At 39.0% G+C, this 72,089-nt stretch overlaps 1 protein-coding gene across 1 annotated transcript; it reads left to right on the top strand.

Moving 5' to 3' along the window:
* Positions 1 to 8,295: 8,295 nt before the first annotated feature.
* On the top strand, positions 8,296 to 45,512 carry Tes (testin LIM domain protein). Its single transcript, XM_042696013.1, has 7 exons — positions 8,296 to 8,482; positions 29,257 to 29,339; positions 40,110 to 40,362; positions 41,203 to 41,538; positions 42,614 to 42,829; positions 43,119 to 43,277; positions 45,237 to 45,512. The coding sequence occupies exons 1-7, from the start codon at positions 8,456 to 8,458 to the stop codon at positions 45,423 to 45,425; spliced, it is 1,263 nt and encodes a 420-aa protein (XP_042551947.1). The 5' UTR covers positions 8,296 to 8,455; the 3' UTR covers positions 45,426 to 45,512.
* Positions 45,513 to 72,089: the final 26,577 nt, after the last annotated feature.

Genomic DNA, 72,089 nt, shown 5'->3' on the forward strand with positions numbered 1-72,089 from the left:
TGTTTGCTTGGATTTTTCAGAAGTCAGACAAATGGGGACAAATTATTCTCCCTGTGTCATCAAGTATCTCCTATCTATTCCTTGCTTGATTCTTTCTTTACAGTCTTCGTTTTAAAGCACAGTTGCCTAGGATCTTCCCAAGGGTCGGTAGGATGAAACTCACTCTTATCTCTGGCTGAGTCAGTAGGCTCAACTTAAAACATTTGAATGGAGGATAATAATCTCCCCCCCCCAAAAAAAAAACTTGTTAATATCTTAATTAAGAACTAGGGCTGAAGAGTTGAGATGTAAAGATTCTACTTGGCAAGTGTACAGTAAAATATCATCATCAACACGGTCCATTAAATGTCTGTAAGTGATATTGGCCCTTTCCCCATTGCATGAAGTGGACAACGCTCCCTTGAATCAGAATAGATCTTGGTGACTGCCCCAACCAAAAAGAATCTAACAAAAGAATGTTAGATTTATGAGGCCAGGATATACAAATAACAAGCACTCCTTACTTTCTGGAGATACACACCCTTGGAAGCCAGCTGTCATGCTATGACAGGTGAACGCAACTCTTGCAGAAAGAATCAAGAGGGAGGCCTTGTGTGGCTGGCCATGGTGATAGGCCTTACCAACGAGACAGGTGAAGATAATTCTATCCTTTAATCATGGACTCACTCCTAAGCTTCAAGTCTTCCAATTAAAGATTCAGCCACAATGGAACAAAAAAACCTTTTCTGCATGTATATCCTCACATCCTTCCTGCAGTTCAGTGAATGATCCAGTGAAATATCTGAGGAATTTAGAAAAGCTGTTATTTTCATGGCAGATTTTTCATTTATTGAGATTGGTCTTCTTCCCTTAAACTTGGACAGATTTTTGTGATTATCTGAAGCTATAGAGCATGGTGGAGAAGACAGCATATGACTTTTTTGCAGTTATAGTAAGGTAATGAAGAGTTTATTTAATAGTGAAAGGGAAGGCGACTCAAAAGAATGAACAGTGGGACCTGGAAACTGATTGTCCCATGGAATATTTTCAAAAGGAAGGAAGTGAAGAAATCATCATGGACTGAGAAATAAATGACAAACCACTACTGGTGTTTTAGTGTATTTCCTTCATGTTCCTTTCCTGTATATGTTACAAAAAAACTAAATGTCATTGCTCAGTAGTTATGCTAAATCTACTATAGGGCTCATTCATTACCTACTTAGTTAAATCCCAGTGTTTGGTCAATTTAAAAATAATTACAAGTAATAGCTTACTCTGAGATATATTGGTACCTGTTTTCTATTAAAATATCCTCAGAGGATAATTTGTAATTTTATCCAAGCTGCTAATGAACAATAATAGCTGTACCAGACTCACATAGGAGACCTATGGCAAACTTCAATAAATGATTAACTTCTCTAAAGAAGCCTCTTGGGACCACAGTAACAATTGAAGAGAAAGGTATATCCATGTTAATCTTGAAATGTTATTTCATCTACAATACAAATCGTTCTATACTTTCTTCTGGTGGTCACAGTATGTTTAAAACTGAGCATTTATTTAAATGTTTTTTTCTTTCAAGCAATTGTTTCTAACATATTTATAAGATGATTTCTATGCTGCTTTGTATGTCCCTCCCCTACGATATAACCCCTGCTTTCACTGTATTTGATGTTGGTATAATTTCTGGAGGGGAAGGGCAAAAACAAATCGTTTAACTAGGGATACAGGTGGACCCATTGCAACAATGAGATGTACAAGTCGTTATGTCGAAAAACGCACTTTACAACTTTGGTGGGGGGGCGGAGGATAGGGTGGGAGGAGGTGGGGAGAGTATGGGAAGGGATGGGAAGGGGAAACAAAGAAGAGGCAACAATGCTTGATAAGAAATGTATTAGTTATCTTGCCCATGTAATTGTAACTCCTCTGTACGGTATTCTCACAATAAAAAAAAAGCATTTATAAGCATATACATTTTATATATGTGTGTATGTGTGCCATATAATCATCTGTATTTTCAACTTAAATGTTTCTCTTGCTCTACAGTATCAGCTAGCTCCCACTGGACTCTCAAAATAAATCTATCTATCTATCTATCTAACTAACTAAATTCATTATTTTTCTCAAGTAGACTTCTTTCTCCTCTTCTATTTCCCAAAGAAAAAAAGTATATGGCATAAGTTCCATTTACTTTGTGACCCAAAGTAGATTTCAAAAAGATAGGATAGTAGAGTCCAATAGGATTCATACCCACTCTCTTATCAAGAAACAGATAATTCCTATATTTCTTACCTCTTTAATATCATTTTAAAATCCTTCTACTTCTCCATGTTCATTACTACATGAGCCCTCAGCATAGTTCATGTGGGCTTTAGCTAGAATTTCTTCTTTTTATGTTTTTTTATTGCCAAAATAGTGTACAGAGGGGGTACAGTTACATGAATAAGGTAATGAGAACATTTCCTATTGAGCATTGTTACCTCCTCCTTTGTTTTTCCCCTTCCATCCGTTTCCTCCCTACCTCCCAAACTTCTCCCTACCCTATCTGCCAAGTTGTAAAGTTCGTTTTCAACATAATGTCTTGTATATCTTATTGTTACAATAGGTAAACCTGTATCCTTATTTCAGCATTTTGTTATTTCCCTTCCTCTCTCCAAATCAGAAAAATGTATATACAAGATGCAGGGCACCAGCATCAAATACAGTGAAAACAGGGGTTATACCGTGGGGGAAACACATTCAAAAGAAGCAAAAAAAAAAAAAAAATCACGTAGTACATTTTCAAGATGTTAAAAATAAAAGCAAGAAAGAAAAAAGTGTGTCCCTGTCTTGGGGTTCATTTCACTTATCATCTTATATGGCCATATGTACATACCTTTCCTACTTGTCCTAGACGTATACTAGTTATTGCAAATAAGAGAAACCATGGGACCTATGTTTGTTTGGGCCTGGCTTCACTTAATATAATTTTTTCCAAGTCTTTCCATTTCCTAACAAATGGGGCGATGTCATTCTTTCTGATGAAGGACTACAATTAATATATATATATGTATATATATATATGTATGTATCTCATATTTGCTTGATCCATTCATCTACTGAGGGGCATCTGGGTTGGTTCCATATCTTAGCTATTGTAAATAATGCCGCAATAAACATAGTTGTGCTGGTAGCTTTAGTATGGCCTTGTTTGTGATCATTTGCGTAAGTGCCCAAAGGTGGGATTGCTGGGTCATAGAGGAGTTCTATGTGGAGTCTTTGAGGAACCTCCATACTGCTTTCCAAAGTGGTTGAACAAGTTTACACTCCCACCAACAATGCAGTAAGGTTCCCTTCTGTTCACATCCCCTCCAGCATCTGTTGTTATTAGAGTTCTTGATTACAGCCATTGTAACTGGGGTGAAGTGGAATCTCAGTGTTGTTTTGATTTGCATTTCTTTTATGGCTAGAGAAGTTGAGCATTTCTTCATGTGTCTATTGGCCATTCTTATTTCCTCTTCAGAGAAGCTTCTTTTTAAGTTGATGGGGTGGTTGTTTGAGGATTTGTTGTTGGGGGATTTAGTTTTTTGAGTTCTAAGTATATTTTAGATATGAGATCCTTGTTCGGTATATGGCTAGTGAAGATCTTCTCCTAATCCGTGGGCTTTCTATTGATCTTGCCAGCTAAAGCCTTTGCCATTCAGAAACTTTGCAGTCTCGTGCAAACCTATTTGTCAACCTTTCTTTGATTTGGTGTGTTTCTGGGTCTTTTTTTTTGGGGGGGGGTCCGGTTGTGGGGCCTGAACTCTGGGCCTCGGCGCTTTCCCTCAGCTCTTCAACTCAAGGCTAGCACTCTACCACCTGAGCCACAGCGCCACTTCCGGCTTTTTTTTTTTTTTTTTTTTTTTTTGCTTATCTGGTGCTGAGAAATCGAACCCAGGACCTCAGGCATGCAAGGCAAGCGCTCTACCACTGAGCCACCTTCCCAGCCCCTATTTCTGGGTCTTTATTAAGAAAATTTCGGCCTGTGCTAAGGAGCCCTAGAGTTTCTCCTATTCCTTCCTGTAATGTTTTCAGGGTGTCTGCTTTAACTTTGAGGTCTTTGACCCATTTGGAGTTGATTCTGGTGCAGGGTGATATATAAGGATCTAGTTTTAGTTTTCTACAAGTGTTTAACAACTTTTGCCAGCAGCATTTACTGAAGAGGCTGTCTTTCTTCCATTCTATTTTTTTTTAGCTCCCTTCTCGAAGATTAGGTGGCTATAGGTCCTTGGGTTCATTTCTGGGTCTTCAGTTCTATTCCATTGGTCCTCAGGTCTGTTTTTGTGCCAGTATCAACCTGTTTTGATTACTATGGCTTTGTTGTAGAGTTTGAAATTTGGTATTGATATTCCTCCAGCACTGTTGTTTCTGCTAAGGGTTGGTTTTGCTATTCGAGGTCTTTTATTGTTCCATATGAATTTTTGGGTTGCTTCTATTTCATTGAAGAATGTTAAAATATTGATAGGTATTGCATTCAATTTGTAGATTCCTTAATCACTCTTAAATTCTTACATTTTTCCCATCTTCCTAAACCTATTCATCCCAAATAAAAGGAAGATCTATAATTGTTGGGCCAAGTAGGCTTTCTGGCGTATAAATTCTGTAGAAGAATGTTCTGAAATGTTCAAATGTCCATAGATGAATACCAATTTTCTTCTAGTACCTGTTATTCTTCTTGTATAATGCCTTATGATACTTGAAAGAGAGTTGTCTCTGAGATATTTGTAAAACCTATCCATTTGGGCTTTAGTGAGTATGTTGTGCTACATGCCTCTGCATTGGCACCAGTCTTAACTGTTTGGGTCTGAAGTCCAAAGTTACCCAAGCTGGGATAAACAAGAATCTTTTTGTCTGAGGGGTCAGAGGGCCATTCTTGGTCTTTTGCTGAAACTAAAAGGTTAACATTCATGCGATGAGATTGCCTTTATTGGAAGTCCATATGTGCAGAAAATAGCTAAAGCTAAAGCTAATGCAGTCAGGGCATTGTGAGAGTCCACACAGCCCCTGAGGAAGAGCAGCACTCTTGTTTGCAGATATTATATATTGCCTGGCTCCAATCCCAGATGCATGCTGGCTCTTAAGTTTTGAAAGAAACATCTGTGTCTTGAAAATAAAATGGCACCTTTAAAAATTGCTAAATAATTCCACAGGGTTTCTAGTACTTTCAATTAAGTACTAGAACAAAAGCCAAAGAATACTCCTTTCAAAAGCTTTTGTAAACAGCAATACTCCCTTCTGCAGGATTTTCTATTTGTGCTTTCTCCCTGCCTGTAACACCTCATTACTCTTACAGGCCTACCACCCTAACTGCCAACAACTTTAACAATCTGTAAACAGCTTAAGAAAAGAGGAAATGTCTTACATGTGCTTATATTGCTCCATTTTCCATTATAGTACAGGGCATATAAATATTCACTACATTTCCCTTATCAGAGATAATAATTTGATCACCTAGAGTCTGACCTGAACCTGAACATAAATTATTCTGGCCTTTATAAACAAAATCTATTTTAGCATGTATTTGTGTCTATCACTGCTAATACTTGTAGTTGCCTTTTAAAAGAACATTCTATAGTATCCAGTATATAGACATCATTTCTACTTCATTTGATTGCCATTTATTTGGCTGATGTTTCCATGAGTTTTGTGGAGAAGCCAAGTCAAACTTTGACCAAAGCACTCTGGTAACCGCAAAGAGAGCTAAAATTGTAAAGTAATATCTATCTCCACAATTCCACCAGCAATACACTTCCCAAAGTCATCAATGATGTTTTTGTTAGATCCAGTGTACATCTGACCTTTCTTTACAATCTCTCATTGTTAATGGATTCCTTCTTGTATTTCCTTTCTTGACTGACTTGGCTGACTTCTCTGTCTCATTTTTCTTTTCAGGGTCACATCCTTTGACTAACCTTCATCTCCTTTTCACTTATCTCTCATTCAGTCTTGCTGAATTATTGTCTTTGATGTGTCTTCTTCTTTTTCTATCTCCCAGGCTGTGTTTATTTCTGTGACTTTTACTTGTTTAATTTAGATAAGATGCTGACTTCTAAACATAATTTCAGTTTTAAGATTTCTATTTTGATATGTCTCAATTTCAAACTTACTACATACCAAACCATATCTTTTATCTTTAGCCCCCATAACTGAACAAAACTCTGCTTTTCATTTTGTATTTTTCTCTCTTCCTGAACTACCTGCAGTATGGATAATTTTGAAATTGATCATAGCAAATTGTGTGTGTTGACTTTTGCTCCTTCCTCCTCCATCAACCATATCTTGCGGCCCTTCTACATTCTTAATATCTCTATAGTTTTTCACTTGAATAACTAAATAAGGACTTACAATTTAATTCTAACACTTGCTACTTCAATTTTGTTTCTATAATTTACATACATTCTATAAATAATTGTTTAACTTGGCAGAGTAAGGACTCTAAGTAGATATAACAGAATTTCTGTGCTCATCCTTGCCAAATAGTTTCCATAAAACGTGATTCTGGGAGGGCTGGAAAGAAAAAAAGAAGGCAAGCAGAATTTGATGGTGTCCTCTCTACTATTCTCCCAAATAAGTTCCCCAAACTTTTGTTACTATGTTTGTCTGATGCTTTACTTGACATTTTCCATCTTTGAAAAAGAAGAACTTGTTTTATCATAGCTAGACCACAGAGTTTGCACTGGGCAAACTACAGGGCCCAAACTTATCAGGACAGCTTAGGAAAATGAGACAAACATTTTATGTCAACTGAATTAAAACCAACCATGATCCATTTTTGTTCATTTTATTTTTAGTTATTAGCTGGAAAAGGAGAACGTGCATATTATAAACAAATGCTCCGTTGAATAACATTAATGACTAATCAAGTAAAATCAAGGGTTGAAAGTGTTGGCTAAAATGAGTTTTGAGTGTTTGTTGTACCAAATTTACTTCCAGAAGCAAAGTAGAGAAACATCTGGACTTAAATGTGCGCATTATGTAAAACTTTTCTTTTTCTTCTTTCTTTCCTTTTTTCTTTCTTCCCTCCTGCTCCTCCTCCTCCTTTTTCTTCTTCTCTTCATTATCATTTTCTTTTGTGGTACTGAGGATTGAACCTAGGATGTTGCACTTGCTAGGCAAGAGCTTTGCCCCTGAGCTATATCCAGCCCGAGAAGTTTATTAAGAAAAAAAAGGAAGTAGATGACAAATTAGGTTATTACTTATCTCTCCATTTTCACTTGCTATTATCAGTAACTGAAGAAAATTGCTTTATCCTTAGTAAGAATGTTGTTTTCAGTCCCAAATATCCTAAAGACGTTGTCATAAGATTTATAAGCACTTGTTCTATCCCCAACTGGGGAAGCACGTGGCAAGTCCCTGAAATCCCAGGGCCTTAGTTTCCTGTGGAATAAAGGAAACCGTATTAATTAAATCACAAGTTCTCATCTCCACTGATGGTATTCATGGCAAGGGCGCCTAAATAAGGGCAGAAAAGGGATTCCGATTCTGTGTACCAGTGATGCTGTGAGAAGTTCCTCATTAAAGCCTCATTGAGACTCAACAGCAGCCCATTCCCCACAAGGACAAAGATAAGCCTTTCTCTCCAACCTGCTTCTGAAGTAGTCCACAGCATTTGGGAGGAATGGGATACTCAAAACCATCACAGCAATCTTCACTGACATTAAGAATACAAGTTGAAAGTCCCAGCTGGTGTTTGGGACAACATGGAGAGAGGAATTCGAGCAAAAGGATATCTCTTTAACTCTGGACGGCTACCTCTATCTTTCTTATCTTACTATCTATATCTATCTCTACATCTATATCAATCTGTCTTGCTATCTATCATCTGTTGAGAGAGAGAGAGTTACATCTCTAGATCTCTATAACTCAATAGTGAGTGAAGTTTCTAGAACACAAAGACCATCACTGACATCTCGGACAACCTTTACCATCTCCTCGTTTCCTTTTTTTTTTTTTGCCCTGAAAATAAACCAAGTAGTCATCATTGGGATCACTGCTCCTCTGGACCTGCATCAAAGGTCTTCCTAAACACAGGTGGATTCTGCAGCCTTGGGAGGGGCTCTGCCTCTTCTCCGGCTCGAAGCCGTCCGATCCCGGCTCCCGGTGGCGGCGCGGAGATGGACCGGTGAAGCGTGAGTCACCCAGCGCGCTCCACTTGGCTCCGCCCCTCACCTTGCCGGCTCAGTGCTGGGGCCCGCGAAGGTGCGTGCGGCGCTCGATGATTGGTCGAGAACCAGCACTGCCGGGTTCCCATTGGCTGCTGGGACCTCTTTGTTCCCGGTCTCTGCCGCAGGACCGCGGTGGCCGACTGCGCAGCGGAAGTTCGACGGCGCGGGCTGAGTGGCTGCGGCTGCGGCGCCTCCCGCGGTGCTCGCTGTGGAGCGGGAGGCCAGCCTAGTTCGGGCGTGATATCCGGGACAAGGACGGATCCCCCCATCCCTCCGCCCGACGTACCACCATGGACCTGGAATCCAAAATGATGAAGGTAAGGGGGCTGGGGTCGTGACTTCACCTGAGCGGGCGGCGCCGCCCCCTGGTCACCATGGGCGAGTGGGGCCCAAGGACCGCCCGGCGGTGTCCCAGGACCCCGGGTCCGGGGAAGGGCACCTCGAGGAAGCGCGGGGGGGGGGGTCCCTGCGGGCCCGCTCCTCCCCCCGCCCCCAGCCCGGGGATGCTAGGAGCTTCCTGCGGTGAGGGACGAGGCTCGCCAGGTCCCGGCGCAGAGGTTAGGGGTGATCAGAACTTTTCCTGACTATGTTTCAGACACCTCTTCCTCCCCCGGCCCCGCACAGGACCAGGCTGCGGGGAGAGCAAGTTCGGGCTAGACCCTGACACATCTTCCTGTGTCGGGAAGTTCAGCTCTACCCCGCCTGCCTGTGTGGTGTAGGGGCGCTGATGTGGACTTGACACAGACACACAGACACACACACACACACACACACCCCGCCCCCAGGGCTCTGAAGTGAGTGTTGAGTTGTGGACTTGACACACACACACACACACACACACACACACACACACACACACACACACACACACACACACACACACACACACACACCGCCCCCAGGGCTCTGAAGTGAGTGTTGAGTTCCTGTGCTTTCTTCCACGCCCGGGGGGGCCTGATAACAGCTAACGCGATGATGTATTTATTTAGGTTTGGTCACTCAGCACACGGTCTGCCAGAGCCCCACCTCTCGGAGAGTTAACACCAAATGTTCCCTGGGTTAGGCAGCCGGCCACCCACAGCCACAGATGGTCACCAGCGCTGGGAGCCGGCCCCTGGGGGAAGGGTTTCAGCCCGACCCTTCCGCAGCTTTCCACCCCGGGGACCAGGACACCACCAGAAGCCCTGCCTGGGTGTGTGGAGTCTGAGGGTCGCTAAGGGGGTAAGGGGTGGAGACCGGACTGTGACTCAGTAAGAACACTGATGTCACCCACATTCTGGTGTTAACCTTCTCTGTGTGAAACCGTCTGGTTCCTGGGAATTCCCAGTTCACTTCGCAGGAAACTGAAGCTAGCAGTACCTTATCAAATAAGGAAGTTGTGCACAGAGAAAAGAAAAAGCAGAGAAAACTTACAACTTCTCTCACTCAAACATCTATGGTACCGTCTTAGGTAAAAGCAGTTTTTCTCACTTGAACATTAACTCCATTTTGTGCTCAGAATTGAATTTTTGAGCCGATATGCAAATGCAAGGTGTTTTGTAAGAAATCTGTCGGCCACTTAAAACTAGAGTGGGAAACCTGTTCCTTAGTTCCATAGGACTGAAATCAGCACAGACCAGGGAAGAAGAAAGCAATTCTGAGAGTAGTATAATTACATTCTGTTCCCTTTCCAGTTGATTTTTTAAAATTTCTCATGAACAACTTGCCAGCATATCATGTTTTGCTGACTCTGGTTTACAATGATGTATGATGGTGTATGTATGCCTGAAGTTTTGGGGGGGACAGGGGAGGAGGCTCTACTTGTATATAAAGATTGTTTCTCAATACTTACTAAAATTTTTGGGAAGAAATGACGAATGTAGAAAGCGCAGAGGATTTTTATGGCAAAGACACTTTTTTTTATGACACTATAGCAGGGAATATGTGTCATTAGGCATCTGTCAATTGCCAAAAGTGAACCATAATGTAAAATATGAACTTTGGAGATGGTAATGTGTCAGTCTGTTTCTAAATGAATTTCTCTGATGTGAGCTGTTTGTAGGCTGTCATGTGGGGCATTTAGAACTTTGTCCTTTCTGTTCCGTCTTGCTGTGAACCTAAAACTACTTAAAATAGTTTGTTCAAAAAAAAAAGCCAACACCCAAAAGCATTTAAAAAACTCGTTTACAATTAATTCTGACAGGAAAAGTCCAACGTTAAAAAAATAAGAATCTGCATAATTATTTATTAGTAGTTTCTTAAAGTTTCAACATGTGGGTTAGGATAAGTAATGCTTTTGACATGTGATATAGTTTTCCTCCTCCATCCCCCTTTTTATTCTACAAGGATATATTTTCAACCAAGTGTATGAGCCCTTTCTGAAATTGAACTCAGCTTGACCCCATTCCAAGAACTAAAGGCTCAGGCCTGTAATTCTAGCTACTCAGGAGGCTGAGATCTGAGGTTCAAGGTTCCAACCCAGTCCCAGCAGCAAACTCTGTGCAACTCTTATCTCTAACATACTACTCAAAAAAAGCAGGAAGTGGCGCAAGTGGTAGAGTGCTTGCCTTGAGCAAAAGAAGCTCAGGGAGAGTGCCAGGCCCCAGAGTTCAAGCCCTAGACCAGCAATCCCGTAGCATTAATAAATCCCTCTTTCACTATGGCATTCTCAGAACAGGGTCCTCAACCAGTTAATTGGAAAGGGCAAGAAGACAATAAAGGCATGTAGTTAACCAACCATATCCTCACTCTCGCTTTCTAGGAGACCTATCAATGACAAATTTGATTTTCAGTGAAATGGACAAAATGTTTCTCAGTTTAAAACAGTCTGAAGATCCCAGAAATACATTTCTGTCTTATCTATAATCTTTTGTTGTTGTTTTTCCAGTACTAAGACATGAACTCAGGGCCTGGAGCTCTTGATTGTTTATTTCACTCATGAATAGGCCTCTAGTATTGAGCAGTGCCTCTAGTTCTGGCTTTGTAAATGGTAAATTTCCTTGTAAATTGGAAATAAAAATTTCATTTGTCTTCCCAGACTAGCAGTGCCCAGCCTCCAGTGTCCAGCTTAGCCTTATCATAAAAATAAACTTAACATTGTCTTTAGAAGTTGTTTTCAAACATACATGAAGAAGAAAAATTACAAGATTATTATTAGCAGAGCCCACTTTGATACTTAGAGAATTTTCCACTTGAAAGGATCCATCACATCCATGCCAGGGGACCACACAGAGGCAGACAGGCACAGGAGAAAGATTATTACAAGGTTTATTAGAGGAGCTATATTTCCCCCGGAGAGAGAGCACATGGTAGCCTCCACTATCCAGGTAGCAATAGGGTCTGGGGGTAGGAAGTGAGGTAGATGGGATCTCAGGTGGGTCTGGGTGGAGAGAGGGAAGGGCCAGCTATATGGTGGGAACTCCAGGGCAGGGAGGAGCTCAGGTCTGGGTAGAGCTGAGGACCAGAGGTAGGCATAATGCTTACATTCCCATCTCTGTTGTTTAATAAAAATAGGGAGTACCAGGCTGGGGCAGGGGATATGGGTGGAGGTCGTTTCTTCTGGAGCTACTTCCTACTGTAAAGGGGCTAAGTAGTCAGGGGTCTCTGGTTTGTTGCTCAGCCAGTACCATCCAAGAAGCATCTGCTTGACAGTGGTTGGTAAAGGCCCTCCTTTTTCTATGATAAATAGTTATCTAAAATACAAAACACAATTAATAAAAAGCAAAATTGCTGTTAAGGCAAAAACTGCTGTCAGCAGAATATGCCATGGAGGAATTGATTTCCAGAAGGGGCTATCAAAGACCTGAATTGCCTTTTCTGTCTTAGATTGGAGACATAACATGGTACGTGACTCCAGGCATCCTGGAGGAGGGGGAGTAAGACTTTTTCTGCTTTAGGATCACAGTAACCCAAGGAGGAAGTAGCGGAGATATTTAAAGGTACTAGAGCCAATGGGTGTCATGGGCTCTTTTTGCTACTTCCTGCTGGCCTGGGAATATCAAGGAATCCCTGGAGCTGGGGTCTTTAGGGTCCGGGTCTGCAGTGGGCAAGGCAGGGCAGTGTAAGTAATGTCTCCAGTTTGGCTGAAGGAACAGCATGGCCTTGACTTCTTCCCAAGTCATATGAGATAGGAGAACACACATTGGCCATGGGCCAGAAAAGTCCCATAATAATCTTTCTCCTGTGCCTGTCTGCCTCTGCATGGTCCCCTGGCATGGATGTGATGGATCCTTCCATTGATCCTTTCACCACTCATTTCCTTTTCGAAGGAAGTAGTGGTTTGAGTATTTGACAAAAATACTTCCTTGACAAAAGGAAGGCTCAAAGTTGAAATAAAAATATAACTATATAGAACTAAATTTGACTTTAACATGCATGACATTTTTTTTCATCCAAAGCTCTTATATTACATTGTTGATTTTATAAGAAATTCCTCCAAGCAGATAATAAACATCTGAGGGAGGGAGACATGTCAGTCCTGGGCTTGAATTCAGGGCCTGGGAGCTGTCTATGAGCCTGTTGATGCTCAAGGCTAGCCCCTCTACCACTTGAGCCACAGTTCCATTTCAGGCTTTTTATATCAGTTTATTGGAGTTAAGACTTTCCTGCCTTGACTGACTTTGAATGACAGTCCTTAGATATCAGCTTCTTTCATACCTATGATCATAAGGCATGAACTGCAGGCACCTGGCCATCTTTTTTTCCCCCTATAAAATGATTTAGGATTATTTTAGGATTATCTTTACTAAACAGTGAGTTAGGTGATGAATATTATTATAGGGTTCTTGATTTTTTAAAGAAGCACTTGTCCATATCATTCATACAAATATGTGTTGACTACCAGTTTAAACCACTATCACAGAACAGAGGTTTTTATAATTTGATTTAACTTTATTTTATTTTGTTTGAAGTAAGTGTGCAGTTGTTAAAAATGGAGTAACTAGGTTAATTAGACCAAGTTTTTGTTTTAAAATTTTAAAGCAGAGTTTGACTTTTATGTCTACTTTTTGTCCTCTGAGTTACTCCTCTGGGCCTTTCCCTTACATCTGAATGCCCTCATCCTAATTGACTTCGTGTCACCATAGTCTGTGTTTGCTTGAATCTGTTTCCCCTTGCACATACCTCCCAGGCCAAAAAAAAAAAAGAACCTCTCCAAAACAGTAAGCTTTGAGAAGTAGAAAGAAAGTCTCAATTTGTGATGAATGGTAAATCATGGCCCACAACCAGATATTTTCCTCTTTCCATTCTTTAATGAGAATAACTTTTTTTTTTCTTCTTTAAAAACATGCCAGAGAGAGAAAAACCTCCTGTAATTCCCCTTGTGCTGCCTAAATTGCTGCAGGGCTTTAACTCTACTGTGCTCATTTTTCACATTCTTTCTAACCTCTTTTGATCCATTCTGACATTTTGCATACTTTCCTTAGGACTCATTTTGGTATTTCTTTAACTTTACTTTTTAAAAAATGAGATACATCTTAAACATTAAACAGCATTAAAAATCCCCTCTCCATCCAATTTATTTTAAAAACTTCGGTGATAGGCAAAAAAAAGGTAGTGATACAAGTGAAAAAACTACTGAATGGTAAAGATTATTTCTATAAGAAATTAAAATGAGCCATATCTCATAAGTAATCCCAGTGAAGTGAAGAAAGCTTGATGCTCAAGTCCACAGATGGTTTCCTCTGCTGCAAGAATCTTTGAAGCCACTTTTGCTGTAAGAGTCTTTGCAAGAGTTAGGGTAGCATGAGCACAAGACACATGCAGTCCTTTTGCTTTAGATGTGGGTTCTCTGTAGCTCAGAACAAGTACAGAAGAGAGTTTAATACCTACCTAGGTTTTTAGTAGTTAGCTAGGGTTTTCTCTCTTCTAATTCATGATGAGATTAATTACATTGATTGCATATGAAAAAAACACTTTCGCTTTCTTGTTCTGATTAGTCTGAATGAAACCGTAGGTTTTTTTTCAAGACTTCTAAAACAAAATAAAAGAAAAAATAGATTATTAATGATGAGAGGAGAACTATTTGTTTTAATTTCCCATTCTGTATTTAAAATTATTGGCTGGAAAGTGGTGGAAAACACTAACATGATCATCTATTTCATAAGATTTTCAGTTAAATATCAGCATTGTAAGCATGGAATTAGCATTATTGTCCAACAGTATACCAAGAAAGGTTATTGAACAGGGCTTTCTCAGCTGAAAAATGATGACAAACTGGAAATACAGGGCTACTTTCGTGGTTCTTGAAACTAGAAAACAGGATTTTACAAAGTTTACATACTATGGTTTATGAAACCATAGTCCTATTTTCTGTTCTTATTTCCTTTATCTTAAGTATTGGTAAATGCAAATGAAATGAGAAAGGAGGTTTTGTTAGAATGTGCAAATGATTATTAATGGCTAGACTAATCATTTCAATGTGACATTTAGGGAGTACACAAATAAGAGGATTTCTTAATTGCAGATTACTTATGAAAGAATCATCCTTAAGTTACTTATTTGCAGACCTCACAAATTTTTGTTTGGTACCTACTAAAGTTTGATCAATAGGTCATTAATATGCAATACATGCAGGAGATAAAATGCTTATGGAAATAATGTAAATCTTCACTAATGAAATGAACTTTTTCTAGGAGAAGACTAATAATATTAAATCCAATTTTTAAAACCTTTGATTATTAATAAATGTATCACTATTCTTTTAGAAACACTCAAAGTTTACCTCAGGCAGTCTTTAATAGAAGAGTTCATTTAGAGGCTGTATTTTTCAGTTCTCTTATACAAGAACTACCATAAAGTTTATTTTCATAAATTATTTTATGTATTTTTTAAATCCAGAATTGTCTAATCTACCTGGCTTCCTACTTAAATGATAGAGAATCAGAGAGATAACGGTATCACCTGCTTTTATTTGGTCATATTCACAAAATTAAATGGACATAGTTTAGAATTGACAGTTTATCTCATCATTTTTTGTTGTTGTTGTTGTTAGTTGTGGGGCTTGAACTCTGGGCCTGGGCACTGTTCCCATGTTCTTCAGCTTGAGGCAAGTGCTCTACCACTTGTACTACAGTGCCACTTCCAGTATTTTAGTGATTTGTTGGAGATAAGAGTCTCATGGACTTTCCTGCCTGGGCTGGCTTTGAATTGCGATCTTTAGCTCTCAGCCTCCTGAGTAGCTAGGATTACAGGCGTGAGCCACCAGCACCCAGTTTATCTCATTCTTAATATGAAGTCTGTCTGGGTTTGGATGAGTTTTCAATAGGAAGAGCTTTCTAAGAAGCCAGACAGGAGATTGCTGAGATCCTATCTGATAAATGGTAGCAAGACTGCTACTGTATAAATATATTTAATTTCTGTAACACTGAATCATCCTTGAATGATTTAGCTTGTGTTTATTATAGTAAAGTTCTAACCATTTCAGAAAACTGTAAAAGGTATTATAGGGTGTTGTGTCTGTTGCGCACCTTATCCAAACAGTGAGCCTAGCCAAAAAAAAAAGTATAAATGTCTCCTTAAATGTCTCAATGCGGATACATTAATACATCAAAGCCACAGGAACATTCCTTGTTTTAGTGCCATCATCTTTCTTTGTAAACTGGTCATGCAGATATTAAAGTGGTCTTGTTTTTATCTGAACACATCATAATAATGGCATTAATAGAATGACTCATTTGGTAAAAGGTCTTTTCTTTCCCTTGTTCCTTTATAGGGTACTGGACTACAATAAAAACAAATGGGGCTTAACAGAAAGTTGTTTTTTATAGAGACAATTCTAGTTTAAGCCTTCAGACTGTATAACTCCATTTCTATCAATATCAACTCTTGAGCTTGTATTCTCTAAAACATTAGGTAAAGAAGGCATTCACAGGAGAATAAATAACATGAACTGTAGATGATATTGGAAAGTCAGAAAACTTGATTACAATCCTTGCTATTCACACTTTCTGTTGACTTTTCTAAAATAAAACCCAAACAGTAATTATAGTGCTTTCTAGTTTTCCCAAAGCACAAGTTTGAATAGAGGAAGTGTCACACTAGCTAATTCAAAGCCTAGCTGACCATTGAATATCCACCCCTATTCGAACTCTTAAGTGTTGCAGCTTTGGACTTCAAGTGCCAGTGGCTCAGCACCCAGCATCTGGTGGGTGTTACAGCCTCAAGCTTAGGGTGGTCCTGACCTTCTGCTGCTAGTGTCCCAGCTTTTCAACAGTTGAAACTAGTACCTCTCTGAAGCTTTCTGGAACTCATCCAGCAGCCAGAGCCCACAGCCTTTACAACCTCAGGTTTCTGCATTTCTTCTCCTTTGCAGTCTCAGCTCTCTGTATTTCTTCATAGCTTCAGCTCTCTGCAATGTCCTCTCTCTGGGCTGCTCTGGAACTCCCTAACTGCCCTCTAGGTGCTATTGGATGTTCCTGAGGCTGGTAGTTCTATATGTTGTCTGCTCTCCTCTGCCAGTCAGTCCACTTTGACTGTGATAAAGATCATAAGTAGGCAATAAAACAAATAAGCTTTATTGATGTCTGTACTGCAGCACCAAAGGGTTAATGCACAAGTTTCCAGAATTGCTCCAAGGAGAATGAGAATTGCACTACTTACGTAGCCAGTCACACATGTCTGTTAGCACCATGGATCTAGGAGGCACTCCTCTCTGGTCAGGTTGAAGACTGCTGCTAACAAAGAGGTCCTAGGGCTGTAAGCAGACTCATACTCATTCACCTGTCTTGGCTATAGATGCGTGTGTGTGTGTGTGTGAGAGAGAGAGAGAGAGAGAGAGAGGTGTCAACGAAGGGTTTTCCAAGCACTCATCAGATTTAAAAACATAAAAATGGCTGTCATAATGAGTTCAAGGAGCTGCTGAGGAAGTGGCTATTTGATTGACAGCTCCTGTGGTTTGCACTGAAATTGCCAGCTTGAAGTTGTGGTTGACACTGCCCCCTATGGACCTTTACAAGTATAAGACGTCTCTGGATCCCTGGGGACAATGGTACCCCCACTTGGGGATAGTCCTTAGGTGCTGCTCCTGCAGTGACAGAGAAGCTGTGACAGCTATCCAACCCCTGAACTAATTGAGCCCAACAGCCTTACGCATTAAAACCACTGAAGAATGCTCAGAGCAAATATCCAGAGCAAAATCAGCATTCGTTTTCAGTGAGTGTTAATAATGCTTCTGCATGTCTGGTCCCGTGACTGCAGGGATGGCCGAGATTCTTGGTCTGAAGGTTGACAGGGGGCACCCCCAGATGTGGGTGCAGTTTGCTGAAGTGATCACACATCCAAGGCGATGTCCAGCTCGGCAGCCATGAGGCTGTAGTAATGATAGGAGTGTTTAATGTTAATAGTCAAGACCTGGGATCCAGCGAGGTGGGGTCACATGATCCTGGTCACAAGTAAGTCACGTAATGGGGGTCGTATGACATGGGGCCACGTGATCTGATGTCATGTAATATGTTTGTGTGATATGAATTGTTTGATGTGTGACCATGTAATGCGGAGGTCACGGGACTGGGAAGTCATGACAGGAGTCACGTGCCCGGGCCATGTGACACGGGATCACGTGAGCAGGGCGTGCTGAGGAGCGGCCGGAAGCCTCCAGCTGTTTTGGCGGGGTGAGGAGGCTGCTCGCCGGCGCAGCCGCAGACCCGGCCGTGGCGGTTGCCACGGCTGCTGCTGTTCCTGGAGGCCGTGGGATTGGTGCGGACGGCATCCCACGTGCGCTGGTGCGGTGGTCCGACGGTGCGGCGGTGGTCCGACGGTGCGGTGGTCCGACGGTGCGGTGGTCCGACGGTGCGGTGGTCCGACGTGGCCCCAGCCGGCCCCCTCCCTAGTACACGGAAGGGCCCCCCGCTGGCCACACCCAGCCGCCCGCCTGCCGCGGGCCCCGGCCTGCAGCGGGGCCCTGCACCGGCTGCTGCTCCCGTGGGACCCGCTGAGCCCGGAGGACCTCGCGGCCCGCGCCGCACCGTCCATCGGAGCGGGCCTTGGTGTCGCCCAGCCTCGCCTGCAGGAGAGCGGGCCCAGCCCCTGCCTACACCTGGCCGCCTTCCGGGGGCTGAAGCTCAGCGCTGGCCGCCCCCGCCGGCCGGCTTCTGTCCCACCGCGTGCAGGCGGGTCCTCAGGGGCAGTGATGAGGCCGGTGCCGGCCGCGCTCGGGTCCGAAGATGTCCTTAGGCCGCCGTCCTCACCGCAGCCCGCCGTCCAGGCCGACCCTGGCCGGGCCGCGGTGGCTGAGGTCGCCGGCTGCTTCACATGCAGGCCGCAGAGCCGGGGCCGGACGACAGAGTCCCACGAAGCCTCTTCTGGGCCCAGAACCTCTCTGTGGCCTTGTACAGGGACCGTTGGGAAGACCTGAAGGTGTTCGCCTTTGGGGTGCAGAAGCTCAACCTGACTTTGCTCCATACATTGTTAGAAGGCATATTAAAAATTATTTTCTAACTTCTGACAGAACAGTTTTTTACTGGAAGAGTGATCTATGATTAGATGATAATGGCGGCAATTCAGTCAATACAGAAAGTTTATAACTTCTTAAAAATATACTCTTAAAAGGTACGAGATGTTCAAGGATGTTATTTTTGAAGAGAGACTAGTAATTAGAGGCACTGTCCATCTTGACACCCACTAACTGCGTTGTTTGCATTTTCTCATTCAATAAATGAGTATAATATTGGCATCAGCAAGAATAGAAAGGACACAGCCAACTATGTTGTCTACATTAAGCAATAAGAGGCAGGGCCATCCCCTGAGCCGGGAGTTTTCAGTTTTCATCAGGCATCACTCATATGTAACATAAGGAAAATAGAACTGTCACTTCATCCCACAGATGGTTAGAAGTTTCTTAAATCACTACACTTTCCAATATTTACCCCAGTATAAAACTATGGAAAATAAGACTGTTTAGAATGTTAGAATAAATGATCCAACCCCATAATCCTAGGGGCTCCAGCTGTCCGATTCTCTTCCCAGCCATGCTCAGGGCTGAGGGGATCAATAACCCATCAGTAAATAGTTGCCACAAGCTAGGAAGCTCAGAGTCAGAGCATCTACTGTTGTGATGGTTCACAGTGACCCAAATGCATCACCTACTATTTTACTGCTTTCCTGTTGATAGAGGAGCACTGTGGGGTAATTTGCCTGCATTTCTGTGCCCATTGGCTCACTGGCTTCTATGACCTTTGTATGGTGGTGGTAATATCTCCTCTTCCCGAGGTTCTGAGAATTCACAAAAGGATGAGCTCAGTGGAACCCCCTGCCCTGCTTCCCTCAGGAGTCTTCTTATGGTACTGTTGTTCATCCAGGCTGGCATGGTCAAATATGTGGAATATTGATCCCATTAAATGAGATAAAGGGGAGAAAAAGAAACTAAAAAAAAAAAAAGTTTAAAGGAAATGTTGACTTTATTTATGCCAGAAAGATCCACGTAGAGATACCATGTTGGTCAGATGTCAGATGCTTTAAGATATATAGTCAATTCAAGAGATTGGATCACTCAAGGAACTTTTTTGAAAATAAAGATGACTTTGCATGTACCCTTAAATAATAGCACAATGTAAGGAATAAGCAGAGAAAGGTTAATAACTAAACTACTCTGGGAAAAAAGGTAAGAAAAGTAGTAGTGTTAAAGAACCCAAAGGAAAAGAATGCTTTGAAAACAGTGGTCAGGACAGTTAATGACACTGAGTATATCCAACAATCTCTGTTATTTAGAATGTTATTAGAACTACTTTTACCAGTGAACCAAAAAGTTCTTATGAACTATACTTCATGAGAGCAACATGAAATCTCATTGTGATTAAAATCTCTATGCCAGAATTTAGCACCAAAGTAAACAACCAACTTATCATTATGTAAATGTCAAGAAAACTGATGTAACAATTGGACTGACATGGGTGTCAGAAAATAATAGGAACTTCTTCACTAAGGAGAATCTACAGCATTAAATACTGGTAGAATTCTACTCAACCATTGGCCTAGCCCATAGAATCATCATAAAGATTTGACAAAGAAAGAACAAATGGTAACTCCTGAAAGATATGTGTAAATGCTTGATTGAATTAAAGTCTGTCGAAGATGGTAAATTTAAAAAGAAACGTGAATTACTTCCGTCTCTGAGTATTTTGATTTGGCACAAAAATGGCTACTGTCTGACATGTGATAGTCTCTTTCCACAAAGAAGAATATTATCTTAATTATCAGTTATCATCAGGAATGCAGTTTTACACCGTTGCACCAGTTTAATTACTTGGAATATCTTTTAATCATGGAGTGTGTGAGTAAAAGATTAATACTGGTCTGGTGACTGCAATTCTAGTATATTTTGCTTGAATCCTTCTTTAGCAGAACAGATATATATCCAGCTTAGAGGCAGACCATTCTTAGTTATATATGGAAAAATTTAAGGGAATATAAGAGGACTATTTTGTAGAGTAACTATGAAGCTCTTTTCAGAGAACAAATCCTAAAAAAAGAAGCCAAATACAATGAATTAATTCCAATGAAGAAAATTTAGTTTTAAAAATCCTTGGTCATTAGAAGAGATGGAAAAATCTTCTGTATATTGAGGTCTGTTTCTTAGGTTTGAAGGCAATAAGACTCATAGGTGTTATTTATAATATATATATATTTATAATATAGAGAACTTAGTTTTCTAAATATTAATGATTCCACAATGGCGCCTTCCTTGTCCCCATGGTATAGTGTGCTCTAAAAACACTATGTGTGTTTTGGCTTTTGGGTTATGAAGACTCTTACCTTCTGGGATGGTACTTGACAAAACTCAGGGTTAGATGTTGTCTGGGATGGGCAGAATAGTTGGGATTTTCTCTCCAAATGACTTCCTCAAATGTGGACACTGGATTCCTAAAAGAAACATTCCAATAGAGAAATGCTGTCATTTTAATTATAAATTACAGTTGAGCTTCACATATTATCCATCACCATTTGTGTGGTGTGAAACAAACCTCAAGGCCACTCAGAATCAAGATGATGAGAAATAGAATCATCATTCAGTGTGAACTGCGGCAAAGAATTCACACTCATCTTCACCACAATATGAGACAACCCTAAGGTATTCCTGAAAATATTTGAAAAGCATACTATATGAAGTCAATGTCTTATATTAGAAAGAGAAAGCATACATTAGTAGAATTGACTATAACTATAGCTCCAAACCTATCCGTACAAACTTAGAGTAAAGGCCAGGAAAATTCCAATCTTGACACAGCAACTTCTAATATACTTTTACAATCACTTGTTTATCATCACTTTTACAAAGATAATGCATTGCATACTCAGGCCGTCATGCATATATCTCAGGGATTTATCACGTACGCAGCACCACACTCTCAAACTAGAATTTTTCAACTTTTGTTCCTCTCTTTTAGCATACACCATATTCCTCTTTGTCTTTCTAGTGCTTTAGGAAAACTTTCTAAATGGCCAGAACTGTGTATGCTTTAAATAAATTATTACTATCATGCTTAAATCAGCTAGAGCTTATTTCTGTTGCATCTCCCCAAAGCTCTAACTGAGAAGAGGTGAAAGCCAGCAAGGCAAATTAAATACAAAGTACTCAAACATCAGAAAGACAGGAGCTAAGGTGCCATCTTATATATACCTTGAAAACAAGGAGGGAAAGATCATAGGTGCAGTGTTAGCAAGGAAATAATACATGGTGCCTTGCTGGAAAATCTAAAATTAAGTGTGTGGTTTTTGTTTTGTTTTGTTTGGGGGAGGGAAGAGGTGGGCACATACTCAAACCACTTGTTGGACCCATTAAAAATTGGAATGGTTAATAATTAGTTAAGGTCAGTATGTTTACAGGCATACCATATAAATATAATTCTGGGGTTTTTTTTCCACCTAAGAGACAATATGGAAAGGCTAGGTAGGAAATACATTAGCAGAAATGAGGACCTGACAGTAGAGTTTCTGTATCTGTTCCCTCCTTTCTTGGATTTTAAGACCCTTATCTATGCTGTAAAACTTTGTTTATATTCTAAATGTACTTCCATGCCAATACTAGGGGAAATTGAAAAATAAGCAGATTTTTTTTGGTACCCTTTTCTCCATTTTCTTGTCTCCTTTAAGCCATATTGTCCAAGTTCCCTTGGATTTTCCTGCTTTCCTCTAAGGCTCTCCCAGCTACACTGTGAGCATGGGCTTTTCCCCCCATTTTGTCGAAATACATCTCTGCTCCCTTTTGGATGCATGTGCTATAATCAGATATGGAATAAATGGCAATAATTAATTCTTTGTGCACCCACAAAGCAAACTATACTATAAGCCTCAGGCATGCTGAGAATGATGGCAGTATCCAAGTTTTGGGTATAGTGTCTTGATAAAGACCTCTCAATATACAACTGACTCACACTTGAATGCCAGCAGTTGGAGGTACTAACACAAGACCAAATTAGGAATACTTGCTGGGATCCAAATTCTTTTAAAGAACTCCTACAGGTACCTTTTGGAATCAGATTCTAAAATCTGTTTTATAGCTAGTAAATAGAAGGTTTGAGGGCCTGTAAGAACGTCATTGCAGAGTCGTTCAGTGGAATGAATCCTAGTCATTTCAACAAGTCATTGCCTTTATAGCATTGTGACACCTTTATAGCATTCATTGTCTTTTTCAAAGTAACAGATGCTGGTGGAGGCCATTTCTTTGTAGTTTACAAAAGAGATACTCTATTGGTGAGCATGTTATAAAAGGAATTTTATAGTAGTCTGTTAGAAAATGTTTATAAGGAACCCATATAAACTAGGGAGACAGAATACATTTCTGTATTCATTTGATTACCTTGTTCCTCATACTACTGTGAGGAAAAAAAGTTAGTTTTTGAGTAGACAAGTAGAATGGGAAGGAAAGAATTCAGCTATAAGCACTCTGTTTATTTGAACCAAGCAGTTAACATCCTGATAGTATAGAAATTCTGTGTTGGTTTTCTTTTACCTAATTCCAGCTCCAGACAAATTTACATGCTCCTTTTTTTTAATTTTTTCTCTATTCTTTAAGGAAAATAAAAACATATTCTAAAATTGTGGACAATTTCTCTTAAATATATTTCTGGAATTTTTTTACTAATCCAATCTGGGTCATAATATTTTATAATCCTAATTGTGACTATGTATATATGTGTGCACATACAAGTGTTTATAAGTATGTATATAGTGAAAAAGAGAATGAGATTTAGAGGGTAAAAACATACCCTGACATTCATAAGACAGTTTCTTGGCCCTTACTGTGTAAGCAACTAACACGTTGAGAGGAAGGGAAAGTATTTATAAGAAAGGAGCAAGATTCTATTTTACTATGCTTAGTTGAGTGAAGGGATATTTAAATTTGAAACGAAAAACTAAAGCCAAAGAAATTACCAATTTCTTTAGCCCCCTCTCCATTTATAATATGTCTAGTGCTTCCTCACAAATCATTTAGTCTTTAGGTTCAAAACCAAAACAAAGAGAATGTAGTATTCTGCCTGTAAAGATGGCCTCCAATGATTTCATTACTCTTACTCATACCCTTGTGTGTTCCCTCTACTTGAGTATGAGCTAGACCTGTTCATTTGCTGCCAAAGAATGAAATCTAGAAGAAATGATGGTATCACTTCCATGCTGAAGGGTTCTGGCTTCGCCTTGATGTAGGCACTGTCTGGAGAAAGCTCACAGCCAGGTTTAATTTTCTGTGACATCTACCTCTTCTCTCTTTTTTTGTTGTAGAAGTCTTAGTAAAAATTAGGAAACAGGCAATGATATGAAGAAATTGAAACAATTTATCTTCTCTTGTCAGAAATTAATCAATATGTACTGAATAGGAGGTGACAAACTTTATAGATTACATTTGGTTTCTGAAAGAACAATGTGCTGGTATTATTTAGAAATGTAGGTCTTTTATCCAGGATACCCATTTATGTGATCAGGATCTAAAATGCTTCATCATAGGCTTAATATGAAACACACACACACACAAACACACATACACACATATACACAAACATGCACGCATGCATGTCTATTACAGGCAGGTATGTGAATGTGTGCATGCACACTTATAGACACAGAGAAAGAAAATGTGTATATTTTATATAATCTGCCTTGGAAAACTTCATTCCAAAGTGATTAATGAAGTCTTAGTACACTTACTTGCTTAGTAACTGTATATGATTCTTTGCTCCAGAGGGAAATTTGATGATGAAAACAGTATGAATCAGATGATCTCACCCTGAATACTGCATAATATCTTCCAGATCCGAATCAACCCAAACCATGTTTGAAATACCAGATGTTTCATACCCTCCCCCCTTTTTCTTTAAAGTATCTGACATGCAATACCCTCTCCTGGGTCAGGAAGGTCACTTGAAATGTTGCCAACCTATCTGGTTGCTTGAAAAGATGAATATGGAGAAACTTATTCTGTTCCCATATCTTTTCTGAAAAATAAGCAGGGGAAAGGAGCTCGGTCAGTTTGGGGAGGTGCAAATTATGGAAGTGTAAGTTCTGGAGCACATAATAGATATGTTTTTTAAAGCCCCAAAGTTCAACAAAATAAACACCAAGAAGCAGGTACTTCAAAGGGATGGGATTTGGGGTTTAAGGGTAAAGAACTAGAGAAGAGGGGGGAAATGCAGTCAAGGATTCAATGGATATCCTACAAAATTTAGAAGAGTGAAGGAAGGGGTGGATTGGGTGGGCTGGGTGAAAGGTGACACTGATCAGGATGCATTCATGTATTATGTATTCATAAGCTGTTTTGTTAATAGAAACTTCCTTGCATATCTACTTAAAGATTTTTTTTTAAAAAAAAGATTCATTCCTGTATTTTAGGACAAATATTATGGGACATTTTAATTTTTTTCAGAGGATCCTGATAAGTATTCTTAAGCCTGACTGTGTTTCTCCGAATATAGTTAATCCAGAGGACCTGTTTTCTTGGGCACTGAAGAAGAAAAATTAATCTGTCATATCTTTGTATTGACTCTGGCCAGAATGCGTTACTAAAATTATATGAAGTAGACAGCTTTGGGACTGTGTGCTTATGAAAACCATGTGTTTTTAAGTACTAAGTATGGACGTGTAGGGAATACCATTCACATTACTGGGGAAATAATTACATACCAGCGAAGTGAGTTGTATCACTCACAGCTGAAGTCTTTTGTTTCCTATTTGTACTTGACAGACTTTCTCCAAACCGAGTTCCAAATGATTCTGACATACAAGAGTCACTTATATACTAGCTTTCTCAAATAATTCTCTATGTAGACCAAGTCAAATAGCAACTAATATAGGTTACCTGATGTATAATTCAGTCATAATGGTAGAATTAAAAGTATAATTCAGTCATAATGGTAGAATTAAAATTTTTCTTGAAGGCAATTTAATTCAATTCCTTTATTAACTAGATGGGGGAAGAAATGACATCTAAAAGTTATTGAACTTGACTATGACACTGGTAGTTTTCTTGAGTCTTCTTTAGCCAACCATTTTTATTTTTTTAACATACAAACACGTATCTCAAACATTTATTATCAAAGGATCTGGATTTCACTTTCTAAAGCAGCCAGTTTGCCTTTGCTTACAAGATGATGTCTTCTTGGCACCTCTTTTCCTCAGTTTTCCACACCCCGAATGCATCCTGGGTATTATTAAATAACACATTCCTTATTCTTAATTCTCACAAAGTATTCTCAAACACAGACACTAAACAGGAACTAACCTATAACTTTGTAAATCCAATAATAATAGCCATGGCTCTTGAGAGAAGGAGACGAATCTGAGCCAGAAGGTGTTGTCTGTGCCAAGGATAGAGAGAAAGGAGGTGATATTAAGAAATTCTGGATCCTGGCTTAAGGAATCCTGAGCATAATGTAAGGAGGATGATGGACTCCTAAGAACATAGGGTCTTTTGTATCCTGGAACTAAAAAGAGCTAGGGAAACCTGGGGCCATTTAATAACAACCCAAAAGGGATGAGAATCCGTTTTGGAAGGTGCTAGTTTTGAATCCTACACTCACTTAACCACATTAATAGAATTTAAATTTTTCCCCTTTATCTGAAGTTTGTAGAGTATGAATGAATGTCCTTCTTGTTTAGGTGGCATTTGATTATTTGTTTTTTTCATCCTAATGGAAGTTGAAAAAAGATGCAGACTTCAGAAGTTTTCACACAGTAATATGGTCTAAGAGAGACCTTCAGCTAGGTCTTAAATAATTTCTCATATTGAAATTCCCCTAGAAAAAGAATTTTATTCGCTGACAATGATCTTGAAAATGGGTGTCTTTGTCTTTGTTTTTAATTAGGCCCACTTCCCTGGGGTTATGGCAAGTTATAGTGCTGTGACCTCCTTCCACCCTCTTGCATTTACTTGTAGCCTGTGACATTTCCCGAGCACGCTCCCCCTGTCTGAGCATGTGGGGAAATGTGGGAGCTACAGTTTGTCCACAGTCACAATTGGTGCTGGAAAGAGCCTACTTGGAAGCTGAATTCACTTTCATTTTTTTTTTTTTTTTTTACAAAAAAAGTATTCATCTTCAAATGGTTGGACAAGGGTCTTAGGACTTAACACACATTTATGTGTAAAGCGCACTTTCATCAGTCACCTCTTCCATCGTTCTGCCCCCAACTACCCCATCAAATTTTCCATTTCTGTTTCCATAAATGTACATTATTATGACTATTTGTCCCTTACTTCCTTGTGCATTCATCCCTCAGCCTCCCATTCGAAACACATTTCAGTTTCCTTGTCAAAAAAGAAAAAGGGCACAAAGGTACTCTACAGTCCAACAGGTTTTCTTTGTTAGGAAACCCTGGGAAGAGCAACCAAGTTTCCTTCAGCCCAGCTGAAGGGGAGATGGAGCACCCCTCCCCCCACAACTAGGGTCTCTTAAAGTATTAGGCAGAAAAAGTGAAGTCAGGCCGGGCAAGTGGAAGCCAGTTGAGATGGAGGCAGGTGGAAGAACAGGTTATTTTGCCTGAGGAGTTTTAAGGTCTCAACAGCTCCTATGTCCTCCAAGAGTGTTAGCCTCAGACCTGGCCTTTCTCTCAGGCCCTCTTCCACCAGTTATGTTTGTTCAGGGGGAAGGGGAGGGGAGATGGTTCAGCGGGGTCAGCCACAAGGACAGTTGTAAAGGTGAGTGCTTTCAGTTTAAGTTATTTTCCATCATTCCTGAATATCATTTTGTTAAACTGTTCATTGATCATAGGTTTTACACCATAGAGTATCACTCCTGCATCTACTGTACTTTAGTCAGCTTGATTGTATATGTGTGTATATGTATGTGTGTGTGTGTGTACTTACAAGAGAGGCAGTATTTTGGGTCTATAAGAGGAAAACGTTGGCTCTTTGTCTATCTGGGCCTGGCTTACTTCACTCTGTATGATTTTTTTTTTTTAATTCAAGATCCATCTATTTCCCTGCAAATGACATAATTCCATTTCTCTTGATGGCTGAATAAAATTCAGCCCCAAATATGATGTGGCATGCTTCAAGATGGTGTATTTCCTTCATTAAGAAAGAAGTAGTAAGTAGAACAAAACACCTGTCTGCCACAAAAAGGCTACTCCTTATCACCTTGGCACTCCTTCCTCTGTCCGGCAGTCAGAAAGGAAACTCCATTTAGAGCCAGACAGAGTTTTAGCCGAGAAGAAATCAACTCTCTTTTCTGAATTTGTGTTTTCTGATTTTTCACCTGAAATTCGTAGTCTTGTGTGCAGTGCTTTAGAAGAGAAGATATTCAGAAACACAACCAGTTCTAATAACTCTAATACATAAGTTGATTATCTATTGTAAGAAAATTAAAAGTAGGTAGAAAAGAAACACGGCGTCCTTTTGCAAATTGCCCCATGAGTTCTTTAATGTAAACACTGTTGACAAATCCAGGTTCTTGTTATACTAGCTGAGCTTTCAAGTTGCATTTAGAAATAGGGAAGGCGATCATATTTACTTCATCACCATACTTTTGGTGATATTTACACTTTAGCTAGTATTCTGGCAATGGTCCTTTTCATCCGGAAGAGAAACGAAGGGCTGCATTGACACTTTGGGGCTTTTTCAAGGCTGCTTTTCTAAGGAATGTTATTATAATGTCGTTTTGGTTGCATACAGATTAAGCTTGATAAAGTTAGAAAAGGGGGCATTGGGGAAAAAGTTACAATTTGACATTTGAAATACAGAGTAATCTTGTCACTGGTGGTTTGCTCGGGTGCTTTTGCACAGCCAATTGATCCTTCTTACTCTTAAGTACTCTGACAGAGGAGATTACATTGCTGTGCCCTTCCTCTCTATCCACTGCACCTCTTCAGCTTATCAGGCCACTTATCAGCAAGTTACCAAGAATCCTTGGTACATATATTAAAGAAAAAACAATGATTTACTATCATAAAGATAATATAGATGATCTTCCAACCCTGGTAAGCACTCTATCCATGGGCGTTAGAGCTCAGGCCTTAAATCAAGGATCTGCACATGGATCTGTTTTCTAACCCTCTTTGACATTTTGATCTGATCCAAGTTCTGAAGTATCTCTGGAGTGAAGTTATTTCTAAAATGGAGAATTAATATAAAAGAAACATTATATGAGATTTTGAAGGTTTAACCAACAAGAAATAATCCATTCTTGGCATCCAAACACTTTTGTAGTTATGATTGTTACATTTTTCTTAATGTAAAAATAGCATTCTCACATAAAATAAAATAGCATTTTTCACATAATATAAAATAATATTTTTCACACATTAGTTGTTTGCTGAAAAATATGACATCTGTGTCCAGGTTGCTCTTTAAGCTTTGCACTCAGATCTTACTATATCACAAACAGGTTGGCCATGACATAAATTCATGACTTTCTGTGACTTACAATATTTATAGTCTTCCAAACAGCTGTATTTTTATGTTTTCCTATGATCAAAAGCAATGAGAATATAAAGCATGTTATCTATGTACTTGGAACTGCCATTTACATACCTGGGTATCATCATTAGATAAACAATGTGATACTCATAAAATATTTGTTTGAAAGTTGTATCAACAAGAGTGTTAAGTGGAATTGAAAGTGCAATTTATTGCATTTTTTAGATTTTTTTTCTCATACATAATAATAGGTCCACTTTGTTTTCCTTTTAACAGATGGGCTTAGGCCATGAACAAGGATTTGGAGCCCCCTGTCTAAAGTGCAAAGAATGTGAAGGATTTGAACTACACTTCTGGAGGTAATGTCTTGAAGAGTACAGCATCGGCACCTTTCACCTTATGGTTTCCGATAGTGCTGACCTTTTATATGTTCTTAAGCATTGTTGCTAAGTTGCAGGGCTGTTATTTTCTGAAAAATGAATGAAGAGTAAAGCTGCTCTATATTCTGGTCATTAATCTGTTTTTTTTGTTTGCTTATTTTGCTGGTATGAGGATTTGAACTCAGGACTGGCTTGCTTGCTTGGCTGGTGATATGTCACTTGAGTCTTGCCTCCAGGCTAGCTTTATTGCTGGTTATTTTCAGACCTGGAGCCTTGTGGACGTGTATATGCCTCAGCTGGCTTCAAATTGTGATCCTCAAATCTTAGCCTCCTTAGTAGCTAGAAATACAGATGTGAGCCACCAGAGTCCAGAGCCCAGCTCCTGGGTCAGGTTTTTTTTTTGTTTTTGTTTTTGTTTTTTAATCAATCATGGGGCTTGAACTCAGAGCCTGGGTGCTGTCCCTGAGCTTTGTCACTCAAGGCTACCCCTCTACCACTTTGAGCAACAGCGCCAAGTTTTCTGGTAGTTAATTGGGGATAAGAGTCTCATGGACTTTTGTGACTGTCCTGGCTTCTAACTATGATCCTTAGAGCTTAGCCTCTTGAGTATCTCGAATTACTGGCATGAGCCATTGGCATGAGCCATTGGTACCTGGCTCCTGGTTAGTTTTGACTGAGTAGATTAGACAAAAAACACTCTATTTAGAGTTGTTTGATTTATTCACTGCTTTTCAGTTTACCTATTAGTGTAAAATATTGAATATTCCTTTTTTGAGTAAGCAAATAAGTTTGTGGTAATTGCTTGGATTATTAATTAATTTAATCATGATTCTTCACCATTGCTTGCTTCTCACATCTCATCTCTGTAATTTGCACTGAATAATAAGTATGAATACTTAATTTAACATTTACATATTTTTAAGAAAAAAATAATTTATTGCCAGTGTCCTGGTTTGAATAAAGTATGTGTATCTGCAAAATAGTTACTTATATACTAGCTCTTGGATAAAAATGTACATTTTTGATAGGTCTTATTTTAATGTTGTTTCTTTTGAGTTCTGAGGTTTGAACTCAGGACTTTGCACTTGCGTGGCCTGCTTGCTCAATTGATATCTCTACCACTTGAACCAAGCTTCAGCTTTGCCTTTTGTTGGTTATTTTGGAGATGGAGTCTTTCAGACTTTTCTGCCCAGGCTAGCTTTAAACAGTGATCCTCTGCATTCTCCGATCCTCCTGAGTAACTAGGATTAAAAGCTTGAGGCAAAAATATCTGGCTTGTTTGAATGTTTTACAACTAATTTTTTTGTGTATCATTCTTATAAGAAATGTATCTGTTCTTAATTAGTGCCTATCATGATCATTATGGTAGTTTATGTGTCTGCTCAAAGTTAGTATCAGCATGTTCTTGTTAGAAGAAAAAAACCGATCAATTAAATAATAAGAGACCAGCAGCTGCATTGTAACGATGAGCATCACTTGACAACTACTTTTGTATTACAGATTTCCATAGGAAATTCTAGAATAAACAGTCTAATCAGCCATTATAGCTGTGTCAGTTAAAGGAGGGTATAAGAATAAGTGAGTTTATTAGACTTCTTTAAGAGTTAATTTATTTAATAATTCTTAAGAAATAATTATTTGTTTTTAAAACAATGATAATAACAGAAACTGCTGTCTTCCCAGAAATGATGATACAGTATTTTTAGAGAGCTTTTTTCGGGAATTTTTTCAAATTCCAGGCTTAAGTAGATCTTCTTTGTGTTGCCTCTCAGAGCACCCAGCAGTTAGTCATGTGCCTCTTGGAGTCTAAACACAAAATAGTTTTAATGGATTACAATACAGTTACCCCTCGAGAGTCAGTTTCTGTATGTACCACAATCAACCGATTCTCAAGTCTTATATTAAGTTGTAATGTTTGCATGTAACTTACTGATTATTTACAATGCCTAATACTATGTAAATAGTATTATATAATTAATTTTAAAGGTCTGAATATGTTCTGCCCATATACACCTTTCATTTTCCATCGGCTGCATGGATGCATAACCAAAAGATACTGGGCCATTCCACTTCTGTATCCAGCACTTTCTCTGATGCATAGCAATTTGAAGGGAACTCCCGCGCCCTCTGCTGGACATGTTTTTTACTTTGTAATAGTAGTATCTTTTTAGCTCAACCACATAGTTGCCAAAATACTGCTAATAAGATTTTAAAAGGCTATTCCTAAGAAATAATTTCTGTTTTGTTTGGTCTATATTACTTTCATATTTCAGATTACTGAAATATGTAACACTTTCAGGTTAAAAAATATCAGGCAAGAGCAAATTTCTATGACATGAAACCACCTTTTTATTTTTGTTTCATTATATAAGTTCGTCTGATAAACTGGGTATGGACTTTGAGTCTAAGAGTCATAAAACTCTAGGGTGCTGGCCTTAAACTTAGCTGGCATTGATATAATCCATCCAGATCATTTTTCTTAGTTCTGTCATCTTCTTGGCATGAGTCCAGACATACTTCTCTGTTATATTCTTGATCATTTCCTGACTTTTTATTTTACCGTAACTGGAAGAGCAGAGACAGATATCTTTGACCTCCAGATCCAGCCATGTCTTTGAGGTAAAATATTCTAGACTATTAGTCCTGAGTATAACAAAGATTGCACCTGTAGTACAAGGTCACAGGGCTTGCTTCCCACTTAGCCTCCTCCTTCATCTTTGTGGTGATCCTTGACTTCGAAGTTTCTTTGAGCTTCTCAGACAGTTAGCAAACCTGAGTTTAACTGTCCTCCCTCCACCTCTTTACCAGTAGGCCTTCCATGTAACTGTGGAAAGGTATGTTGAAAATGGGGAAATGAATGCTAGTACAGTCTTCCTATAGCTTGAACCCACTGGACTTACTCTTTCAGGCAAAATCTTTGGTCTTTGATGGCAGGCAGAACTCAACATTTGGCTTCTGTTTGCTTTTCCAGCCTCCCTCACTTAGTTCTGAGCATTATATGATCCTTGCTCCTTCCTGAAATTTTCTGAATATCTTAATTCTTTGTGTCCTTGCTTGGGAAGACCCTACCTCCCAAATCCAGGAAACAAAAAGCCTTGCTGTAGCACTGCCTCTGAGAAGTATTTCTTATACCCTAATTATTCTGCTGTGGACATTTTAACAAAACATCATAGATCTGGTAGTTTAAGCATCATTTGCTTTCTAGAGAGTTGAAAGTCTAAAAACTAAATAGTTGAGTTTTAATAAAGGTCTTCTTTCTGCCTTGTAAACAGCCACCTTCCTTCTTTCCTGTGTATGTGTCTGTGTGAGAAGAGTGATTTGTGTGATGGTATTGGGGCTTGAATTTAGAGCCTTATACTTCTGCTTAGCTTTTTCATTCAAGGCTTAAACCACTTAATAAACCACAGGGCCCACATGGCCATTTCAGCAAACCCCCCCTCCCCTCCCCCGTGTGTGTGTGTGTGTGTGTGTGTGTGTGTGTGTGTGTGTGTGTGTGTGTGTGTGTGATGGTCAGTTGGAAACAAATGTTTGCATATTCATCTGCATTGGCTTGCTGTGAACCTCAGTTCTCAGATACCAGCCTCCTCCTCCTCAGTAGTTAGGATTACTGACATGAGGCAATGGTCACACCCAACTTAGCCACTTTGTATATCATGAATCCTCACATGGTTTTCTTTGTGTGTGTGTGTGTGTGTGTGTGTGTGTGTGGAGAGAGAGAGACAGAGAGAGAGACTGAGAAAGAGATTATTCGCTTATCCTTTTCTTACTTAGTCACAAATCTATCTACCCTTTTCTTATGACCTTATTGAACTTTATACCTCCTAAAAACAACCCTTAAATCCACTATTGTCACATTAGGGGATAAGGATAGGATATGTCTTTAGACAGTAACATCTCTTTCCCCTACACCCACACACCTCCAACTGAGAGATCACTTTCCCCTTTAGCCTACTGAATACACTGTAGAAGTCAGGAAGTAACTATTCAGAGCTCATACTTCCTTGTTGCTCTGCTCTCCAGCTGCACCTCCTGTCACCCCACTGCTGAGAACCAGGTTGCTCACTGGTGCGGGCAGCCTCCTGAGGGCTAGCCCTGTCCACTGAAGGGTAGAGAATTACCTAAGAGGGGTGAATAGAAGAAACCACTTGAGAATATGTCACAAAAGTTGAAAAAGTCTTTAAAAAAATGAATTCTTAAACCTAGGAAAATTTAGAGTAGAAATTGCTACTTTGCAACTTTGCAAACTTTATTTTATAGATCAAAGAACTAAAACTCCGAAAAGTCAAAATGACTTGCTTTTGCTTTTAGGCTATTAATAGAAATAGAACTTATCAACAAGTCTTGTGTAGAGTATCAGAAGCACCTGAAATAGTTACTACAAAAAATGGTTTTGTTACTACAAAACAAATCACCAATGTAGGAGAATGAAACATCTATCCATTAACTCAGCACCTATTTATTCTGGAGGTTGAAAGTCTGGCTGAGTAGGAAGGAAAGGGTGTTGGTTGGCCAAGCTCATTCCCTCCGTCCTGGGACCCAGAACTACAGGAAAAGAATATGCTTCTAAGTTCATTCCTGCTGTTGATAGAATTTGATTCTTTGTGGTTGGAGAACTAAAGTTCCTGTTTCCTTTACGTTTATCAGCAGAAGGTTGCTCTCAAATTCAGGAAGCTACCCTTTCCTTGACATACAGACCCTTCCATCTACCCTTGATGCCAGCTTCGCTTTGTTCTTGTACTTAGAGTCCTTTCTGTTGTTCTGATCTCTCGGATGTCCTCTTCTCCTTTTAGCCATAGAAAATATGTTGCTTTTTACAGACATGTCTAGCTTAGGCACACCTAGATAATCTCCCATTCATCATATACAGTAAAATAAACATGGGAGTGGTGTCAGGGCAAAGGTTTTAGTATCTGTCTTAGGATTCTGCTTAGCACAGAACTTTATGTACCTGATTGTACCTAATTTTCCTAATACTCTTTTTGCACATGAGAATCTTGAGTGAAGAGAATATTATCCCCTGTTGTCACTGTATTTGATTTTGGCACTCTGATATTGTATGTATATCTGTCTAAATTAGGGAAGGGAAAGAGAACAACAGAATGGTAAGACAAAGAACAAGGGAGGAACCAATGCAACAGTGATATTCACAGACAGTATATTAGAAATAATATGTACAACTTGGGAGGTGGTTGCGGGGGAGGAAAAGTGAGGGACCAGGTAACAAGATTGACAAAAAATGTACTTATTACCTTATAGTTACCTAACTGTAATCCCTCCGTACATCACCTTGACAATAAAAATAAATTTAAAAAATGAGATGGTTTATATATGGCAAAGCTGATTTTGAACTTGAGTCTAGATGACAGGTTTGAAACTAGAACTTACATTTTTATTCTACAGCCAGGGGACTCTGAACTTCCCCAGGCTGTCCTCTCCAAAGTGTCCTTTTTGTGACGTACACATCCTGGTGAACAATGAAGTCCTTTAAATGTGAGTCCTCCCCTTCTTCAATATGCCGATGATTTCCAGACTAGAGGAAGAAGGAAGTTTGACAACTCCTGATGACTATGGGGGGAAAAATCTACTATTCATTCACCTATATCTAGACATAAATATTTCTGAAATGTCTGAGGCAAACCCAAGATTTCAAGTAATTCATAGTTAATAATATCCTCTTGAATTTAGCAACATATAGATAGAAATATCATTGTAGCCATAGATTGCTTACCACAGAAGTGATTATTAATTAATTATTAATAATTAAAAATTACTGTTTTGCCTTACCTGGGCAAAAATCTTCCAATAAAAGTTACATTTTAGGGGCTGGGAAAGTGGCTCAGTGGTAGAGTGCTTGCTTTACATGCATGAGACCCTGGGTTCAATTCCTCAGCAACACATACACAGAAAAAGCTCGAAGTGGCTCAAGTGTAGAGCACTAGCCTTGAGCTGAAGAGCTGAGGAACAGCGCCCAGGCCCAGAGTTCAGGCCCCACGACCGGACCCAAAAAAAAAACCCCACAAAGTTACATTTTAGAAAAAGAAAAAAAAAACACCAAAGTTATTACTGTGCATCTGCTCAGAATTTCTAATTAATGAGTGCTGGCAGAAAAGTGACAATTCCCCACCATAAATGGCTTAATACTTGTGTTGAATGCTAGAACAGAGACCCATGTTCAAGTCCATATATGTATATCCCTGTTACAGAAGGGCAGCCAGCGTCCAGCCCTTTTAAATTACGGTTTGTAGCCATGCCCTGGCCTTGCCTTTAAATCACTGTGAGTACTGGCAGCATGTCAAGACACTCTCGTTTCTGCTACTTGCTGGAAATATAACAAATTTTATGAATAGCGATACAAAAACAACTCTCAGGCAGATGGAAGTTTCTTCACTGCTTTTAGCTTGGGACTCTAAATCTATTTTTCTGTGGTTTTCTCTCTTCCTCTGATTTAACTCAAGAATTTTCAAGTTGTTACATCAAGTTTTCAGTGTACAGTTTTGGCTTGTCCTGGATATTAGTGTTTTGCATATGTATGTGTATTAGCTACTAAACATTTTTTGTATAAATAACTTTTTAGTACAAATTCCTACCCTTTCACACGCATACACTACAAGCCTTCCCAGGCTACCTCTCTATCTTTTAACTAATTCTGAATCGCTTCCTCTATATTTCCCCCATAAATGACACTGTAGCGTAAAGCCACGAGAGAAAATTTTAAAACAATTTTAAACTTTTAAGCAGTAAATGCACAGATTTCCACAGTGGCTAGCCCCTGGGGCCTGGACCTGATTTTATGGGTGTCTTTGCTGCAGAGTGGTTTGTATCTGGCTCTTCTCATTTGGAAGTGGGACTGCAGTGTAAGGTTGCTGAAAGGATGTGGTCACTTCCAGCTGTTACTGTGATGACAGCCCCAGCCCAATGGACCAGCGTGTCATTTCTGAGTCACATTCTTACCAAACATTCTTGAACCCGAACTCACATGTGGGAATGAGAATACAAAAGACTGGGTACACTTACAGTTCAGACTTAAAAATCATTAATGAAGCAACCATAGGATTTCTCCCTTTAGAAAGCTGATAATTGAGCACATGTGACTGTTTCAGTTATTTCTGTTCTCCTTATCACTATTGCTGGTGTGTTGTGTTTTGTGTTTTTTTTAACCTGATTTTACTTGTCAAATACATGTACATTGGATGCATAAGAAAAAATAGGCTACTTCCAAATGTGAATCTGCCATAAAGTGGCCAAGAGAAACAATTGTAGAGATGGTTAAAAGAAGCATTTATATTTAGGACTTTCACAGGAAATATAATTTGTTTAACTATGCTTTAGCTTGCTATTGCTCATGCTTTAGAAACCAGCAGCCTTTGTTTCCTTTACTTTGTCTTTTATTGTTCATTTTTCAATGTCTAAAACCTGACTCCTTAGTTTTCAGTATGTTATAGTGTAGAACTTGACCATAAACATTTTCAAAGTCCAGACTTTATGTCCTACATCTTTAAGGCAATCACATTGCTCATTATTAGGATGCATGCCACAGTTTACCGCCATATAAGGATCTATTTAGCAATATGAAGGGATAAATTCCTACTCAACCTATTCTTACCACCCAGGAAGATATAATTTTAACTTTGAGCCAACAGCAATGTGAAAGTTTTGTAAATAATTCCATTGTTCTTGGTAACTGAAGAACAAGAATAAAGACCACACTGTATAGTAGAATAATATACTTCTTTCCACTAGATGGGAGTATGAGATAACCAGATGGAAGAAAGAATCTTTTATAGCTGTAATAAAATATGCCAATTCTCCACAATTTTTTTTTTTTTTTTTACCAAATAAAGTTTCCTGACGAATGTGCACACAAGGACAAAAGCTGCTCCTGTGTTTTCCTCCTTCTCTCTTTTCCTTCCTCTCTTTCACACTCCAAATAAGATCCAGTATTTTGAATTTATGTACTGAGAAGAATTTTAAGAAAACTCAGGACACAAAAATATGTAGTTATTTGATAATTTGTTATTTGGCAAAGATTCGTTTAAGGTTTTATTGTTTGTTTTGTTTCAGGTATAGGGAAATCTTATGGTTTATGTTCATTTTTTTCCCCCATTGGTTGTACAGCTTGAACTCTGGGTCTGGGTGCTGTCCCTGAGCTCTTCAGCTCAAGGCTAGCGCTCTACCACTTGAGCCACAGCTCAACTTCCAGTTTTCTGGTGGTTAATTGGAGATAAGAGTCTCACAGACATTCCTGCCCAAGTTGCCTTTGAACCACAACCTCAGATCTCAACTTCCTGAGTAGCTAGGATTACAGGAATGAGCCACCAGCATCCTGCTAAATTTTAACTTGAGAAAATCTATTGAACTCTTCTTTTTTTTTTTTTCAAATTTTGTATTGTGATTAAGTGGTTACATAATTTCCCAAATTTCACAGTATTGTGGGATAGTGATGCTCAGTTAAAGTCACAAACACATTCTAACTTTCCTGGAGCAAATTATCTATCATGGTCTATAACATTTATGAGTTATTGAACTCTTCTTAATGATAATACAGTACAGTTATTTTTTAATGAGTCATACTATCTGTAAATAACTACAGTACAGTCTATTCTGATAAATTCTGTTGCTTTTGCATTTTCTCATGGTTCTAACTAGTACCGATTTAACAATATTAATAATAAGATAATTTCTCATTAATTGGAGTTATGTGCTAAGTATACCTGGTATATGTTATAAACACACATACTGTAAACATACACATTTGTGCTTATAACATGTGTGTATACATGTACATACAGATGGATATGTGTACACACGTGCTATGAACATATATAGGTCTAGCTTCCACTATGAGAGAAAATATGTACCCTGAGTCTGGCTTACTCTGCTTAATATTATGATCTCTGCCTCTTCCACTCATTTACCTTCAAATAACATAATTTTATTATTATGGATAAATAATGCTTTTGTATATATACCACATTTTTAAATATATACATCCATTCATTTATGTTTTTAAAATTTGTTCATCTGAGCTAAGTGCTGGTGGCGCACACCTGTAATCCCAGCTATTCAGGAGGCTGAAATCTGAGGATTGCAATTCAAAGCCAACTTGGGTAGGAAGGTCCATGAGACTCTTATCTCCAATTAATCACAGACAAAACTGGAAGTAATGCTGTGAGTGGCTCAAGTGGAAGAGTGCTAGCCTTGAGCAAAAAGAGCCCAGGGACAGCACCCAGTGCTAGAGAGTTCAAGCCCTAGGACTGGAAAAAAAAGAGTTCATCTGTTATAAGTCACCTGGACTATTTCCAAAGATTGTTAAAAATAGTGCAATAAACATAGTAATACAGGTGCTTGTATTATATCGTGGCTTATATTACTTTGAATACATGCCCAAGAATAGCTCACTAGATTATATTTTTTTTTTGGGGGGGGGTCCGGTCGTGAGGCCTGAACTCTGGGCCTGGGCGCTGTCCCTAAGTTCTTCAGCTCAAGACTAGCGCTCTACCACTTGAGCCACAGCGCCACTTCTGGCTTTTTTTGTTGTTGTTTATGTGGTGCTGAGGAATTGAACCCAGGGCCTCAGGCATGCAAAGCAAGCGCTTTACCACTGAGCCACCTTCCCAGCCCGGTAATTCCATTTTTTGTTCTTTTGAGGAAGCTCCACACTGCTTTCCATAGTGCTTGAATTAATTTACATCCTTACCAACTTTTATATTCTCATCAGCACTTGTTTGTGTGCTCGATTATAGTCATTCTGACAAGTGAGATGTAATTACAGTTTTTTTGTTATTTAATTTCTTTGCTAACAGGGATACTGGGCATTTCTTCATGTATTTATTGCCACTTGTATTTCTTTTTTTGGAGAATTATCTGCTTAATTTTCTTATTTATGAAGTTGTTGATTCTTTCAATAATTTATTTATTAATTTTTTTTTTTTTTTGTCTGTCGTGGGGCTTGAACTCTGGGCTTGGGGGCTATCCCTCAGATCCTCAGCTCAAGGCAAGCGCTCTACCGCTTGAGCCACAGTGCCATTTCTGGTTTTCTAGTGGTTTATTGGAGATAAGAGTCTCATGGACTTTCCTGCCCAGGCTGGCTTTGAACTGCAATCCTCAGATCTCAGCCTCCTGAGTAGCTAGGATCATAGGTGTGAGCCACGGGTGCCCGGCAACTTTCAATAGTTTAGTTTTTGGTCTCCCTCTAGATTTTGTAGGATACACATTGAATTCTTGACTGCATTCTCCCTCTCTTTTCAACTTCTTCTTTTCTCTATTTTACAGGTATTTCAAACTTAATGGATAAGTCTGAGGCTTAATGGATAACTTGGAGGTTTTTACCAACCTTCTCTGCACCTACTCCTTACCTCAAATTTATTTCTCTTTTGTGTTTATTGTCTCTTTATGGAGGGATACTAGGATTTGGTGCTTGTATATATACATGCACGTATGTATATATGTATGCATGTATGTATTTTGGTGAGATTGCAGAGTACAGGTCAGAGTCAGACATAACCCTGTGAAACTTTCTAGCCATCACCTAATTTTTCAGTCTTACAAAGCAAGTACATATTTTTGCATTAATTTCTTCTTAAATTTATGAATATTATTCCTCCTTGTGTGAAAAAAGGCTTGACTATACATACCTTTATATAGAGAATATATTTTGTAAGTATTTTCTGAACCATAAATGCATGCTCATGCTTTATTACTATTGATTCACCATACATAACTACTTTCTCATTATTTCCTAAATTATAGAAAAGTATGTCGTAACTGCAAGTGTGGCCAAGAAGAGCATGATGTCCTTTTGAGCAATGAGGAGGATCAAAAAGTGGGGAAACTTTTTGAAGACACTAAGTATACCACCTTGATTGCAAAGCTAAAATCTGATGGCGTTCCCATGTATAAGCGCAATGTTATGATATTGACTAATCCTGTTCCTGCCAAGAAGAATGTCTCCATCAATACGGTTACCTATGAATGGGCTCCTCCTGTCCACAATCAGGCATTGGTAAATAATATTGGAAGAAGGTTTAATTTATTGAAGTTCCTGGGACTATGTATTTAGGACACTTTCCTAAGTGACCTGGTCAACCTCACATATTCTACATCTATTATTTTTCTGAAGTTGCCATTACTTTAACTTCTTCCTACCATTACAGTCTTTGGAAACTAAATATCTCATAGACTACCTAGATCTGAGTTTTTTAATTTATTTGTGGGAAATTTAACATTTTTAATGATGACATGAACATCAGATATTTGTCAATCTAGTAATTCTTCTGGTTTATACTTGAGAAAATTTCTGTCCAAATAGTATGGAATATCTAAAGAGTGGAATTTCTGCCTGGACAAAAAATATTTTACTATATAAGGCCAAAAAATGCAGTTTGGTATCAGGCTCTTTCCACTATAATGAAAGCTAGATGAAGCATTTTGGAAGTTTGTTAGGAAGGTTGGTTAGATCCTTAAAGTGAATCTTGTGATATTTTTATACAATGAACTGTTATTGATCCATAGGCCATTCTGACAGTGCCCCCCAAGACAGTTATGATCCATTTCAATCTGACATTGATTTAGACAAGTAATAATCCAGTTGTTTTTACAAACTGACAAGAATTAATTTCACAGAGGAAAATATGTTGATTTTCCCACTAAATCTATTTAAAGTACCATTTTTAGTGCATTAAAACATCTCAAGGTATTTTTACAGGATGAGGATAAATTCTTATTAATGGATAAAACCTGCTTCTTTCTTAATAACTTGCTCCTGATGTTTGCTATGAAAGATTGCACGGTCTAATGGCCAGGGCTGCTTCTCTCAGTTAACATGGGTCTCCCTCTGGTTCAGGCTAGACAGTACATGCAGATGCTGCCTAAAGACAAGCAACCAGTGGCAGGCTCCGAGGGGGCACAGTACCGGAAGAAGCAGCTGGCAAAGCAGCTCCCTGCACATGACCAAGATCCATCAAAATGCCATGAACTGTCTGCCAGCGAGGTGAAGGAGATGGAGCAGTTTGTGAAGAAATACAAGAATGAGGCTCTGGGAGTAGGAGATGTCACACTCCCCTGTGAGATGAATGCCCACGGCCGTGACAAAGTACATATCTCTGGCGGGGACAGAAGCACCCCAACAGCAATGGGAGCCCTGGAGAAGAAGTCTTCCGACAACAAAAAATCCCAATATGTAAGTAGATTGGTCACACTGTTGGTCTAGTTTGTATATTTTACAGGTTCTTTCCCTTTCTTCCATCTTTTATGTGGTGCTGTTCCTCATTTTCTAAAAATAACAGATATAGGAAAGACTTACCAAAATTAGTATGCATTTGTCTCAGAGTTTGAAACTTCTAAAGCCAACTTGTCTGAATAACCGTGAACTTACGTATACACAGTCGTCAGCCTTGGCGTCCTGTTCGAAGACAAAATCCCAGTTTACTATTAGTTTCTAAAGATAATTTTGGTGTTTATTCCTTCCCAGAAATTAGAATAATATATGCTTCGATTAATTCAGCCTTGCTTATGAGACTATGCCTAAATTTCAGACTTAAATTTGTGTGGCTATATTTTCAAAATAAATTTTATATATTTATTCATTCAGTCATTCATTTGTGTTTATATGCTTATTCAGTGGTACTGGGAATAGAACTTAAGTTCTTGTGATTGCTAGACAAGGGCTCTACCACTTGATCCTTGGTCCTAGTCTTTTGATTGTAATTCGTTTTCCAAACAGGGTCTTATACTAACTTTAGCCCTGACTAGTCTCCAGCCAATATTGTCCCATTTCTGCCTTCTCAAAATCCTCCTATGTATCTAGTGAAGTATTTTTCTAATGATTTGAAATTAGAAGACAATTGTGACACAAGTGGAGAAACCATAAAAACTGTACTTACTGTGCTTTGTTTTTCATGGATCCATTGAGCACCTAAAACCAATGGAATGAGGTTTAGTCTTAAAGAGAATTTACTAATAAGCTCTAAGATACTCATTTTTGCAAGAACTCAGGTAAAATTCAGTTGAAAATTATGATCACCCTTTCCTATAAGTGAATTCGATTCAGGAAAGTGCTTTATTATAATTAGAGTGAAAAGGAAACTGAACAGCCTAGAGACAGACAAGACATGGGAATATGTGCAAGTATCAACACCTCATTTATCGTCTAGATAATACCGATCGATAGCTGCAGTAGAAATTTCTTCCCTTGAAGTTGTTGGTCCGAATTCCTCCCAAAGCTGAGACTGATGAATGCCATTGTTGCCTTTTAGTCCTGCCACAGCTGCAAACTGGCTATGAAAGAAGGAGACCCAGCCATCTATGCCGAGAGGGCAGGCTATGATAAACTGTGGCACCCCGCTTGTTTCACCTGCAGCAGCTGTAGTGAACTCCTGGTCGACATGATATACTTCTGGAAGAGCGGGAAGCTGTACTGTGGCCGACATTACTGTGACAGCGAGAAGCCCCGGTGTGCGGGCTGTGATGAGGTATGCTCTGAGGCCATCCGCAAGGAGATCCTGCATGTGTCCCTTCACAGCTGCCGTATCCAGAGGGCAGCAGGAATTCAGTATTCATTGCTTGGTTTTCATCCAAAAATGACATGAGAGAAACTTTTGGTTTCTTTCATTCTGGGTATCTGTCTTAGTGTTGTTGACTAATGAAAGACTATCCTGAAACTAAAGGTTGATGTGGACTAAATAATAACATGAATCTAAGCTTAATGGTATCATTTTCAGATGTTAAGCTCCAAGAACCATATTTTCTTCCTCTTTGCAGTTGATTTTCAGCAATGAATATACCCAAGCAGAAAACAAGAATTGGCATCTGAAACACTTCTGCTGCTTTGACTGTGACAACATCCTCGCAGGTGAAATATATGTGATGGTCAGCGACAAGCCCACGTGCAAGCCCTGCTACGTGAAGAACCACGCCGTGGTGAGAATCTGTGGAGACATCATTGTCTCAGCCTGTTTTGTGACTTGCATTTATGCCCTTTTAAGCCTCTTAAAAATGGGGACAGGGCTGGAGATGAGCACTGTCCTAGCACTCACAACCCTCTGGGTTATATCTTTAGCACCACAAGAAAACAAAATGTTTCTTCTCATTTTGGGGATTTAGCTCAGTGGAAGATTGCTTGCCTAGAAAGTTCAAGGCTCTAAATTTGGTCCTCAGCACCACAAAAAAAGGAAGGGTGTGCAGAAGGCAGTCAATCCTGATTTCACCTTAGGGCATTAAAACCCAGGCACTTCCAAAACAATACATGTATTGACTGTGAGCCACCTCTAAATAGGTCATTCTTCCTGCCTGATTATAATATAAGATTATAAATTCTACTTGGGAAAATCCTTAATGGGAATAAGATTGATTAATCTCATGGGTATAGATCAGATCCTATTTGAGTACATATACTTAGTGGCTGTTTATATCTGTAGCCCTATTTAAATGTATGTAGTTTCTATTCATGTTACTGGACCCAGTAGGATTTTGGTTTTGCTCCATGAGATTAAATAATGTGTTTCTTAAACTCTCATTGAATTGATTTAATCTAGCCAAATTTGACCTGCATATTTAGATTTATTGTGTGGACCAGGTACTTAATGTGAGATTGCTTACACAGACATGCCTGCCAAGATATAGGTAATATACATCCATGCTAAAAAGTGTGTGTCAGTACTAAAGCTTGAACCCTCACTCTTGTTTGGCTTTTTTACTCAGAACTTCTCACTCTACCATTTGAGGAATAGTTCTGCTTCTGATTCTTTACTGGTTTTGAACTGGGTCCTCAGATTTTAGCCTACTGAGTAGCTAGGATTAGAGATTTGAGCCACCAACATCTGGCTTTTTTTTTTTTGAGTTGTGTTATCTGCAACAAACCATAGTAGTTATAGATCATCATCAGCTATCAATTTGGGGAAAGTCTTAGTTAAAGAATAAAATAGTGTTTTGGGGGCTGGAAAGGTAGCTCAGTGGTAGAGCGCTTGCCTTGCATGCATTAGGCCCTGGGTCGATTCCTCAGCACCACATAAGCAAAAAGAAAAAAGCCGGAAGTGGCGCTGTGGCTCAAGTGGTAGAGCGCTCGCCTTGAGCTGAAGAGCTGAGGGACAGCACCCAGGCCCAGAGTTTAGGCCCCACGACAGGAACCAAAAAAAAAAAAAAAGAATAAAATAGTGTTTTGAAGATTTCAGTTGGTCTGTTTTCTGCTATAATAGAAAATAGTTTCTTAATTTCTTCATATATTTAGGAAGAAAAATGTATATATGTGTATATATGAGTATATGTGTATAAGTTATTTGTGTATTTAACACATGTATATATAAGGTTATACATAAACTTAATTGCTTTTTATGACAGAACAGAAGCTAATTCACTACAAGTCATATTTTTGAGTGCAAACTCAAATGCTGTCCAGGTTTTTAATTGAGTCCTTAATTACTTTGAACATGATTTTAATTTACTAGTGTCTAGAAATCAGTGGGGTTAATAATCTCGTGTGTCATAGGCAAGACTGGTGAAATTACTGCCTCAAAGCTTTAATAAGTGAAACAATATCATCTTGTCAGCTTCTTTTTATTTACTGATGTGCAGTTTATTCTAATAGAATACACTGGAACCAATGCAGTGTTTTGAAGTTTGGTGTCAAGACATTTCATCTTAAACACCATGGAGATATCTTGCAAGCGTCAAATCACCTGTTTGGATTTGCTTGCTGTTTCTTGCTGTACTCAGCATATAAGTCCCCACTAATGATGCCTGGCTAAAGAGGCTCACTGAGAGATCACTCTCGGTTGTGTATTCTTGAGGTAAACATTGGTTCAGCTTATCTCCTGGTGAAAATGTTCCTGGCGTAGTTGAATCCCTCACTCCCTTTCCCTTGCTTGTTTTATTTCTGAACAGGTGTGTCAAGGATGCCACAATGCCATTGATCCGGAAGTTCAGAGGGTGACCTACAACAACTTCAACTGGCACGCGTCCACTGAGTGCTTTCTGTGCTCTTGCTGCAGCAAGTGTCTCATTGGACAGAAGTTCATGCCTGTGGAAGGGATGGTTTTCTGTTCAGTTGAGTGTAAGAGGATGTTGTCTTAGGAGGTGAGCGCCAAGCAATACTGAGCTGTAACAATCCAAAGCGGCCTGCATTTCAACAATAGGATGCAATTTCAAAACAATAAAAGGGGGAAAAAATTTATAAAGGCAACCAGAATATTCTGTTCTCTGTAATTTTTTTCCTTATTGATTTTTCTATCCTAACTTTAAAACCTGCTTTAAGCATTTGATTTTTATAATGGTGAAGAACATTTGATTTCCTAATGTGAAATCTTAGTTGAAAGTTTGCTTTTAATTAGTCTTCATGTTGCTATATCCTGGTGCCAAATTAAACATTAAAGATAGTGACCTGAATGAAATGGAGAGCATTTCTAATTCTATACTCTTTTTTTTTTCATTCATGTATAAAATGAAAGGGAAATGAAATTTGCCCTGAGGCCAATACTTTACATTTATTGTTCATCTTATTCACTGAACTTTATAATATACAGTGAGTACTTTTTATCAGAGAAAATGAAAATTCAGCATGGTGTGGTTAGCTGTTTTAATGCCTATGTATTTGCTGTTTCCTGATTTAGGCAGAGGTGGCATTTTTTTTTATTGCATTTCTCTATATTTACTTTAGCTCTCATTCTTCTTTTGTAAGCTTATGACCTCCATCTGTGGCCTTGAATATTTTACTATCACATATGGCATAACAATATGCACATTTTTTTTTACTTTTATTGATCTTTGTCTTGGAACATAAAAGCCAAGCCACACATTTGTATTATTTTCAAACCAAAGAACATGTAGAGTTTTGTATCTAGAAAACCATACCTTTTATGGATTGCACTTGCCTACCATGGTTTAAATAGATTTTTGCATGATTTTTAATCTTGTTTTTGATATCTCCAAGCCTGTTTATAGATACATAGAATATCTTTGCATATATACTTCTATCTTTATTTCTTATGTTTAATTTCCTATGTGCTTCCTTCCACACATAGCTATGCACTACAAATATAAAATGGAATGAGTGATATGTATATTATTTTAAAATAAAGTTTCATTTTATTAATTGTCTTTTTTCTCATCCTTCTGTAGCTAAAGATCTCTTACAGCAGGGGGCGATGTCTCCAAGCGTAAGAACAGCCTAGTGACAAAAACAAGGCTGCTTCTGAAAACACAAAACAGCAACTAGACTTTTCTTTGTAGTGAAAATCCTTGAATCAGGGCATTTAGTTATATTAAAGTCTTGCAGGAGGTTGTCTTTGAAAAGTGTCTAGAAAAGTGTCATTGTAATTGAAGTTTGGGAAGACAGTAATTGAATCTAACAAGTGTTTCTCTAATACTTGAGTAGCGATGCTGTTCTCCCAAGAGCTGTTTTTGTGACAGCCAACAGTGAAAAAGGAAACAATGGGGAATAGTAATGGATTCTCTTCATATTAGCAGACTCTGAGGGTCTTTATATACTTTTTTCTGACATATACTTAAGACAATTTGTGGGGGATTTTTTTGCTGTTAGTCTGTTGGATACTGATTCTATTTATCTTACACACACACACACACACACACACACACACTTTGTACAGGTATACACATTTGTACTCTGCCTTGTCCAGCCATGAAAGTTATGTTTTGAAGCTTGAACATAGTATAGAAGAAAAGTGTTCTAATATCACATTAATATCACAGAATGCCCTTAAGTGGCTACAAAGTTTCATGGTTGTTTATCATTTTAGCCTTTGACTTAAATAGTATCAGGTATACTTTTCACAGGTAAACAGCTTAATTTTCCCAGGCATGGGCTGATTGAGAATAAACTGAGGCAGAACCCCTTCCATATTAACATAGCCAAGTCTTCATGTGTCTACCAGCCTGCTGGATTGGGTTATAAAAAACTGAGGAATTTGACCTACTCTTGTCAATTACTGCCCAAGAGAATTTTACCACCCACTATTCATATATTAGGCTATTTCCTGGAAGAAAAAAAAATGCCCTGTGTGAGTAACACTAAACTAGGTTTGGCTATTCCTTTACTGACTTTAGATTGACTTTGTAGGGCATGCCTCTTAAGAGGTTCCTGGCCTAACTAATTTTTTTTATGTTCTTCTAAATACTTGTACTATCAAAAGAAGAGTAGGCTGATTACTAAATTCTTCCAAGATTTACTTTTCTTCCAACGTCAAAGATACATTTTCTTCCTCAATCTTTTATGTTCTTCATTGTCCTCACTTCTAAGTAATTGTTTATAAATATATAATTATATAAATTATATAAATATATAATTTTTATGAATATCAAAATCCTTCCCAGAACTGGGGATAGTTATAAAGAGGGTTTTCATATCTGAAGCATGTTTTTTTCTCCAAACTTGGATAATATAGAAAACCTTAGATTCTTCTTCTTCTTCTTCTTTTTCTTCTTTTTTTTTTTGGAACTAGGAATTAAACCCAGTACCTTTTGCGTATTAGGCAAGTACACTAACACTGGGTCTGTGCCTCTAGCCCTATTGGTTTAATTTGTTTTTGATATAGCTTCTGGCTGCTGCCTTTACCCAGGCTGGCCTTGAACTTTTAAGATCCTGGGATTATAAAGTTCCAGCACACTGAGTGTAGAACATGTTTTTAAGCCTTAATTTCCTATTGATCAATTATGGTGAATATCTTTAATGAGAATCCCACACAAGTTCTGATACCTGCATAAGCATTAGACAACCCTTTGTGGAGTTTTCCTACCTTCACTGGGGGGAAAAATATTCAATTGTATGGAGCCTCTAATCACATAACAGATCTAGAACCCATATGCCATTGTCCTTTGTTTAAAAGATGTTCTTTTAGGTTTTATAGTGACATCTGCTTTTCCTGTCCCCTAAATAGCAACAGTAATTTGAAACAAAAAAAAAAAAAAAGGAAAGAAGAGCAGATATATCTTTCCCAAGACCCAGGAAGTTAAAAAGATTTTGACACCTCATTAGTTAATGAAATTTACCATAGTAATACATTTATTATTTTTAGTAGAAGAATCACGCCACATTAAAATAATCATAATCACAAACTCATTCATGAGATCTTCATGTACCCTATTCATCTCTAAAAAGAAGGCTGTTGCTTATAACCCTTGGATATAGTTATAATTTTGAGAAATCAGTGGAGTTTTGTTACTTAACCTCATTTAAGAAATCCAAATTGCCCTTGAGACATATTGGCCTTTCATACTTGTTTTATGCTATCTTTATCTTTTTTTCCTCTGAAAATGACAAACAGGATTGTTCACATAAGCTAAAACTTAAGTGACTCCAAAGTCATCAAGCAGAGATTTCCAAATCAGACTCAAGTATTTCAACCCAGTTTCACCAAAGAAATTCACTATTGACTCATCCTTGAGCAATTTCTAACACAGTGTTTAAATGCATCCAACTTCACCATGGTTACCAAAGATACACCACCAGCCAACACTACTATTAAGTATTTGCCTCAAAATGCCCTGGCATATCTAAACTTGCTTCTGAGTATTCATTTCATTCCTTAAAAAGCATGACTCCATCAGTGTCTCCATGAAAAAGCACTTTACCCAATTTCTTACCAGATCCTCTCTGCTCTTTCCTGAACCCCGCTGATTTAAGTGCTCAATGACAACTCTGTGGTTTTCTTGAGTGTTCATATGTATGAAAGGGACCCACTACACAGGAACATATGAGCGTGTTGAGCATACAGCCTGACAAACTTCTGGCTTGATTAATAGAATCCTTTTCTTGTGTATTTACCAGACACTTAAATAGTTTGGGCTAATTATTTTGTCCTTTCATGGAGCCCATGTCATTGCATCTTCCATTTAATCTGATCATGTATTTTGAAGCAAAGCAAATTACCACTAACCTTTTACATTTGTTTTGAATGGCATTTGAATGACATTTCTAAAGGGCTGCTATTGATTTTTCTTCAATGGTGCTTCTCATTGGGATATGTTGACCTTCCCATAACAGCAAAAGTAACTTGTACGCAGCTATTACCAGCATCCACTATTATTGAATACAGAGACGTTAAAGTCAATTTCTCCCTAAATGTTGACTCATTGTGAGGGCTCCATGGTATATAGTTCAAAGGAAATCTGGATTTAGTTTAAACAGACACCTTCTGGCTTGTCACATTGATCTCTTTCTCTCCAGTTACTGCAGAGTTGGGGAGCCTAAAAATAATGGGTCCAAGTATTGGGTGGATGTCAGGCCAACAGGAATAACAACAAGGGCATCAGCTGTAAAACTGCCACCAGGAGTCCTGTGGGCAGGACCTTAGAGAAGAAACTGAAAACCTTCTTGATGTATGGTGGTGACAGCAGAATTTTTGCCTTGTCTGGGCCAGACAACCTTTTTTCTTTTTTTTTCTTTTTGAATGAGAATGGATCTTTGATGAAGCATTTAACATAGTACATGGAGATCTGAGGTATAAGATCTCCTTGGTGTGAATAAGTGTCTGCTCTTACTGCTCAGGATGAGATTCCTCAACCAGCATGGACTACCAGGATAGCCTGCCTTTACCTGTACTATGCACACATCCAAACCTCAATCTTGCCCGTTTTCTGTTCTTTTACATTCTGCCCTCTCTCCTGTGCATTGGATTATTTATTTATTTGCTCACATGGTCAGTCAGTCACTATTTCTTGAGTTTCTGCCATGTGCTAGAAATGGTTGTAGAAGTGGGAACAACTTAGTGAGCAAGATCATTGCTCAGGTGGCAGTTGATATTCTAGAAGGAATGCAGCATAAAGAAAGTAATTGATCAATGTAATGGATCAAACAAAATCATGGCCAATGAGAGATGGGGGAACTTAAGATTAGAAAACTTAGAAATAACAAAAGAAAGACATTAAATATTAGGCCAGTCAGGAGTGAAAAACTCAGAAAAAATGAGGGAGGAGGTGACACTGCTATGTAAGTGTAACTTATGACATATAACTGTAATTGACATGTAATTGTAACCCCTCTATACATCATCTTACAATAACAAAATATTTTTAAAAATATTAGGCTTCATGTAACAGAAATTCAGAGTTAAGGGTGTGTAGTATGCCATTATCTATAAATCATATCAAATTCTAGTTTAGTAGACAATAAGATTTGATGCTCTATTGTATAGGAGTGGTAACTACAGTGACCAACAATGTATTATGTATCTTAACATTCTAAAAGAATAAATTTAAAACATTTTCACTGCAAAAAAAGTGAGTAGATGAGATGGTGACCATTTTAATTAGTCAGATTAAATTTTTCTCAATGTAAAATATATGCAATTACTACTTGTCAGCTTAAACGATAACCTTTAAAAAATGCACTAAAGTTCCTAGCATGTCTCTGTATGTGGAGTGCTCGTGTGAAGGTATGGGCATTTCTCTGTACTGCGAGGCCTTGTTCATTTTTAGCTTCTAAGCTATAAAAGGTTTTTATTTAAGGACAGAGGAAGAAATTGATTACCATGAGTTTCCAAATATGGTGGACATAAAATTTAACCATCTTAAATCTCATAGAAGAGTTATTTAAACAAATTAGCAATCAGTTGTAATGAACATAGAAGCAGAGATAAACGTCTAATGATTGACCTAGAGGTAATGTCCCAATGTCTAAATTCATATTTACTACCCCAAACTGTCACATCGAGAAATCTCTTTCTCTTTCCTACAACACTGACAAGTTTTGTCAAGACCACATACAAACAGTAGGGATTTGCTTGTTTTCTTTTAACTGAGAATTCTTCACATGCCTTTGTGTGTTTTAGAAGCTTCTGTCCATTCTTAACAGCAAGCTCTTCAACATGTCTTTAAGGACTTGTTCGATCATGGAGCTCTGGAGCCCGCAGAAGTACTCTGTCAGCCTGAAAGAGACAAAACCCTTTCTGTTTCTCAATGAAATCCCTGGTTTGGGGGGGTGAAGCAAGAACCACTTTGCTTAGGTGCCAGAGGAAACAAACTTAGATTTTGAAGTGTTTCTAAAAAATATATGGGAGGCTTTAAAGTGATAGCTTTCTAAATATCCAAAGAATCCAACTAGCAACCCAGACCTGCACACCAGCTTTGCAAACCAGGCATCATTTCTGTGTTGTGTAATTTATTTTTTCATTTGTATTTAATTTTATATTTTTAGAATCTAAAAACCAGCACCACTATTGCAGTAATGCCCATTTATACATTGTCAATAATACCGACAAATCTTTTCTAGGGTTGAATAATGAAAATGGTCTCTCAGGCAGGTCTTTAATTTTTAACTATTTGCAATTTTATTATAAGTTTGGCATTCTTGAACAGAACCTCAAAGTGGAACCAAAGGTTTATCTTTGTAACAGTTTATAATCATTCCACAAAGTTCAAGATGTTTGGCAGTAGTTGGGAAACTTTAAAACAGTAATAAAAGGTTGCCATGAGGAATTCGAAGCTGCCTTGTAGGGCAATGCTGATTCAAGCCACCACATACTCAGGCATTACAAGTGTTGCTATGATTGGAGGGTTGGATTAGTCCTACATAGCTGCACAGCTATTTAATGGTCCTTGTTAATGGTGAGTAAGGGACTTTGGAACATTGGATATTAATGCTTTAGCTCTGCAAACACATAAGAGAAAGGAGAGAGGGAGAGAGATAGAAAGGGAGAAAGGGGAGAAAGTATGCACCTTTTGGCTTCATTTATTAAGTACTTATCAGATAGCTTGACTATTCTCTGGCTCGAACAGCTCCACCTTGCCTTGCAATTGTAAACTGTGAGCTTTTGCCAATCTGGGAGGCACACTGTGTTTCTGCCTAGATCAAGCTCCTCCTAAATCCATGCTCCCTCAAGTGCTGGTATCTCAGTTCTTGGCTTGTTGGCAGCCAGTAAAAGGGGTTTCCTAATGAATCATAGTGGGCAGGGAGGCTGAGTGATACATCCTCGTCTTGCGCCATAATCTGTATGGAATGTATTTGAAACAGAGACAGGAATCTAGAATTTAGTTCAAACACATTCTCAAGAAATCAGACAACAATATGCGGAAAAAAATCAGTCTCTCATACTATGGAAAAGTGTGCTTTCATAGCGTTCTCTTCACAGGGAAAAGAGTGGAGTTGCATATACTCAAACTTTGAGGTTTCTGACCCTTCCCATTTCCTGATGCTGTTAGATGACCAGCTTTCCCCTCAAGGTAATAAAAGCACTTAGTCCAATGAGGAACTGAAGTGGAAAAGATCTCCCCTGGGGAATATACTGGTTCTGTAGTCAACGGATTCTGTCAGTTCTCTTGAATAAGTGTAAATATTCAACTGCTCACCTCATATCTTTGACCACATGAAGGCTAAAATATATTACAAGAAGCTCGTGTCTCAAATCCTAACAGGCTGAGATGTGAGGATTGAAATTTGAACCTAGCCCAGGCAAGAAAGTCTAGTAGACTCTTACCTCCATTACCCTACCAAAGCTAAGGAACAGCTCCCAGGCCTTGAGTTCAAGTCCTAGTACCTGCACACACTCAAAAATTTACAATAAAAGGTTTATTTATAAAAAAAAAATCATAGAATTTCCATGAGAACATAGTTCCCCATCATGTTAACCTGTCTACACTAAGTTGAAAATGTGTACTTGCTTATCAGTAAAATGTACCTACTTTCACAAAATGAATTAAGAGCAGCAGGCAAATTTTAAATTTTAGTTCAGAGAAACTGTACACTGCACTAACCATATGTTCTGTTTTTTCCTCTTTAAGTCTTACAAAATACCCAAATAGCTAAGATTTTCAAAGTTAATGAAAGCATTTTTTGAATGAGCAGAAAAGCAAGAAAATGTGTGGCTAAAGCAGAAAAATACCCTTAAAGCTAACTACATGGAACTCACATATTATACATAATTAAGCATGTTTCAAAAATTTAGAATGTACCTATGCCAGAGTTTCCTCTGGTTCTTAATCCTACATTACCAGTTCATAGATCTTACAAAGTAATTGAAATTGAACTATATCTGATGCCAGTACATCATCACTATTTAAAGAAAGATTTCCCACAGTATGTAGAAAACCAGTATTTATTCATTTCTTCACCAGACAACACTCATAGCTTACTAAGTTTTATGATATTTACAAGGTTTACAACAAGCTTATGTGCTCAAGATGCTTAGCATGTGGAGAAGGAGGCTAACATGCGAACAAGTAATTGCCCTGGATATGGTCAGAATGTGTAGGCCTTCCCCAAATTCTTATGTTGAGATTCTCACTTTCCAAGGTGCTGTTATGAGGAAACAGGGCCTTTCAGAAGTGAGTAAGTTACAGTGGTGGAGCCTTCAGGAAGAACAGAACCTTGAGTTACCTTTGCTAAAGGATAGCATTCTACCATTTGAGGCACAGTTCCACTTCTGTTTGAGCTTCTTTTGCTCAAAGCTAGCACTCTACCATTTGAGCCACTGCTCCATGTCTGTTTGCTAGTTAACTGGAGATGACAGACTTTCCAGGCTGGGCTGGCTTTGAACTATGATCTTTAGATTTCAACTTACTGAGTAGGGAGGTTTACAGGAGTGAGCCACTGGCACCAAGCTCATTAGTGCTTATATAAAGAAGTTCCAGGGGCTGGGAAGGTGGCTCAGTGGTAGAACACTTGCCTTGCATGCATGAGGCCCTGGGTTCAATTCCTCAGCACCACATAAGCAAAAAAAAAAAAAAGCCGGAAGTGGCGCTGTGGCTCAAGTGGTAGAGGGCTAGCCTTGAGCTGAAGAGCTGAGGGACAGCGTCCAGGCCCAGAGTTCCTGGCCCAAAATAAATAAATAAATAAGTCCCAAAGAGGATCCTGTCTTTCCTCTAAGTGACCCAGCATAGAAGAAGCCTGTCAATCAGAAACAAGCACTCACCAGATAATCTGCCAGATTCTTGAGCTTAAACCTTCCAGCTCCAGACTGATGAGAAATAAATGTCCATTGTTTATAAGTCTGCTTTATTATAGAAGCCCAGTAAACTAAGACATGACAGGCATCATGGTAAGTTCTATACAGACAGGACGGAAAGGGGAGGAGAGCAGAGCAGACCTCACGCGAGAAGACAACATCGGAATTGAATCTTTAAAAGGCTGTTAGAGTGTGTTTTCCTTTTTTTATTGTGAAAATACTGTACAGAGGGGTTACAATTACATGGGCAAGATAATGAGTACATTTCTTATCAAGCATTGTAGCCTCCTCCTTTGTTTCCCCTTACCATCCCTTCCCTTTGTCCAGTTCTTACAGACGTTCCAATTTATTAGCATATGAGTTTTCAAAGTATTTATTCACTGTTAGTCCTCCATATATTATTGGCATTTGTTGGATTTTTATATTATTTGTGGTATCATTGGTATTTGTTATTGTATTAATAATTATTAATTTGTGTCTTTTAATCTCTTTGTTTTGGTTAGTTTGACTAAGAGTTTGCTAAGATTCTTTATCTAGTTGTATCTTATTGGTAACCTTATCTTTTGGTAACCTAAAAAAACTTCTGTACCTGGAAGTCCATTTCTTTCTCAAGACATGAGCAATGTTTTGCTATTATTTTATTAAAATTTGCTGTCTATGACTTTAGCTCAAATCTATTCTCCTTCACATGCATGAAACCCTAGGTTTGATTCCTCAGTACCACATACACAGAAAAAGCCAAAAGTGGCACTGTGACTCAAGTGGTAGAGTGCTAGCCTTGAGCAAAAGAAGCTCAGGGACAGTAACCAGAATTGGCCAAAAACAAAAACAAAAAACTCTATTCTCATGCTATGTGCAGCATCTGTAGGTTTGGTCTTTTAATGGTAAAAGTCCATAAGGCATGAAGAAAGGCTTCATTTAGGACATTTTCAGGATTAACAGCAACAAAAAGTAGTTGACAAAAATAAGTAAATCAAGTGATCAAATTTACCACCATCAAAAATCATATAACAGACCCCATGGAGTTTCTGATATTACGAACTGATGTACTTATGTGTCATGACCAACAATTCTGATGCTGAAGTTAATCTGAAAACAATTCTACAAGATGAGTGAGCTAAATCAATATCATAAAAGCCAAGAAACCTCAAAGAATCTCCAAGAGTTACATCAAAACCTTCAAAGGGAAAAGAATATAAAAATTATATACGTGCTTAGGAGTATTTTCTATGATACCTGTAGATTATGTATATCATACAAGTATGCACATATAGATAGAATAACAAAAATAAGAAATGTTAAAAATTGGGAATTAATCTGGACCAGCAGTATATTTTTTTGCAACTTTTCTATGAGCTTCAACACAGTGAAAAATAAAAAAGTGAAAAACATAAGAAACAAAGTCAGTACCACTGCTAGTTGCAGTGCTGGGTGAATATACAGGATATATGTGTCCAGGAAAAACAGATTTGAGGGAGAAAAATGGTGAGTTTTGTTTAGAAGATATTTCTTCAAAATGCCAATGTCATATCAGGGCACAAACCTGATGATATGTGCCTAGAGTTTCTGAAACAAGCAACATTGACGATTAAGATTTCAGGGCCTTGTACTTGGTGTTGTACTCTACTACTTGAGCTACATCCCAGCCAAGATTTTTGCTGCTTATTTTGATGGTGGAGTCTCATGGACATTTCTGGCTTGGCTAGCTTCAAATCAAAATCTCCAGATCTCAGAGTTCTGAGTATTTAGCATTATAGATAGAAGATACCAGCTCTTAGCTGATGTTTAAGATTTTGAAGACATCTTTACATTAGATGTTCTACCCCATATGGTGCTGTTTTTAATTAACTGACAGCTTCTCTCTTTATTTAAATTACTATCCAGGCCAAATTTATTACATATGCTTGAGCTTTCTCCTCACTTTTTTCTTTTCATTGTTTTTAAGTAATTGTACAAAGGAGTTACAATTTTCAAGTTTATCACGGCAATGTAAGCTTAGGTTTTATAAAATATATGAAGTTCTTTCATCTTTTTTATGAGCAAGTCTCTCTAAAAAGAAAACACATTAATTATAATTATTTAAAAATCAGGCATATTAAATAATCAATTCTCAATGGCTCCAAAGGTAGCCATAATATTATGTCCTAGGCAATAATAGACATGAAGAAAAGTTTGTGTATGTTCTCAAAAGTTAATTGGTTAATAATAACATATTAGTTGAGGCTTTAAATTCCTCAAGAAAAGCAGTTCTTCTTGATTTAAAAATCACATGTTTTAAACGTTGTTAAACTTCATGATCTACAAGACCTGTGTTTCAGGGGCCAAGTTGGAGACTAGTTTAGTTAAGATAAACAACATTGTAGTGAAAACAACACTTGTTTTAATAAAGTCTTTCCTTTTACCTAAAACTTGGATTTCATTATTAAATGGAGAACATTAATGCCAAAACAGATTATACTAACAAGGTTAAGCAAATTTGGGGTTGCCAAGCCTTGGGGTATAAAAATGAACAGACTCAGAATGTTTTGCAGAGCTAAATATTATCTCAATCTTGTGTACAGAGGCAGTCTCAACTTTTCCAAGACCAAATGTTAGATATTTTTGTCTGCCTCTTGTTTGCAGTAAAATGCCATAGATACGCTCCTGTCACCCTGTGATATTAACTCATGCTTACATGTAAACACCTCACACAGAATTTATTTCCACTTCTTGGAACAATTATTGGAATAAAAGCACAGTGATTCCTCCACTGTCTTTACTAGCTTTAAAATTAAAATCAGATTACATCAAGTTCAGTGTCTAACCAGACTACCTGGGTTTGAGTGTGACTTCCATGTAGACTGGGATCTTGGACAAGGTACTGTTCCTTTTTATTCCTTGTTTATTCACCTATAAAATAAAACAGTAATGATATTTAGAGCTTTGGTAACATTGTGTTCCACATACTTTAAGCAAAGGAAAAGAAATATCACCTGCTAACATAAACAAGAGTGCTCTTTTCCTGTAGGAACCCATTTCCAGGACCATAAGACACTGTTGAAAGGGCTTGCCTAATATATCCCACCCACAATCCAGACAGTATTTCTTGGAGGAGAGTACTCAACAACACTGCTCGTATAGTTCAGAAGCAACCGTTTGGTGCTACTGCTGTACCTAATGTCACTTTTGATATCACCCCAGAAACTTCCAGAAGTGCGTGTGGCCACTGCTCATGCTCAGCCAGTTTGCTGTTCTGCCTTCCCTGGCTCTAGCTTTTCCTATCTTTCTCTCTGTCACAAGACTATTTTCAAAAGCTCTGAAAGGATTTAATAATGAACTGTACGTTACCAAACTATTTTTACTATTTTCTTTGTAAAACTTTTCAATACTCTCCCAGCTCTCTCTCTTTCCCAGCTCTTTCCCAGCTCTCTCTCTTTCCCAGCTCTCTCTCTTTCCCAGCTCTTTCCTTCTCAGCTCTTTCCCAGCTCTCTTAGCTCTTTTTCCGAGCTCTCTCTCTTTCCCTGCTCTTTTTCTTTTTAAAAACCTAACATAAATGGTTCCGAAATCCGGGAAGGGCTTAAAGTCAGGATAGGTGCGATTACTCTCCGTTTTTTTTTTTCCTTTTTTTGTTTTTTTTGTTTTTGTTTTTTCCCCCGTTTTTGCTCTGAGGAATACCCACAGTTCTGACGGCCTGTTGCGAACCCGTCTGTCTGCTGCTGACACAGCGCATTGATACCATTGCTGCCTTCACATCCACGTCCACACCACTTCTCTACTCTGGTGAGTGAAACTACTCTCTATGGTTCTCTGTTGCTCAGTCTCTGTCCAGACGTGGCGCCATGCCAGAGAGCTCCTACAGCCTTTAGCTGAAAGGCCGGTCATCTCTGAAGCCGAGGACGCTTGGCTTTGGGGGCTTGGCCATTTCTCTCTAGAGAGCTCTGGGGGAAGTCGGGATGACATTTCTGCCTGGTCAGCTCTCCTTCACTCACCAGACTGACTCTCCTACACATTTAATGGGGTGCTGCAAGTCATGCCCGAGCGGTGAAACCTCTTTGAAATGCCTCCTGCACTCCCTGGAAAGCCAGAGTGCCTCATTTTTATGCCATTCTCAGATGTAGACAGTTTTTGCTACTGCAATGGTAAATGGTCTGTTTACTTTCAGGCTCTCTTTGCTCTCTCTCCACCAGTCATGTCCAACTTTCCTTATCTCTCCCTTTCTCTTTTCTACATTTTGGCTTGTGCCCTGAAGAGTGCGACGCAGGCTGGGTCCCGGGGACCCCCCTCAAGGTTTCCTCTCAAAGTCTAGCCAATGTAGGCTTGATCTATTTGTTCAGGGTTTCTTTGCATTTTTTCAGAAATTCACCATCTTGAGTTTGCCATCTTGGCCACGTGGTGGGTTAAGGGTTTGGCCCCATCTGACCCTTAACCTTCCACCAAGCTTACTACTCCATCTATTCTAAGGTGCCTTGCTAACAAGTTGCTTTTTTCACAGGCACTGGTAACTGAGGCCCAACCATCTGATGTGATTTGTTAGCAAAGATGTTAAACATTGTTGTCAAAATTTTAGGTTTCGAATTTTGCCTTTTTTGTTTTGTGTTGTATATTCTGGTACTGACTACGTGACTCTAAAATATTGGGCATATCTGTGTTAAGATTCTCTCATCTAAGAAGTTTTGTTATTCCAGAATATTTGTTGGTAAACTCTCTTATTCTACTTGATCTCCTTGTTGCTTTAATTGGAAATAATAAAGGGCTTTTGTGGCAAAGATTGCAGTTCAAAGCCAGCCCGGGCCAAAAAAATCCCTAAGACTCCATCTCCCAACTAACCTGCAAAGAGCCAGGCTGGAAGCATGGCTCAAGACTCTTATCTCTAACCAGCCAAACACTGGAAGTGGTACTGTAACTAAACATGGTAGAGCACTAGCCTTGAGCAGAAGTGCTCAGGGACAGTTCCCAGGCCTTGAGTTCAAACAACAACAACAGCAACAATAACAACAAAAAAGAAAAAATGCATTGCAGAAAAAAAAACAATTAGACATGAAAATATATGAATAAGTAGGACTAAATGCTCTTTTCAAAGGAAGTCAAACAACTGGAAAGAACCTATTATAGAAGCACATGGCTTACAATTCAATATATGTTCTTTAGTCTACTTATTTGTTTGTTTATTCAATTTATTTATTTTAGTGTGACCAGAAATTGGCTCCCCAAACCATACCACTATCCTCAGGCATGTGAATAAAGTATAGACAGAAAATTATCTAGGAAAACAGTCCAAGATTTTAGATTGTTTGTTATAAAAGTACCGCTTGTAACATTCTTTTTTGTAATAGAAGTATGTAGGCCAGTGATTTCTTCAGAGGAAAGTAATCTTCACATTCCAGAAACTCATGGGGAGATTATTGAAAGAGCAAGCAATGAACACAAAAACATCAGAAGAAGCAGTCATTCTCTGGCTTGGCTTGGCTTTAAAATAGCTGAGGGGATGTCGACCCCAAAAAAAGAGTGTGAGTGAAGCACAATAAAGAAGGTCATGCAGGTTGGGTGCTCAGAGAAAGGCAGGGTTGGCACCTCAGTTCATGGATGTATTTTTATTCAATGTAACTTTCTCTGTACTATATGGAACTAAGGTTTCAATACCTACAGAACCAGCAGGCAAAGAAAACAATTTAAGAAAAGAAAGGCTAGATACCAGGGCAAATGAAGGACTTGCTTATATGTAAGCAATGAGAGGAGCTTACAGAGCATGGAATCGTATAAGGTGACCAAGTATGGAGCTTAAACTTCTAGACTAGTTTATACTTCTGGTAAATCACTTTATATCTAATCTTTTTTCATATCTGCAAAGTCAACAGATTTTATCAACTAAACCCAAAGAAAAGTTGTACAGGGTTGTAAAAATATGAAAATTCTCCTTTGTGCAATTTGGAAGAAAATAAAAATATGGATCATAAAGCTTTAAAAATTTACACTTCCCTATTATCAAATAATATATATATTTTTTTACTTTCACTCATTTCCTCTAAATCTTGGACTAATGAGCTAAAGAGAGTCTAATGAGAAGAAGAAGTAAAAATGGCCAACACACGTGAAAAAATGCTCAATATCTTAGGCCATAAAGGAAATGTAAATCAAAACAACATTGAGGCTCCAACTTACCCTAGTTAGAATGGCCATGATCAAAAAGCCAAATGATAACAGATGCTGGCAAAAATGTGGCCAAAGGAAACCCTAATGCACTTGTTGTGGTTAGTTGTGGGACTTGAATTAAGGGCTTGGGCACTGTCAATGAGCTCTTGCTCAGGCTACCATTGTACCGCTTTGAGCCACAGAGCCATTTCTGGTTTTCTGGTGGTTAATTGGAAATAAGAGTCTCATAGACTTTTCTTCCCGGGCTCACTTTTAACTGCCATCCTCAGATCTCAGCCTTCTGAGTAGTTAGGATTACAGGCATGAGCTACCAGTGCCCAGCCTTAGTACACTTGATAGGAATGAAAACTTGTTCAACAACCCTGGAAAATAGTGTGGAGGTTTCCCCCCTGCCATCAAACAGAACTACTTTATGATACAGAAATTCCACTCATAGATATTTATCCAAAAGACTATGAATCAGAGTAAAGTAAAGCCACCAGCACAACCATGTTTATGGCAGAATGATTCACCATAACCCAGGTATGGAATCAGACCTGCTGCCCCTCAGTGGATGAATGGATCAAGAAAATGTGGTAGATATGCATAATGGAATTTTACTCATCCATTAGAAAGAATGATAGAAAAATTATTTCAAGTGAAGTAAATCAAACCCAGAGAGACAAGGATGCATGTTTTCCCTTATATGTAGAAACCAGATTTAGCTTATAAACTCATAAGTAAATACATTTGGTGGCTTGCAGGTACATACAAATGTATTAACTGAAGTATGGTATATTCAAGGGAGAAGTCAAATAGTCTTTCCTTAGAAAGACAAAAATCAAAATTCAGCAAAATAAAACTACAAGAAATGGATATTTAAGATGGGTGTGGTGGGGCCAAGAGGAAAGGAGTAGACAAATACAGAGAAGGGTGTTAAAATGCAGCCAAGAATCCAGTGTATATTCTACAAAATTAAGAGTGAAGGAATGGATAGGTAGAGGAGGAATAGATGAGAATGTTGAAAGGGATGACATTGATCAAGATACTGTATTTGTAAACTGCTTTGTTAAATGACTTTAAAAATAATAATATGATGTCCTTAGTCACAAAGGATCTAGATTATAGATGCTACTGGCAAGTGAAGAAGTCATTGGGTCACTATTCATAGATTAGTAAGGATTTTTAATATAGACCTTATTTCCAGGATTACATTAGACTCAAAGATCATGTATGGATCAAAGGATGAGGCTGCGGCATCTACAATTTGTTTTGTAAGTTTTATAGTAGAAAGTATATTCTTTCAAAACTGTTGTGTGCTGGTTCAAAACACTGCAATACTCATAGATAATACATGTCCAATGTCACTGTCAAATGATTTTGTTCATATGTCACTTTATTTGAAAAATCAATTTTGTTTTATTCTTTTCCAATCTTCTATTTTTGGAAAAATCTTCCAGACACAGTCTTTCTTTATACTTCCCGAGTTTATACTTTTATGTCTTTATATCTTACTTGAGGTATAGTTTACATGAATAAGGCTACTATTCTTGAATACCGTAGATATTCAGGCTTTAGCCTGATTGGTTTAATTGAATTGCTTCCATCCTACTGTCTCATTAAAATCTTAGTAAAAGCTGTTGGAGGTAGATGAGTGAGGGATGATGAAGCAACAAGAAAGGTCAGTTTAGAGCATACACAACTTGAAAGACTGCTTGACCCAGTTTGGTCATTCCTTGGAAGAGGCTAGGGAAGTGTTAAGAAATATAAAAGTGAGGGGGGACCAAGATGGCGACGGGGCAGTAGGGAAACGCCACAGCTCTCTCCAACCAAAAAGAGAGTTCGAGTTCCAACGTTTAATCTCCCCAAGAGACCGACAACAACAAAAAGACGAACACTCAGAGAAAAACCAGAGGTGGAAAATAACAAAAAAAAGAAAGAGAGGAAAAGAAGAAATTCAGAACAGAGAAGAGCGAAGACCCCTCCCCCAACCTTTACTGGCCGCGCGGCAGTGCGCCAAGCCGCCGGCCAGCCGGCCCGGCGGGGGCTGCCGGAGCCACAGAGACACAGGGGGCTGCTTGCAGATCACCAGGTACCGGATTGCAGAACAGCGGATCGCCAGGAACAGAGAAACCTACCAGCCGGGAGTCTCCAGGAGGATCCCACCCCACCCATCACTCTCCACCGGAGCGGAGAGGCTCCATCCCGCCAAAGCCGCCCGGCACCAGCAGCGCCACAAAGGGACCTGTCCGCAGACCACCCGCCCAATCGCGATCGCAACGACCCGGCGGGGGGCCGCCCAACCCAGCCCGCAACCACCCCAACTGAACTCGGACTGCAACAACAACTGACGGACTGCAACAACAACTGACGACCTACAGGGTGAGTACCCATCAGGGGACAGGGAATCCATCAAGGGAGACCAGAGCTGGAGGGAATCCCCAGACCCTGACCTAGACTCCCTACCCCAACACCCGGACCACAGGACCCACTAAAACTGGGAACTGTTCGAGAGCTCCACCAGCCGGTAGAGCACACTCTGCTGGCCAGGCCAGAGCAAGAGCGCCCCTGGAAGGGAGCTTAAATGCTCAAGCCAGGAACAGTGCCCCTGGGTCAAGACTACCAACAGTAGAAGAAATTTGAACTGTGTCCTCCAGGCTGCATAACCAAGGTGGTATACACATTAGCACAGGCCTAACGAGCGCGCTCCAGGCTGGGGCCGGAACCAGGCCAGGGGACCGGCGCCTGAACAAAGCAAAAAGGGTCAGAAGTGGGGCTGTGGCTCAAATGGTAGGGTGCCAGCCCTGAGCTGAAGAGCTGAGGGACAGCACCCAAACCTAGAGTTCAAGCCCACAACCAGCCCAAAACAAACAAACAAAAACACATCAGGAGCCCATAGCAGACTCCAGTATTTGGGAGAGTGCATCCAGAGCATCTGATCTTCCCAAGAGCACCCGCAGGAGCAAACACAAGCAGTCCAGGCTGCTCAACCCTTCCAAAGGCGGGAATTGCTACAGCAGAGAGCTGAGAATCCTAAGTGAATAGCAGCTGGAAATAGGCTCCCAACAGAATCCAGATCAGGCACAGACTCTCTCTACCAATACAGAATCAGCAACCAAGCAAAGACAGACACACCAAAACAAGATTGAAGAGCAGTCTCCTGAACCCCCATGCGAAAATCACAGAGAAAAATCACAAGGTTTACCACTACCCAGGACAGCAAGCTCACCTCAAAAGCCAGCAGCCACGCAGGGGAGAGCCCCAGTGGGAGCAAAGCAGGAATGGAAGACAAAAACTACATCCAAGGGTTGCTGGAGGCAATGACTCAAGAAATAAAGCGAGAAATGGATCAGAAATTGAAAGAGCACAAGGATAAACTATCAAAAGATATACAGGACATCAAACAAAAATTGGATGCAAAAATAGAAGCTGCACAAACCTCAGTAAGAAGTGAGATAAACGCCAAATTAGAGGTAATGCATACTGATCTCACCTCATTGAGAGGTGAGATCAGTACTCTGAGAACCAACATTGAATCCATAAAGGGATCCATTTCCACCATGCAAACCACAATAGAAGCCACGGTCAACAGAGTGAATGAAATGGAAGGTAGAGTGTCAGATACAGAAGACAGAATACACCAACTGGACCAAAAAGTGACAGATATGGAAAAATCACTCAAATTAAACCAAAGGGAAATTCAAGAGCAAGCAGATAATGCTAAAAAATTTAACCTTCGCATAATCGGAGTGGACGAAGGTGAGGAATTCCAGAGCAAGGGAATGCAACACCTATTTAACAAGATAGTCAATGAAAATTTTCCCCACCTCAAAAACGACCATCTTAACTACATCACAAAAGCTTATCGAACACCCAACAAGCAAGATCCCAGGAGAAACACTTCTAGGCACATAATAGTAACAATGATGGATCTGAATAATAAGGAAACAATCCTGCATGCAGCAAAAATGAAGAAGGAGCTATACTACAACGGGAAAAAAATTAGAATCACTGCAGATCTCTCCACACAAACAATGAATGCAAGAAAAGCCTGGGAAAGCACCATACGAGCCCTGAGAGCCAATAACTGCCAACCCAGACTGATATACCCGGCAAAGCTAGCATTCACATTCGATGGAGAACTGAAAACTTTTAATAGCAAAGAAAAACTAAATGAATACATAAACATTAAGCCAGCATTACAAAGAATTCTAAGAGGGGGGACACAACCTGAAGAAAGCAACCAGGAACTGGGACCTGCCCCAAACAGGCATTACTCAAAGTCTAACTGAGCAAGCACAGGAGGAAAGGAAAGAAGAAAAACTTAGGAAAACGGAATGGCAGGGACAACAATGCATCTCTCTATACTTTCTCTTAATATAAATGGGCTGAATTCGCCAATTAAAAGAAAACGAACTGAGAACTGGATCAGAAAACAAGACCCATCCATCTGTTGCCTTCAGGAGACCCACCTCTCAGCCAAACATACAAACAAACTCAGAGTGAAGGGGTGGAAAAGGATCTACCAATCAAATTCCCCCAATAAGAAAGCAGGTGTAGCTATCCTGATATCTGACAAAATAAACTTTTCATTAAAATCAGTACAGAAAGACAAGGACGGACACTACATATTAATAAAGGGAACAATCCAAGAGGAGGATATAACCATCATCAACTTATATGCCCCAAATATTGGTGCACCCAGATATGTTAAACAAATGCTCTCAAACTTACAGAATAAAATAGATCCCAATACGATAATACTAGGAGACTTTAACACGCCACTCTCACCAAAGGACAGGTCTACCAACCAGAGGATTGGTAAAGAAGCTACCGAATTAAGTGAGGCCATACTTCAAGCGGAATTAACTGACATCTACCGAGTATTTCACCCTAAAACAACACAGTACACATTCTTCTCAGCAGCTCATGGAACTTTCTCCAAAATAGACCATATCATAGTTCATTCAAGGAACTTAAGCAAATACAAAGGGATCGACATAATCCCCTGTATCCTATCTGACCACAGTGGAATCAAGCTAGCTCTCAATAACAAAGCATACCGCAGAAATTTCTCTAATACATGGAAATTGAACAGCACACTCCTTAACAAGGCCTGGGTAACAGATGAGATCAGAGAAGAAATAAAGCATTTCCTAGAACTCAATGAAAATGAAAACACCTCACAAAGAAACTTGTGGGACACAGCAAAAGCAGTCCTGAGGGGCAAATTTATTGCCCTCAGTGCCCACATCAAGAGAATGGAGACAGACCAAGTAAATAATCTCATGTTGCAACTAAAACAGCTAGAAAAACAAGAAAAAATGGGACCTAAAGCTACTAGACGAAGCCAGATAACCAAATTGAGAGCAGAGATTAACCAATTAGAAAATCAGAAAACCATAACCAAAATAAACCAAACAAAAAGCTGGTTCTTTGAAAAAATAAACAAAATTGATGGCCCGTTGGCAAGATTAATTAAAAAAAGAAGAGAGGAAACCCATATTAATAGGATTAGGGATGCCACGGGAAACATCACAACACGCACCCAAGATATCCAAACAATTCTAACAGACTACTTTCAAAAGCTATACTCTCTAAAGGAAGAAAATCTGGCGGAAATGGATGCATTTTTAGAGAAATACAAGTTACCCAAACTGAGCAAAGAAGAAGTTAACCAATTAAATAAGCCAATATCCTATAATGAGATACAGGAAGCTATCAAAAGCCTTCCAACAAAAAAAAGCCCAGGACCAGATGGATTCACAGCAGAATTCTATAAGACCTTTAAAGAAGAACTAATACCCATACTCCTCAAGCTCTTCAGAGAAACAGAGAAGGAGGGAGCTATCCCAAACTCATTCTACGAAGCCAATATCACACTCATCCCCAAACCAGGCAAAGACCCAACCAAAAAGGAGAATTACAGGCCAATCTCCTTGATGAACACAGATGCAAAGATCCTTAACAAGATTCTAGCTAACAGAATCCAGAAACACATAAAAAAAATAATACACTATGATCAGGTAGGCTTCATCCCAGAGACACAGGGATGGTTTAACATACGTAAGTCAATAAATGTAATCCAGCATATCAACAGAGCCAAGGTCAAGAATCACATGATTATCGCCACAGATGCAGAAAAGGCCTTTGATAAAATTCAACATTCATTCATGCTAAAAGCTCTGGAGAAAATAGGAATAGAAGGAACATTTCTAAAAACAATAAAAGCCATTTATGACAGACCAATAGCCAATATTATACTTAATGGGGAAAAGCTACAACCAATCCTCCTAAAAACAGGAACAAGGCAAGGATGTCCACTGTCTCCACTCCTCTTCAACATAGTCCTAGAACCCTTAGCCAGGGCAATAAGGCAAGAAAAAGACATTAAAGGGATCCGCATAGGGAAAGAAGAAGTGAAACTATCCCTTTTTGCAGACGACATGATACTATACCTCCACGATCCCAAAAACTCCATCCCCAAACTTTTAGAAATCATAAGTCACTTCGGCAAAATAGCAGGATACAAAATAAACCCACAAAAATCAGTTGCCTTCCTATACACTGATAACGCACAGGAAGAGAGGGAAACAAAGGGAGCAACCCCATTCACAATAACCTCCCAAAAAATAAAATATTTAGGAATTAACCTAACCAAAGATGTAAAAGAACTATTTAATGAGAACTATAAAAAGTTAAAGAAAGAAATTGCAGAAGACACTAGGAAATGGAAAGACCTCCCATGCTCCTGGATAGGCCGACTTAATATAGTAAAGATGGTGATACTTCCAAAACTAATATACAAATTCAATGCAATTCCTATTAAAATCCCAATGACGTACATCACTGAAATACAGAAAACAGTCCAAAATTTATATGGAACAACAAAAGACCTAGAATAGCCAAAACAATTCTAGGGGATAAAGACAATATGGGAGGGCTATCCATGCCGAACTTCAAACTCTACTACAGAGCTATAATCACAAAGACAGCATGGTACTGGCACAAAAACAGACCCGAAGACCAATGGAACAGAATAGAAGATCCAGATATAAATCCACAGGCCTACAGCCAGCTGATATTCGACAAAGGAGCCAAAGACATACAATGGAAGAAACACAGCCTCTTCAACCGCTGGTGCTGGGAAAACTGGGCAGCCACATGCAGAAAACTAAAAGTGGACCCCAGCCTATCACCATGCACTAACATCAACTCAAAATGGATTAAAGACCTTAACATTAAACCTGAATCTCTGAAACTACTGCAGGACAGAGTAGGAGAGACACTTGAACTAATAGGCACAGGAAGGAACTTCCTGAACAGAGTCCCAGGGTCACAACAAGTTGGAGAGAGACTCGACAAATGGGACTACCTTAAAATAAAAAGCTTCTGCACAGCTAAATCTATCGCAACTAAGCTAGAAAGACAACCAACTAATTGGGAAAAAATATTTACCAGCAATATATCAGACAAGGGGTTAACATCCTGTATATACAGGGAACTCAAGAAACTAATCCCTCCCAAACCTAACAAACCAATTACTAAATGGGCAAGGGAACTAAAGAGGGACTTCTCAAATGAAGAAATAAAAATGGCAAAGAAACACATGAGGAAATGTTCATCATCCCTGGTGGTGAAGGAAATGCAAATAAAGACAACCCTGAGATACCACCTTACCCCAGTCAGAATGTCCCACATCCACAAATCAGCCAACGACAAATGCTGGAGGGGATGTGGAGAAAGAGGAACCCTATTACACTGCTGGTGGGAATGTACACTTATACAACCACTTTGGAAAGCAGTCTGGAGGGTCCTTAGAAAGCTAAAGATTGACCTCCCTTACGACCCAGTCATACCACTTCTAGGCATCTACCCTGAACAACAGGAACCAATATACAAGGACACGTGCACCTCCATGTTTATTGCAGCACTGTTCGCAATAGCTAGGATATGGAAACAACCTAGGTGCCCCACCACAGATGAATGGATCCAAAAATTGTGGTATCTATACACAATGGAATATTATGCAGCCATTAGAAATGACAAAATAATGGCATTTGCAGGGAAATGGATGGAGCTAGAAGGAATCATGTTGAGCGAGGTAAGCCAAGAACGAAGAGACAAACGGTACATGGTCTCCCTCATAAGTGGATGCTAAATCCAAAAGGTTAGGTGATACGACAAAACTAACAGGACTTAAGAAACAAAGAACTCCCGCTCATCTGGTTGAACCACTACTAAATATCCTCATGCTGCTGATCACAAATATGGTATATAACATGTGAACACTATTATATATTACAGACTGTGGTAGACAATTTGCTCCAGGGAAGTTAGAATGAACTTGTGACTTTGAAATTATGTAATCATTTAATCACAATCAAAAAAAAAAAAAAAAAAAAAAAAAGAACCTCGGGGAAGGGAGGGAGGGAGGGGATGGTAGGGGGAAAACAATGGAGGGGGTAACAATGTTCAAGAGGAAGTGTACTCATAACCTCACTCATGTAACTGTAACCCTCTGTATAGTAGCTTTACAATAAAAAAAAAAAAAAAAAAAGAAATATAAAAGTTATAGAGAAATGGCAGTGGGAGTGGGCTCTTTTAAAACTGATGTCAAGAATGCTACTACCAATAGTGATTGGCATGTGCACAACGCTAAGTACCGATGAGCACCAGGTTGCACATATTATTGCATTTAGTCCAATCAGAAGAAGTTGCAATAGAGATAATACCTTATTTCCATTTTATAGATGTAGAAGTGGGAGAAGTTGGAAACCTAACTCAGTTTCTATCTACACTAGTAACTGAACACCCACCTAGAGTTAGCTGCAGTATTTCCAAAACCACATTTTGCATATAATAGGAAAATTCACCCATGAAATACAGTTTACTGTACTGTTTAGAAATACAAATATAAACATAAATTAGATTTTCATAGCATGAATTTTATTTTCTCCCAAGTCCCTCCTAAAAAAGCCCAGGGCACAAATAAACAAATGATCTGTCAAAATAATCTGAAGATTGAAACCTTATGATTCCTTCTCAAATGCCTTCCCATTCCATATGAAATCTCCCTTTTTCTCTCATTCCAGCTCTCTGTCTCTCCTTCCTATTTCCCTATTGTTTTCCTTCTTTCTGAAGATTAAAATTCTCTGTGATGAAACTCCTCTGTCCCCCAAAGCTCCCACAAATCCTTCCCTATTTCTGTTTTCCTGTGTACTGTGCTTTGCATGTGGATTGAGGGTACCCCAAGTTCCATCATGATTAGAGGCTTGGTCTCCAGGATGTTGGCATGGAGGGTGATGTGGAACTTTTACAGACTGGGCCTATGTGGAAGTTCCTCAAATCACTAAGACCATGCTCTTGGACAGGAGTTCTCATAGGACTTCTTGAGTGCTTATGGGACAAGCCTGTCCTCTCCTGTCTTCTTTGCCCATGATTCAAGAAGTAACCATTTGTTTGCTCTTAGACATGCTCCCACCACACTGTGAGGTAATGCACATAAGAAGTGGCTTTTACCATAGAGCTTTTGGACTTTGAGCCTCCCAAACTGTGAAGGAAATAATTCTTAAATTCTTCATAACTAGCTTGTGTCTCGCACTTCATCACAGTGTTGTATAGCTGACAAATATAATGTGTTTGGGCTGACTATGGATTTGATTCAAGTCTGGACACTATAAGGCAGAGCTGTGAGGTCCATTTTATCACCTGAAATAGGTGTGTTTCAGTGTTGAATTCCCAAGATTGTACACTCATTTGGTGTAGATGGGCCTCATTTGGTAGAATCCGTTATCATGTTACCTATAAAAAAAGAAGGTTTATCTTGGTGTTTGTGTTGGAGACAATCTGGTCTGGATTGAATTTTTCTTTCCTTAAAAGAGAATATTACTTGGGGAGAAATAATTTGTGATTTTAGAATCATATCCTTGAAGCAGTAGGTGGAAAAGTCAAAGTGTATTGAAAGGAAATTAGAGATCTGAAAAGGAGATAGGCAATCAGAATAAGCCAAAAAGACAAGATGCTACGGGTAGTGAGAAGGTGCTAGAAGGGGAGAGAAAACAGCACAAGGTCAGTTCTACTAGTGCCAAAAGCAATGTTTTCCTAACACTATAGACAAGGACAACAGTTAGTAGAGAGCAGAACTGAGCCATCTCTGAGAGTCCGGTAGGGAATCTGCACGTGGCTCCGTTTTGGGCGAAACACTATCCTCCAGATTTCCACTTCCCAAATAGCTGGGATAACAGCATGAGCTACCACAACTGACCTATTAATCTTCTTAACAGTATTTTAAGAACCACTGTATATATCTTCACATTGCTACACCGAGGAGAAAACATTGTCCTTCACAAAAGTGTGGAAATTGAATACATATTTTATCTCATATAATTGAATATTTATTTTTAAGCAAAAAAGCCCATCTATGTGAATATCCCTTTGGTGACTTTGATTAGCATCTCACACAAAGGCCATAGGCTTTGAAATAGTTAGATCTTCCATTACATGGAGTCTGTTTATCAGAGTTCCTAATTTCACTCTGATTGTAAATGTGACTTCTTAGGCACTGTACCCTATTTCTTTAAACAGCCTCTGCCTTTCCCACATTGTACATTTGGGTCTTGTGTGTTACTCTTATCTCTGCTAACAAAGTTTGGCACTGGTATAACTACTGCAGCTGAACCAAAGTCTGCCCCTGCCTGGAAAAAGCCTGTGGAATTTGGAATTCACACTTTGGGGAAAAAATTCATTTTCCCTTCATGTTAGTTGTGATGTCAGACTCAAAACATTTCCCAGTTTCAGAGCAGATTGATTTCTTTTTCCCTATATTTCTTCTCTGCACCACAGTATTATGGGCTAGAACTGAAATTACCAGTGTTGCTAATTCCTCCATAGATGTGACATTGATAAAGAGTATATGCTACAGGGGGCATTTTAAAATAAGAATATAGTAATCCTCAAGATTACAATCCCCCCCCCCCCCCCCGGAAACTTTGAAAGACCATTTCTTTTTTTTTTTTTTTTTTTTGTTTTTTGTTTTTTGTTTTTTTTTTTTTTTAATTTAATTTTATTTTATTTGAGAACATACTGTACAGAGGGGTTACAATTACATGGGCAGGATAATGCATACATTTCTTACCAAGCATTGCAGCCTCCTCCTTTGTTTACCCTTCACCTCCCTTCCCAGCCTCCCCCCTCCCTCCCAACCATTCATACCCCCCCACCCTCCACCCCCCACCGACATTGTAAAGCTGGTTTTGACATGACATTTTGTACTTCTCATTGTTGCAATAGCAAAGTAGCAGGTTATAAAATTAACCCCCAAAAATCAATGGCTTTTCTGTATGCCAACAATGAGAAAAGTGTGGCTGAAATTAGGAAAGCAACTCCATTTGTAATAGCCCCACAAAAAATAAAATACCTCGGAATTAACTTAACTAAAGAAGTGAAGGACCTCTATGATGGAAACTTTAAAATCTTGAAAAAGGAAATCAACACAGAACTTAAAAAATGGCAAAACCTCCCATGCTCCTGGATTGGAAAGATTAACATCGTGAAAATGGCAATACTTCCCAAGGCTATCTACAAATTCAACGCAATACCTATCAAAATTCCACCCTCATTCTTCAAGGAAATAGAAGAGGCAATCCAAAAATTCATACGGAACAATAAAAGACCCCGAATAGCAAAAACGCTCCTCAACGGAAAGAACACTGCTGGAGGAATATCAATACCA

Source organism: Dipodomys spectabilis, unplaced genomic scaffold (assembly GCF_019054845.1).
Source record: "Dipodomys spectabilis isolate Male_0828 unplaced genomic scaffold, ASM1905484v1 ptg000197l, whole genome shotgun sequence".
Lineage (NCBI taxonomy): Eukaryota > Metazoa > Chordata > Mammalia > Rodentia > Heteromyidae > Dipodomys > Dipodomys spectabilis.

What these genes read in the sequence shown, in the direction of transcription:
- Tes (XM_042696013.1), top strand. Translation starts at nt 8,456, where the DNA reads ATGGACCTGGAATCCAAAATGATGAAG. An exon ending in TTTGAACTACACTTCTGGAG is followed by an intron (nt 29,340 to 40,109) that starts GTAATGTCTTGA and finishes CCTAAATTATAG; the next exon opens with AAAAGTATGTCGTAACTGCA. An exon ending in ACGTGAAGAACCACGCCGTG is followed by an intron (nt 43,278 to 45,236) that starts GTGAGAATCTGT and finishes ATTTCTGAACAG; the next exon opens with GTGTGTCAAGGATGCCACAA.